At 45.5% G+C, this 71,437-nt stretch overlaps 2 protein-coding genes and 3 long non-coding RNA genes across 5 annotated transcripts; 3 read left to right on the plus strand and 2 right to left on the minus strand.

Moving 5' to 3' along the window:
• Window positions 1–5,124: 5,124 nt before the first annotated feature.
• LOC308575246 (uncharacterized protein) lies at window positions 5,125–7,964 on the minus strand. Its single transcript, XM_081173892.1, has 2 exons — window positions 7,869–7,964; window positions 5,125–5,899 (listed from the first exon to the last, which is right to left on the minus strand). The coding sequence occupies exon 2, from the start codon at window positions 5,883–5,885 to the stop codon at window positions 5,376–5,378; it is 510 nt and encodes a 169-aa protein (XP_081030018.1). The 5' UTR covers window positions 5,886–5,899; window positions 7,869–7,964; the 3' UTR covers window positions 5,125–5,375.
• Window positions 7,965–11,550: 3,586 nt separating this feature from the next.
• On the plus strand, window positions 11,551–36,421 carry LOC308575559 (uncharacterized protein). Its single transcript, XM_081174314.1, has 4 exons — window positions 11,551–11,593; window positions 13,479–13,982; window positions 16,222–16,372; window positions 35,379–36,421. Exons 2-4 carry the CDS (start codon window positions 13,497–13,499, stop codon window positions 35,915–35,917), a joined length of 1,176 nt encoding a protein of 391 aa, XP_081030440.1. The 5' UTR covers window positions 11,551–11,593; window positions 13,479–13,496; the 3' UTR covers window positions 35,918–36,421.
• LOC308575300 lies at window positions 23,923–25,848 on the minus strand. Its single transcript, XR_014002744.1, has 2 exons — window positions 25,720–25,848; window positions 23,923–24,697 (listed from the first exon to the last, which is right to left on the minus strand). It is a non-coding gene; the product is annotated as an uncharacterized lncRNA (long non-coding RNA).
• Window positions 36,422–49,965: 13,544 nt separating the features above from the next.
• Window positions 49,966–51,628, plus strand: LOC308575361. Its single transcript, XR_014002812.1, has 2 exons — window positions 49,966–50,033; window positions 50,587–51,628. It is a non-coding gene; the product is annotated as an uncharacterized lncRNA (long non-coding RNA).
• Window positions 51,629–65,667: 14,039 nt separating this feature from the next.
• LOC308575302 lies at window positions 65,668–68,312 on the plus strand. The gene is made up of 2 exons (XR_014002746.1): window positions 65,668–65,731; window positions 67,278–68,312. It is a non-coding gene; the product is annotated as an uncharacterized lncRNA (long non-coding RNA).
• Window positions 68,313–71,437: the final 3,125 nt, after the last annotated feature.

Raw genomic sequence — 71,437 nt, forward strand, 5'->3', positions numbered from 1 at the left:
GACCCGTCCTCGGTAGAGCCGATTCCCTCCGCAGCTCGGAGGGAATCCGCCATTTCCAGATCGCGTCAACCCGGAAGTCCGACATTTAAAATATTTAGGGGGGGATAAGAAAGTTGAAGAAAACACTCCTCCATATAATTTATTTTCTTTGATCTAATACTTTTTGCCTGGTTTACTGTATTTAGTGTTTAATTAGGGTGGGAGCTTAATTTATGAATTTGGAATTACTTTACACACACTGAATGTATGCAATAGTAGTTCACCATGGCAGGATACCTTGAACCTGCACAGGGATTCTCAGGTTCAGGCTGGTGCTGCTGGATCTTTGCCCTTTGGTTTTTATTTTCAAGGGCTGCTGGTGAGCAAAGCTATGGCCTCAAGCCCGGTGTGGTGAGGCAATCATGTGACATAACTTTTCTTGAGTTTTCCCCATTGTAGTAGCAGTTCACATGTGGCCCGAGGAGTTCAGTGACCATCGGATCTGCTTTTGGTCTGATAACCAGGTAGTGGTGAGTGTCTTGGCAAAACAGTCCTCACGCTCTAGCACAGTCTCCGCCCCTCTGCTCATGCTTTCGAGCTGCGCCACTTAAGGTTTAATACTGTGCTTTCTACTCTCCAAATTACGGGATCCTCTAATGATGTCGCTGACACTCTATCCGATTTTCAGATGAAGCGCTTCAGATCCTGGGCTCCAGACTCAGCTATTGCCAGACTTTTCCAGACCACCTGTGGCATTTTGACAACAATTAGTAATTACAGAGAGCGGCAGCTTCCATTTCCCCTTCTGCTTTTACCTATTAGGGGAAGGCCTGGATGGATTTCTTAGCCTTAAGCTGGCAGTTCTCAGCCATTCAGAAGAATTGGCCCCCATCCTCTGAGCAGATCCTGCAGTATTTGGTCCACCTGCTGCAGATTGGGCATGCGGTTATAACTATCAGAATTCAGTCCGCTGCAATGTCTGTTACACTGAAGCTTTATTTTTCAGAGACCCTTGTATAAGGTTTATAGTGAGCAGGCCCTTGGAAGGTTGGAATAGGCTCCAACCTCATAGGACAGTGGGCAGGAAGTCGGTCAATTTTTACCTATGCAGTATCTGCAACAAGTTAAAACTTGTTTGCTGGTTAAAGATCAAGGCGAGACTCCTTTCAGTAGTCCATTGCATTTTCGCACTGAGGGTTGGGAAAATGGTTGTTGGAGCCAGCACGGGGCTGAGAGTCCAGAGGCTTATTGCTTCAGGACTTTCCCTTACCCTTTGGAGCTTGTCATTAGAGTTGGGAACGCTAAAACAGACTTAGTGGGCAGGAGTGCCACAATCAGGCTTCCCGCCACAGGTGAGGAGGGCCCTTGCCCGGTTATGGATAAGAGAATATTTGGCTTTTTATTCCCTGGGGCTGGCCCACTCCTAGTGCATGAAAATGGGTTCCCGTTAGCCAGGCATCAATGTGCTTACGTCGTGCACCAGTTATTACGTCGTGCACCAGTCGTGCGCCTCATTCCTTACGATTAGGTGCTGCTGCAAAGGCTGCACACTGGGGGCCTGTCAGTAGACAGGATTGTGAATACGGGTCATTGGAAGTCTGACGCTGACAAGGGTTATATCAGGAAGTGTCACAATGATGTCTGTGCTGATGCTTGTCTGTTATTTCCTTTTCCTTCCCCCCTTCTTTCTTTTTCTTTTTCTTTTTTCATAGGAGCAGCTGTGCACATTTGGGCCACAGCATTGTACTCTAGGCTGGCAAGCATGTTGACGAGTTTGGACTGGGGCGCCATTTCAGTCTTCCTGCCCATGTGAACATATACTGGATCTCCAGATGGGGAATACTTTGGGAGGAGATCCTTCCTTTGGTGCGGTCGAGTGTGACCTGTGCAGGTCCTCCCGCAGTGCTGGTGGTACAGCTGGGCGAGAATGTTTGCTGTCTTCCTCCAGCATAAGTTTGCATTCCTGCATGCAAGAGGGCTTGGATTGAGTTGATGGCAGCTCTCCCTGGACTCAAAATAATTTAAGTCATTGGTTCAAGGTGGTCTGGAGGGGGGGTTGGAGCACCTGTCCCCTCCAATGCGCAAAGATATTCCATTAAGGGAATCCAAGGATTCGCCATGCTTTTGTCGACCCCTTTCGAGGGTTAGGGCCATGCCAGAGTCCCTGGGAGCATTTGGGGTGAGCTTGAGTCTGATCCTGGTTCATTGCTCCCCCATGCTGTTTACTGGAACTGACGATATGGTGGGGCCCAGTCGTCAGTGCTGCCCTGCTGAGGTCAGGTGCAGCTAGTCTGGAACCAATGCCTAGACAAACTACCACCGAGCAGGCCAGGAATCATGTTAATAAGGCGGTGGATAATAGAATAAAATAAATAAAGTAAATAAAATAACAAATAAAATAAAATAGGTCCTTGCTTTAGGTGGTTCTGTAATATTGCACCCTCCTAATTTTCTTCAAGGCTGTTGCCCTCTTTAGGGCAGATGGGGGGTGCATCTGTCCCCTATGGGGAACAACACCTGGCGGGATGCGATTGCCTTGGGATTCATTGCTCCCCCACAATGTTTGCTGGTACTGACGATATGGTGGGGCCCAGTCGTCAGTGCTGCCCTGCTGAGGTCAGGTGCAGCTAGTCGGGAACCAATGCCTAGACAAACTACCACCGAGAAGGCCGGAAAGCGTGTTAATAAGGCAGTGGAAATAAAATACAGGTCGTTGGAAATCGGATGCATTCAAAGGTTATGTTCATTAACATTATTGGTGTCTTACAAATTTTGCTTGTTCTATCTTAGGTTTAGCAGCTGTCCGCATCTGGATGGTGGGGCACAGCATCATCCACTGGGCTGGTGTAGCAGCACGACAGTCACAGTCGGAAAAGGGTCCAGGTCTTGGCCTTCCTCCACATATTCAGTTGTCTTGGCTGTCCAGACGGGGAATGCGCTGGCCGGAGCTCCTGCCTCGGATCCGGAGGCAGTTGCTAAGGGAAGGACCCCCATCGGCCATTGTGGTGCAGCTGGGTGAGAACGACCTGGTTTCTACGGACTGTTTTTCCCTGCGTGCTGCAATTTTGTCGGACTTGGAGGCGCTGCGGGCAATGGTGCCAAGAGCGAAAATATTTTGGTCAAGGCTGCTACAAAGGCGTGCTTGGAGGGGCAGTCGTTGCCCAGCCGCCACTGAGAGAGCCAGAAAACGCATCAACTCCGCAATGTCAAAAAAGATCTTGGAGCTGGGCGGAGATGTGATTTTTCATCCTGAGATTTCCTCTCAGAGGCCATCCTTTTTCTGAGCTGATGGCGTGCACCTTGCTGCTTCAGGGAATGAGGCTTGGATAGGTGCGGTGGCCGCCAAGCTGAGGTCTTGGCTGGGGCTGTGAGTGGTTTGGCGGTGAGCTGAGGGCTCCATGGCGGTTAGGCATTGGTTAAATTGGTGCTTGGAGGGGTAAGGTGCCTATCCCTCCAAATGATGTGGAAAGGGAATTCCGTTAAAGGAATCCAGGGGCTTGCCATTCTTTCGTCCTTGTCCGTGGAGCCGGACTTGGGCCGTGGAAGCCCCACCGGAACATGAGGGTGAGAAGTGTTGGATTGATTCCCAGCCTCATTTCTCCCCAATACTTGTTTCCCACGCTGGCTTCCGGTGGTGTCCGGAAGGGACCAGCTCTGTCCTTGGGGGGCAAGGACAGATAGTCATAACCAATGCCTAAGCAACCACTCACATTTTTTGTATTTGAATAAAGTTGTGGCCAAAATTATGCCAAAAACTTAAACAAAAATTGAAGTGTGCAGTGTGAATTATTTTTGGGGGTGGCACTGTGGGACTCAACACGCAACATGGTTATGCCTATCTGGTTATACAGAAACGTATTTCTGAACAAATAAGAGGAGGGGGGATTAAATTATTTAGCACTTGTTGAAAAATATCAAATGCATTTAGACCTTGACTTCATCCATGGCTATATATTACACTCGTACAAGAGACGGCATGACTCTGAACACCAGTTGCTTGGAATCACAAGTGGGAGAGGGATATTGGGTTCATGTCTTGTGTGCAGGTTTGCCATAGAACTAATTGGCTACTATGAGAATAGGATGCTGGACTAAAAGGGCCTTTGACCTGACCCAGCAGGGCTCTCTCTTCTTCTCGTCTTCTGTTCTTTCCATGTCCATAGTTCTCACCATTAGGGCAAGACTCCCACTTCATGTTTATAGGTATTGGATGGGATGGGATGGGGAAGCTCTGTCTCTGCAGAAGTTGTTGGACTCTAACTTGCACCAGATCCAGCAATCCTGAACCAAGGACAGGGATGACAGGAGCTGGAGTCCAGTAATGTCTAGACCATGGGTAGGCAAACTAGGGGCCAGATCCGGTCCAATCACCTTCTAAATCCGGCCCACAGACGGTCTGGGAATCAGCATGTTTTTACATGAGTAGAAGTTGTCCTTATATTTAAAATGCATCTCTGGGTTATTTGTGGGGCCTGCCTGGTATTTTTACATGGGTAGAATGTGTGCTTTTATTTAAAATGAGTCTCTGGGTTATTTGTTGGGCATAGAAATTCGTTCATTTCCCCCCCCCCCAAAAAAAAATAGTCTGGCCCCCCACAGGGTCTGAGCGACATTGGACCGCCCCCCTGATGAAAAAGTTTGCTGACCCCTGGTCTAGACTCTAGAGGGTCACTTGATACCTCCAATCAAGGTGTATCAGTGACTCTTCTTGAACCCTATAACGTGCCCAGTTGTTATGAGAAATCTATTCCCCCACTCATATGATTTAATTATGACTCACTTCCCCCAAATGACAGCAAAGAGGAATCAGGAGAAGGGGCACAACTGCTTCCTTGCACCTATTTAACCCATCCTTCCTGGTCCTTTAACGAGCAGCAAAAGTTGCGTTTGAACCCCGACTATGAGTTGTTTCTCTGAATGTATAAACAGTCAGGGTGCCCTGGAGAGAGATCCTGTACTTATGTTGAATAAGAGGAGAATGGTATTTCTAGAGGAATATAACATACTTTTTCCACACTCCATGTAAACCCTTCAGGGTGCAAGAGAGAAAGACAGCCCTCAATACTCCAATTTTAATTGGGTAAGACCTTGGACACCTTGCTATGAGAAACTGGAGGTGGAGTTTTAAAAACAAAGACACACAGGTTATCAGAATGCAGAACAAGCTTTATTGAAAAGGTCAAAGAAAAAGAAAGGATAGTTGTACAATAGGCAAAAAAGGTGCATATTGTAGAAGGTTCTTGGTCTTCTCAACTTCATAATACAGAGGGGGGAATTAAGAGGCTTCAACTTCAGCAGCGGTTTGCTTGGATGCAGGTCTTCTAAACCTTAGCGAATGGATCTGTATCAAGTTCCCTGGATATCAGTTCAGGATATGCTTCTTAGGTTTAATTGGCCTAAGAACAGATGCTACCACGACGCCCGACCTTCCCTCCAAGGAGTGCTCCCCTTCCATAGCCCAAACCATAGCCCCAGCCCCCAGAGCTTCCAAGGAGGCCAGACCCATAGCCCCACCCACCATAGCCATAACCCCCTACGATTCCAGAACCACTAACAGCACATGGAGTGTTGCCTCCAACAGACAGAGGCTCACAGCTGGCAGAGAGGATGGGCCCTGGGATGGTCAGGACACTGGGAGGTGGCTGGATCACGACCTCTGCTGGTGGGATCTGGTTGACGCATGAAGGGATGACTCCGTCCAGGACACCAAGATTGGCTGCTCTTTCAGCACCTCCATAACCATAGCCAAGACCTCCATAGCCATAGCCGAGACCTCCATTGCCGTAGCCAAGACCTCCCAATCTGTAGCCAAGACCTCCACGTCTACCAAGAGCTGCAGAGCCAAATCCAACGGTGGGGGTGGAAGCACAGGATGGGACGGCACAGGAAGGGCCACAGTGAGCCATGGCTGAAGATGAATCTAAAAAAATAAAATAGCATGTGTACAGCTGAAAACTCTGGCAGCATGAAGATAAATTCAACAGTGCAAATAATTTTTGATGGATGTAATAACGGAAAACCGATTGGTATAGTTTTTGTAAGATATGCAGGGATATAAGATATGCAAAATGAACCATGGAAAGAGAAGAAGGGAAGTGTCAGGCTTCAGGGAATCTGATCCCTGAATAGATAGACAAAAAGTTCTTACCAAGGTATTTTACTTAGAAATGTATCCTCTTGGAGTAATGATGGTGCTCTGAGTGAAAACCCCACCCCCTCCATCTCTCCTATTATATGTCATCTCTATGGTGGCTTATCTGTGCCTTCTGCCTCTGAGCTCTCTGCTCTCCTACTTTCAATGCCTGCCAGGTTCTGGGAGAGAGAAGGGTCTGGAATGCATTCTAAAGACACTCAGTCAGCTGTCTCTCCCCTGGTGCTTCTTCTTCCTTCTGCTCCTCTCCTGATATTTCCCAGCTTCTCCCCTCTGCAGCCTCTGAGCTATGACCTCCCACTGTTGTAATTCTATGCTTTTTCCCTCTTCTATGGAAGTTTCAGGAGGAAAGGGGGTGGTCTCCACCATTCCTCCTCAGTCCAGTCCCTGACAGGAAGTCACTGATATTTTAAGTACGTGAAATCTTTATCTGAAATTGTGAAACAGAAAATGGAATAAAAAAATTATATCCAAAGCAAAACACAACATAAAATTGCAGAACGGAGTTGAACATGGATCATGAAAGGCAAAGAATGAAAAATTTCAGATATGGTGCAGGTGAAGGGGAATCAAAGTGATACTAAATGTGGGCCTTGTTGTCAATATTGTCTACACCAGGGGTCAGCAAACGTTTTCAGTACACTGTCCCTCAGATCTTGTGGGAGGCCGGACTATATTTTGGAAAAAAAATAATGAACGAATTCCTATGCCCCACAAATAACCCAGAGATGCATTTTAAATAAAAGGACACATTCTACTCATGTAAAAACATGCTGATTCCTGGACCATCCATGAGCTGGATTAGAAGGTGATTGGGCTCCCAATATGGCTCCCAGGCCTTAGTTTGCCTATCCATGGTCTACACTGATTGCCAATGACTCTCTTGGGTTCCAGACATGGGACAAATTACTGGCCCCACCTGGAGATGTAGAGGACTGATCCTGGGACCTTGTGCATGCAAAACATGGGCTGCAGCACTAAGGAATGACCCCCTTTCTTGGCATTTTAATCTAGAAGGTGCTATGCTGGCTACCCGCAGTACTGATGTTCTGAAATATAAGAAAATGATGAGATAACCCAGTAAAGTTCTTTTAAGAAAAGGCATGTTTTATCAGCAATGCTATCGGCATGTATCTTGAACATATTGGACCACAGTATACCATTGTGTAGCAAGTTGGGGGTTGAGCTTGAAAAAAATAAGACAGCCCTGCTCCTGTCAACCTAGCAGTTCAAAAGCACGTCAAAGTGCAAGTAGATAAATAGGTACTGCTCTGGCAGGAATGTAAACAGAGTTTCCGTGTGCTGCTCTGGTTCGCCAGAAGCGGCTTAGTCATGCTGGCCACATGACCCGGAAGCTGTACGCCGGCTCCCTCGGCCAGTAAAGCGAGATGAGCGCCGTAACCCCAGAGTCGGTCACGACTGGACCTAATGGTCAGGGGTCCCTTTACCTTTACCTTTAAGCACAACACATTTGGGTTTACTTCTGAGTGAAATGGAGAGTTTTGTGCTGTAAAAGACAGAAGTGTGTATGTTTGTTTAAATATCATTTAGGAAGGAAGAAGATAGATAGCTGGTGGCACCTTCCAGCTGTCCTTAAAAAATACTGAATTAGAGTTTCTTCTAGCAATATCATATTAAATGCACTTACAAAGTGTGAAGCTGGAAAATCCATCTAGTCTTAATTTGATGTGAATTTTTTGATAAATTCAGAAATATTCGCCCAAGGAAATGGACTTACCTGCTTCTATGAGAAGATGTAATGAAGACAAGAGAGTCAGATGAAGCTGTTGGAGGAACTGGGAGAAGTTTCCGTTTTTATACAGTTCTGTCAACCACTCCTGTGACCAAGAGACCGCCTCTTTCCAGCTAACATTTTATTTAGTTGTCAACAATTTCATGTGCAAAATACTTTACTAAGCACAAAAGAGGGAGGTCACAAAATTAAGTGGTTTCAATAATGCAACACAAATAGTCTTGACACCAGTTTGTTCCCCTCTCCCTTCCTTTTAATTTTGCTGACCTCAAGTCAAATTGCTCTAGTTTATCTGCTGTTTTAAATCAGAAACACCCAGAGGGAGGAGATGGAGATCATGAAAGCTCTTTCATCAGTGTAGGGAACTCTAGGACATGATCAAAGCTTTTTGCATACACCTTCTGAGACATCTCCGGTATCAGATGAAATTGGTGTCCTTGAATAGCTTGAGAACATCAGAAAAGCCCTGCTGGATGTGGCCAAAGCCCCATCTAATTCAGCTTCTTGTATTCACAGTGCAGAACCAGATGCCTCAATGGGGAACTCACAATTGGGACCTGAGAGCGCCAATGCCACTTGGAAGAGAACAATAGTGAGAAAGAGCTATGGTCCCTATGTTGACCACTGCATCTGGTTGACCACTGCAGGAAAGAGGATGCTGGACAACATGGGCCTTTGGCTTGATCCAGCTTCAGGGATCATTATACATTATCTTCTTCACTTGTCCTAGGAGGTGAGAGATGTTTCCTTCAGCCTGGCAAAAATCTAGAGTTAATCTGGAGTGGTCTTCTGGGTGGCAGAGGTGGGAGGAGGCTGTCCCAACTTCAATAGAAGATGGTGCCTGTGGTTAAAAAAAACCCACACCAACCAAACTATGTTAAGCATTTAAACCAGATATATAAAATCAGTACCAAGTGGAAACCAAAAAGAAAACACTACTTTTTTCTTTCTAAAAAGGCAGCTTAGAAAGGCAATTAAAACTTGCATATAGGGAAGCCTAGAAAACGTATGAAATGTATTCAGAATCTGTAGTTTAGAACATGCTAATGTATGAGCGACAAGCCACACACAAACATAGCTGAAATTATGATGGGTTGCATCCAATAAACTCATTCTCAGGAAAGTTCCATCAAAATACACGGTGTTGAATGACTTGTCCATTGCTTTCTTCTTCTTCTTTTTAAAAAAGTAATAATAATAAATAACTAAGAATAAAAATGTGCACTCCACCACTGATACCATCCCATTGTAACTATCCAGCCTCCCAAAAATTCAGCACCTCTTACGATTGTTTGTCCCTTTTCCGTTTTAACAGTACAAGTTCTACAAACACCCTCCATATCTCCTCAAAAATAATTTCCCTTACATATATCCCATCTTACCTCAATGGCACATGTTAATTTATCTTTAACAGCTATATCCCACACCTCTTTATACCATTATTCCATTTTATATTCTGCTTGCCCCTTTCACTTCTTAGCTATAATAATTCATGCAGCTGTCAATAAATTTGTGAGCAAGTCCTTCATAGCCTGTGAATCTTCCACTCCATTGTAAATTGATTATAATAATGCTACCTCTAGACTTTTGGTCAGCTGTAACCCAGTGATTTCTGTTATCTCCTTAAAAACCCTTTGCCAAAAAAAATTGTACATATTTACACTCCCACCACATGTGAACATAATTCCCTGTTTCCTGGCATCCCCTGTCCATTGCTTTCAATAGGTCTAACATGAGCTAGTTGAAAATAACCTTAGCATTTCAGTAAGTGGAGATAGATGGATACCAACAGATCTCAACTGACCACCACGAAGGTACCAACTCTTCGATCCTTCGATCTGCCCACCTGATCTTGCATATTGATGCAACAGTGGATAGAATTTCCCTTGCTGATCTCAAAGATGGATAGAAACAGGAAGCTATCGAAGGATTTTTTAAACATCATTATTAAATTTTGCCCTTGCATTGTGTTAGCGTGTTAGCCACATTGACATTACAAGTTACAGGAGGGCTAGAAATTCAGGAAACCAGGAGCTGCTAATATTACAAGTGAATTTAATATGTGATCCCTGATTGGTTGGGACATATGCCTAGTGCAGTGCTGGCGAAAGTGGCCCTCCAGGGGTTTCCTATCATCCCTGCCAAGATTATCCTTTTATTTCTTCAGTCGTTTTATTTGGGAGGTGGGCTTCAAATAATTGTCAATTTTTGCTGACTCTTCAAAATCATTTTCGCTTTATTGGGTACTGTCAGGGCTGCCTCAGGTCTCAGCTCACAAAAGACCAACGCCAAGCTCTTCTTATGTACAAGGATGTTTATTGCAGTTCATTAATGGTTCCACAACCGAGGCGTGCAGCCCCGCGTCTCTTTCTCCTAGACATTAGAAGTCCCCTCTGAATCGGTCCCTCCCCTACACCAGCTTAATAAGCTAACGCTGCTCCACCTTTTTCTCTCTTTCCTTTTCCGCAGGGTCTTTCTGCCCGTCGGGGTTCCTCCCCTCCTGCTTTCTCCTGAAGCGGAGTCTCCAGACTGCTCCTGCCCCCTCCTGCGGGCTTTGGGTCCTGGCCCCTCCTCCTCCGGGCTCCCTGTTCTCCCGCGCGCCTCCTCATTTGAACTTGGCGCGCGCGCCCAACTTCTGACCTTCCTTTTGACAGTTATGCTACTCCCCTCACTGCTTTCCTCTCCTTCCGGGAGAACGGCTTGCTCTGATCCCTCCCCTTTCTCTGTCGCCGGAGCTGCTCCCTCTGACACACTGGAACCTCCCCCTCCCTCGCTGCGCTCTGGTGGGGAGGCTGGCCCTGATTCCCAGCTGCCGCTTTGGGGTCCCCTGCTGGCCCCCCGCTCCTGACACTTTCCCCCCGGGGCTCCCCTTGCCCTTACCACAGGCGCCCCCTTCTGGGAATCCTCTGATTCGCTGGAGAGACTCATGGAATCCCCTGCGTCATTGCTATCCTCTTCCTCGCTCTCCTGGGATTCCTCTCCATCGCTCTCCATTTCCTGCCTTCCCTGTGCCTCTGTCCCTGTACCCCTGACAGGTACACTTATTCATACATGTGTATATGACATCCTTGCATCAACGAAGGTTAGAGCATTAGGAAGTTTCTGTTCTCACAGTGATCAACCAGATAGGAATCCCAAATGAAGGACAGGAACTCAATGTCCCCTTCCCCAATTCTGATTCCCAACAACGGGTATTCATAGGCATTGGAGGCAGAGAACCCTGGCTATGTGCTGTGAACGGAATCATAAGCCGAAATCTTGGATATGGAAGTCAAGTAGGCTGCTGATAAAATCTCCAGCCATTCCAGCTACTTTAATTCCATTCAAAGCCATAACACCTGTTGATCTGTCCGAAATGAACATACAAAGGCATCTTTACATTTTCTTAATTTTTTTATTAACTCCTTTGGTGGAAGAATGGGAATGCAAAGATCAAAAGGGTGAGAACAGGAAAGAAGCGTTGTGGGGAGCAGAGGAAATGCAAACTCTTTTGCCCCATTTTTCTTTCTTATTAAAACAATTAGAGGGCATGATGCAATTCATAAATTGCTTGCTAATTAAAGCCTCAGGGAAAGGGGGTGTATCCCAGCTAGCTGCGGGGCCATCAGGGGATACAGTCAAAAGAGTATAAAAGGGCTCCCTGGGCTGAGATATCCCAACAGCTTTCCTTGACTTGATCTCCTTCTCTCCATTTGTACTCAGAGACTTTGGTAAGTCAAGTGTGCATGTATGTTAAGATCTTGTCTTTATGTGTTGTTGTTGTTTTTTGCACTGCTTAGAGGGTTCAGCTGGATGCGGGTGGCACTATGGGTTAAACCACAGAGCCTAGGAATGCCGATCAGAAGGTCGGCGGTTCGAATCCCTGCGACGGTGTGAGCTCCCGTTGCTCGGTCGCTGTTCCTGCCAACCTAGCAGTTCGAAAGCACGTCAAAGTGCAAGTAGATAAATAGGTACTGCTCTGGCGGGAAGGTAAACTGCATTTCCGTGCGCTGCTCTGGTTCTCTAGAAGTGGCTTAGTCATGCTGGCCACATGACCCAGAAACTGTACGCCGGCTCCCTCGGCCAGTAAAGCGAGATGAGCGCTGCAACCCCAGAGTCGGTCACGACTGGACCTAAGGGTCAGGGGTCCCTTTACCTTTATGTTGCTATTCCATCAGGAATCCTCCATCCTCCATTTTGTTGGCTGACTTATTTTCTATGTATTTCTTCTGAACACAAATGTTTTAGGAAGTTGCCTTACACCAAGACCAGAGTGTTCATCCATCCAGCACTGTAATGTTTGACTGGCTGCAGTTCTCCAGGGCTTCAAGGAAGGTTTTTCTTCCAAACCTTACCTGGAGATGCTGGGGAGTGAAGTCAGGACCTTCTGCATGCAAAGAAGATGCTCTAACAATTCACTATAGCCCTCTCCACCCCCATTGTTCAGCCCAGACACTGAGATCCAGCGCCCAGGGCCTTCTGGCGGTTCCCTCATTGCGAGAAGTGGGGTTACAGGGAACCAGACAGAAGGCCTTCTCGGTAGTGGCGCCTGCCCTGTGGAATGTCCTCCCATCAGATGTCAAGGAAATAAGCAGCTATCTTATTTTTAAAAGACATCTGAAGGCAGCCCTGTTTAGGGAAGTTTTTAATATTTAATGCTGTATTGTTTTTAACACTTGATTGGGAGCTGCCCAGAGTGGCTGGGGAAACTCAGCTAGATGGGCGGGGTATAAATAATAAATTATTATTATTATTATTACTACATCTTATAGCATTCTTTCAAAACTAGACATTTTTGTTTTCCTGGGTGGTGGTGATGGTGAGAGAATCTTATTCTCTCACAAGTTGTGCAAATCCAGCTTTCCTCATTGTAAAGTACAAATTTAGCATTCATGATGCATTGGGTTTGAGACACATGACAGCGTTCCATGGAATGTTTTTCGGATTTCCCCAACAATGTAACCTTAGCAAAAATTCAATCAGGAAGATTACAAAACCCAGAAGTCAGCACAAGGGAAGTACAGTATTTATTGCATAGGCTAATATACATTTGTTCTTCATGGAATATTTGGCAGATGAAGAAAGTAATAATATAGGAAGCTGCCTTACAATTGATCCATCTAGTTCAGTATTGTCTCTTCTGACCGACTGAGGCTCTCCAGGGTTTCAGATGAGAGATTCTTTCCCAGCCCAACCTGCAGATTCCAGGGATCGAATGCAAAACATATGTTCTGCCAGTGAGTAATGGCCCTTCCTCTAGGAAAGAAAAAAGATTCCTGCATTCATTGTTCCAGCTAAAGGTCTGGTTTAAATAGAAACTTAGGGAGTTGCTTTTTACCAAGACAGACCATTGGACCTCCTAGTTCAGTATTGTCCTCACTGACTGGAAACTATTCTCCAGAGTTTCAGATAGAGGACATTCTCAGGCATTCCTGGAGCTGCCAGTATTTGGATTTGGGACCCACAATGAAGAGAAGGGCTGTGGTGAAAGAAATAGAAGACAATAAAGAACTCAGGGCATAGCATAATAACTGTCAAAGGCAGCTGATTGAAATGTCCCCTCTGTTCCCTATTGAAGTAGCATTCCACATGTTCATTTGGTCTTCTTGGTTTCAGACTCACCTCTACACAACAATGGCTGACTGTGGTCCATCCTGCGCTGTCCCATCTTGTGCTTCCACTCCCACTGTTGGGTTTGGATCAGCAGGAGGTCTTGGCTATGGGTATGGAGGTCTTGGCAATGGATATGGAGGTCTCGGCTATGGCTACGGAGGTCTTGGCTATGGTTATGGAGGTGCTGAAAGAGCAAGCAACCTTGGAGTCCTGGCAGGAGTTGCCCCATCATGCGTCAACCAGATCCCACCAGCAGAGGTCGTGATCCAGCCACCTCCTATCGTCCTGACCATCCCAGGACCCATCCTCTCTGCCAGTTGTGAGCCTGTGTCTGTCGGAGGCAACACCCCATGTGCTGCTGGTGGTTATGGATTCGGATTTGGCAGTGGATTTGGCAGAGGGCTCTATGGTGGTGCAGGTCTTCTGGGGTCTAGCTCTGGTGCTTTGGGGGGCCGTGGCCGTTATGGGTTTGTGGGGCGTAGAGGCAGCATCTGCTATACCCCCTGCTAAGCTCTCATGGTCTGTCAACAAGGAGGAAAGAAAAAGAGATCTGTGGTGGACTATTTTGGTCTGATTTTAGATATGCTAAGCACCCAAACTCCCTAGGCAATCCCAATGGGAGCTGGGAGAGTGTTCTGCATCCCTTGTAATCAGACCCATCTAGAACATGCAGCTGTTTTCAGTTTAATTTTATCTCACTTTTCCCTACTAGTTACTATGGTATTTATTTGCCTACGTCTCTTTGAAACACACCAATTCGCATTGGGAAGAAAAGCACAAGATCCATTCACTATGTCTATGAAATTAGCATGCAAGTGTAAATATGTGTAATTGGGACTTAATGTAAAGGAAGGTGGAAAGAACGTTCTATAAATGTAGAACCCTCTACTCTACCTCCAACCTGAAAAAAATAATTCTAAAGGAGAAGCTGTTCACTGGAATGTGTTCTTTTATGCTTTATTGTCTTCCAGTATGCTTAGTATTCACTTGAATACTTTTACTGTTTGAAATTCCCAATAAAACTTTTTCTGCATCATACCACTGGCTTTCTGGTTTTCCTTTTATGTGGCAGCACAATCCTATATCCGTCTACCAAGAAATAAGTTCCTTTCAATACAGTTCAATGCAACTTACTCAAAAGTAAGTCGTTTCAGGGTGACAACCTTAAGAACATAACACATATCCTCTTGGACTGGTTCAAGCATCCACCATCCTGTTAACAGTGCAGCAAGTATTTCCAGAACTTGCCACCTAGATATCATCAGAACCCTTGAATGTTGGAGGAGGTGCAGGAGATATCACGGGGTTACTTACCAACAGAGAATATTGATAAGGCATAGAACCAAGAAAGCCAGAGAGGTATCACTGTTATTTTAAGATGGTCTGCTCAGCAATAGGGGGAAATTTCAAATTTGGATTTGAGGAACAGTTAATGAACATTCCATTCATTTCTTAGATTCTGTAGAACAAATTGATTTACTGATACCAAATATCTATAAAAATTGACCACTGGTTTTTTTTTAGTCTCAAAGGATTTAACCAATTGTTCTAGTACCTCTGGTGTCTTAGATGCTAGGAAGGCTTCCAAAGGCCTGAGAGAAGAGGAATGTTCTTGCCTGGCACTTAAAGATTTGTAATGAAAGCATCTATTGAACCTCCTTGGGGAGAGCAGTCCAAAAACAGAGAACCACAAAAGAAAATGACCATTTTCTTGTTGCTGTCCTTCAGACCTCTGATGGAGGAGGTACCTGAAGAAGGGTCTCAGATGGTGATCACAGGGACTGGGTCAGTATATATGGGCAGAGGTGGTCCTTGAGATATTGCAGTCCTGAGCCATTTAAGGCTTCATTGGGTCAGGAAACTAATTAGCAGCCAGTGGAGTCAGGCTAGGATTGGTGTTATCTGCTCAAACTGTCCTGCCCCAGTGAGCAACCCAGCCACCAAATTCTGCACCAGCTGATGTTTCTGAACTGTTTTCAGAGGCAGCTTCACATACAATGCATTGCAGAAATCTCACCTAGTGGTAGAGGCAACAGAGGTTCGGCCAATCATGGCCAAACTTGGCCCTCCAGGTTTGGGACTACCATTCCCATCATCCCTCACCACTGGTCCTGTTAGCTAGGGATCATAGGAGTTGTAGTCCCAAAACAGCTGGAGGGCCAAGTTTGGCCATCACTGGGTTAGGCTATCCCTGTTCAGATAGGAGCACAGCTGGCTCACCAGCCAAATCTGATGGAAGGGACTCCATGCCACCGAGGCCAACTGAACCTCAAGTGACAGCAGTGGAACCAGAAGGACCCTCCAAGCTACGTGTCTGTTCCTTCGGGGGCCATCTAACCCAATCAAGAGCAAGCCACCTCCCATCTATCCAGTCTACGGACCACCCACTAACTGTACCTCAGTCTTATCTGGACTGAGCTTCAGTTTGTTGGCTCTCATCCAGTCCATTACCAAGGAAGAAAACTGTCCAGCACCTCCACTGACAAGCCTTGAGATATAAAAGAGAAGTAGAGCTGTGTGTCATCAGCATATTGCTGATGACCAGGGCTGTCTTAAGCAAATTCGGCGCTGTGGTGCAAGGCTCCCCCTGGCACCCACCCCCATTGTCGACCTTTTTTTGGGGGAGGACAGCACTGCCGGCGGGGCTGGAGGAGGCGGGCAGTGGCTGGAGGGCAGCTCCTCCGGCGGGGAAGAGGCGGAGGCTGGACGCAGTGCCTCCCAGCTCAGCTGGCTGCTTCGTGCCAAGGTGGCCACGCCAGGCGGAGGCTCTGAGCACGGCACTGCTTTGGGCGAGGGCGGCGAGCTGATGTGGGGAGGCACCGCGTCCAGCCACCGCCTCTTCCCTGGCACCCTCCAGAACTTGGCACCCTGGCGTCCTGCGCTACTAGCCTCTAAGGGTAAGACGTCCCTGCCGACGATGTCTAAAACTCCAAATAACCCCACTCAGCAGTTTCATGTGGATATTAAACAGCATGAGGGATAAAATCAAACCCTTCATGGACCTCACAGAGCCAAAGAGCACTCCCCAAGCATCAGCTACTGTAAGTCTAAGTAGGACAAGAACCACTGCAGAACAGTGCCACTCACACTTAACTTAGGCTGGATCTAGACACATCAAAGAAGCGTTTCCGTGAAACCCGTTGCAAACTTTGCATGAGAAATTGGGTTGGCAAAAAAAGGACTCCAACGAGCCATCTGGTGTCACAGTGTTAGAATGCATTGTTGTTGTTTAGTCGTTTAGTCGTGTCCGCCTCTTTGTGACCCCCCTGGACCAGAGCACGCTAGGCACTCCTGTCTTCCACTGCTTCCCGCAGTTTGGTCAAACTCATGCTGGTAGCTTCGAGAACACTGTCCCACCATCTTGTCCTCTGTCGTCCCCTTCTCCTTGTGCCCTCCATCTTTCCCAACATCAGGGTCTTTTCCAGGGAGTCTTCTCTTCTCATGGGGTGGCCATACATAATAAGACAATGACCTATCCCCCACAACAGCATATGAATCAACAGCAGTTTTCATGACACATGAAGGAAGATAATGACATGATAAAATTCAAAACAGTAACTATTAATTACGTAAAGGTAAATGTAACCTGACCATGGTGGGTGGGGCTATGGGGATGGCCTCCTTGGAAGCTCTTGGGGCTATGGTCTGAGGAGGGGTGGGCTCTCTGGAAGGAGGGCTCTGCAGTGGTGTCGTGGCAGCGTGTGCTATTAGGCCTATTGAACTTGTGAAGAAAATCTGTGTGGTAATGATTTGAATGACCCTGAATGGGTGAAGATCATGCCTATCCATTATTGAGTGTCTCACCTTGGATTCTGGGAAATCTGAGTTTCTGGGACCGTCATCTAAGCCAACAGCATTTACACGAGTCTCTGCCAACTTTCCTTTCTCCTGCTTTCCCACTATGTGTCCCAAAAGCCTCCAGACCAAGAAGAAGTTCAAAGCCGCATTGTATACTGTGTGCCTTTGCCTTGTTCCTGTCCTGCTTCATTTACAATTGCCTGCTTGAAGCTTTTCATATTTCCATTAAAGTTCATTCAGAATCAACTCTCTTGGTTTGGCGCCTCATTGTGACATTATCTTTTTTTATCAGTGCAAGCATACACTTTCACACAAGTTGCATTTGGTGGAACATCTCTTACAAGGAGATAAGGGCAGGCCTGATGGATCAGATCAAAAGCACATCTAGTCAATGACCCTGTTCTCACACAGGCCAAACAGTTGACCCAATGGGAAGCTCACAAGCATGTCATAAGTGCAACAGCAACATTCCCCACTTGTGATTCCAAGCAACTGGTATTCACAGATAGGCTACCCCCAACAGTGGGAAGAGGACATAGACATAATGGCTGGTAGTCACAGACGGCTTTATCCCCCATGAATTTGTCTAATCCTGTCTTATAGCAATCCAATTTACTGGCCATCTCTTAACCATTGTGTGAAAGAATTTTGTAGTTTAATTATGCCCTATTTGAAGAAGTCATTGCTTTTTTTCCTGTCCTGGATCTTCTGACATTCAACTTCATTGGCTGGCCCCAAGTTCTAATATTATAAGAGGAGATAAGCAGAAAATTTAAAACAAACATATCAAGCTACCATATGAGAAAAGCTCAAGAATTCTTTAAAGCAGGTAAGAGACACACAAAAAATGACATGCATTGCAGCAAATAAAAGTTCGGCATTTAAAAACAACTAACCATTTAAATGGGGATGCAGGTGGCGCTGTTTGTTAAACCACAGAGCCTAGGACTTGCTGATCAGAAGCTCAGCAGTTTGAATCCCCAGGACGGGGTGAGCTCCTGTTGCTCGGTCCCTGCTCCTGCCAACCTAGCAGTTCCAAAGCACGTCAAAGTGCAAGTAGAGAAATAGGTACCGCTCTGGCGGGAAGGTAAACGGCGTTTCCGTGCGCTGCTCTGGTTCGCCAGAAGCGGCTTAGTCATGCTGGCCACATGACCCAGAAGCTGTACACTGGCTCCCTCGGCCAATAAAGCGAGATGAGCACCACAACCCCAGAGTCGGCCATGACTGGACCTAATGGTCAGGGGTCCCTTTACCTTTAACCATTTAAATAAACCCAGCCTTAAATAACCCCAGTTAGATAATTAAGAAACTGCCTTGTACAATGTCAGGCCACTGGTCTACCTAACTCAGTATGGTCTACATTGGCTGTAGCATCTCCCAGGGTTTGAGATATGAGTCCTTTTCCTAGCACTCCCTAGGGATGATAGGGATTGATCCTGGGACCTTTTGCATGCAAAGCAGATGTTCTACAACTGAGCTACAGCCCTTTCCTCAAAAAAAAAGCTGGAATGTGTACAGAGGAGGGCAACCAAGATGATCAAGGGTCTGGAAAACAAGCTTTATGAAGAATGGTTGACAGAGCTGGGCATGTTTAGCTTGGAAAAGAGGAGAATGAGATATGACAACCCTCTTCAAATATCTCAAGGGTTTTCACATGGAAGAGGGAACAAACTTGTTTTTCTCTTGCTCTTGAGGGTAGGACTTCAAACAATGGCTTGAAGTTAAAATAAAGGAGATTCCAACTAGACATCAGGAAGTACTTTCTGACAGTAGGAGCTGTTTGACTGTGAAACAGTCTCACACAGGAGGTTGTGGACTCTCCTTCCTTGGAGGTTTTGAAGCAGACGTTGGTTGGCCATCTGTCATGGATGCTTTAGCTGAGATTCCTGCATTGCAGGGGGTTGGACTAGATGACCATAGGGGTCTCTTCCAACTCTACAATTCTATGATTCTATGAAAAGGTAACTCAAAACAATACCAATTAAAACCTGCTTTATTTTAAAAAAATATACACTGCTGAGACAATTCTCATTTCAATGGAAATTGTATTCCATCATTTGGGAGAATCATAGAAAAGGCCTCACCTCTTCGGCCCATAAACCAATTTGACCTGAAGGATAATGGTACAGATATACCTCTGTAACAGCCTCCTTTGGGTGTAACTGTTTTTGTCTAAGGCAGGTACCTGAAGCCAACGAGATGTCATTGGACCTCAGCTCTCATCAGCCCCAGACCAACAGTCATACTTGCTGGGACTGGTGGGTACTATATGTAGTTATTCAATAGCTGGAGGACCTCAGCTTTCACATCCTTTGTCTAAAATCAGGGTCAGCCTTGATCTCAATTACAGCAAAGCCCTAACCAAATCAATCTAAGTCCTATTGAATTCAATGGGGCTTACTGACAGGTAAGCAGGGTTAGGACTGCAGCCTCAGGCAAGTAAGATGGAGGTTGGGTGTACGCAACAACAGCAGCAAGAATTCTCATCGCAAAGCATTGGAAGACACAAGATCTACCCACCTTGGAAGATTGGCAGATGCAACTAATGGACTACATGGAGATGGCGGAAATGACTGGCAGAATCCGAGACCAGGGAGAGGAGACGGTGGAGGAAGATTGGAAGAAATTTAAAATTTATTTGCAGAAACACTGTAAAATTTATGAATGTTAAGGACATTGAAATGAATAGCAGGGGCTCTAGCAACAAAGTAAAATGTAAGATTGGACTAACTACAGATAAATTAATAGGATATGAATTTGCTGAACTAACCTTTAAAAACGGGATACAAGAACGGGAGACGTGAGGAAGTCGGGAAAATAAGCTAATTGAAAATGAGAAATTTAGAAAGAGGGAATTTTTTTTTGTTATTATATGTGCTTTTATCTATTTTCTTTTTTCTTGATGTGTTTAATGTTTGTACTCTTTTTTTGTATTGTATTGTTTTTTGTGATTTTCTTTTTCTATGTATGCTTGTTTATTGTGGAAACTTAATAAAATATTTATTAAAAAAAAGAGAAGTAAGTTAAAAGAAAATAAAAAAAAGTAAGATGGAGGTTGGGTAGGTGGTTCCAGGCTTGACCAGTTCTCACACAGGCTGCAGTATACTTTCATATATTCTAAAGTTGCATCCCTAGCAAGCCAAGCACAAACATCCCATCTCTGTGTTCCAAGTGTTAGAATTACTAACTTGCAATGCTAAAGCAATAACTCCCAAAGTGAGTGGAATCACCCCAAGGGAGGCAGTGGGGTAATCCAGGGAGGTGCTAAAAGGCAAGCGGGTAGCAGAGGGGCATTGGAGATGTAATTACCAGGTTGTAAAAAGCTGGTATCCCTGGATCAAGTTCATAAATGTTGTTGAATTAATTAAACTAAATAGTTTTAATAGGATTTTGAAAGGCTGTTGTCTTGCCAAAGGGAAGGTGGTTCTTTTAAAATGCGATTCAGAAGCAATGCAAATTCACACAAGTGAGTGAGAAGATTAAAAGATTTAATCCTAAAACAGCAAGCAAGCACTTCAATCTGCCACTTGGAAGCCCTCAAGAAGCGGCGAAGTGACTCCTCCAGGTAGCCTCAGTTTGCACAGCTCTGCGGCCAATCAGTCCATGCATGAGCTTCAAAAAAGCTCTGCCCCAACCATCCAATTTTATAGATAGCCACCACCTCCCATTGCCTAACTTCCTCAAAACAATGTCCAACATCAAAGAAGGGACCCAGCATTATCCTCCACAACTTATTAAGGCAGCTGGGGGGCAGGGCTTCACCTCCTCCCAATGTTCTCAGGACATTAAAGACTGTTCTCACACCATCAAAATACTTAACAAGAGCGAGGGAGGGGGAAGGAACAGAGGCAGGAAGGGCTCCGTGTCACATCACTAGCTCCTCAATACATTTTGTCTTCCAGATGCATTTTCCATACAGCTGTGTAATTAAAAGTTACTATTTTGAATTTTATCGTGTCATTATCTTCCTTCATGTGTCATGAAAGCTGCTGTTCTGAAAAATGCTTGTCTAAGGGACTCAGCTACACTGGCAAAGAAAAAGCGCTTTATATGCGTTGTTTATGCACTCTAACACTGTGACACCAGATGGCGCTGGGGAGTCCTGTTTTTGCCAACCCAATTTCTTATGCAAAGTTTGCAACGCGTTTCACGGAAACGCTTCTTTGATCCAGCCTAAGTTAAGTGTGCGTGGCACTGTTCTGCAGTGGTTCCGGTCCAACTTGGACCTCCAGTAGGTGATGCTTGGGGAGTGCTCTTTGGCTCTGTGAGACCCATGAAGAATTTGATTTTATCCCTCATGCTGTTTAACATCCACACGAAACTGCTGAGTGGGGTTATCTGGAGTTTTGGCGTATATTGACAGCAGTGGCATCTTACCCATAGAGGCTAGTGGTGAGGGGTGCCAGGGCGCCATGTTCTGGAGGTTGCCAGGGAAGAGGTGGAGTCTCGACATGGCACCTCCCAGCATCAGCTCTCCGCCCTCTCCCGCCTCCGCCATGCTGTGCTGAAGCAGCGCTGCATCCAGAGCCTCTGCCTGCCATGCCCACCGTGGCATGAAGTGGCCAGCTGAGCTGGAAGGCGCCAAGTCCAGCCTCCGCCTCTTACCCACTGGAGGAGCCACCCTCCAGCCGCTGCCCGCCTCCTGCAGTGCCATCCTCCCTGAAAAAAGGTTGACAACTCCGGGGAACGGGGGCGGGGCACAGAGGGAGCTTTGCATCACAGCGCCGAATATGCTTAAAACAGCCCTGGTCATCAGCAATATGCTGATGGCACACAGCTCTACTTCTCTTTTATATCTCAAGGCTTGTCCGTGGATGTGCTGGGCAGTTTTCTTCCTTGGTAATGGACTGGATGAGAGCCAACAAACTGAAGCTCAGTCCAGATAAGACTGAGGTACAGTTAGTGGGTGCTCCATAGACTGGATAGATGGGAGGTGGCCTGCTCTTGATGGGGTTACATAGCCCCTGAAGGAACAGACATGTAGCTTGGGGTGTCCTTCTGGTTCCACTGCTGTCACTTGAGGTTCAGTTGGCCTCGGTGGCATGGAGTCCCTTCCATCAGATTTGGCTGGTGAGCCAGCTGTGCTCCTATCTGAACAGGGATAGCCTAACCCAGTGATGGCCAGACTTGGCCCTCCAGCTGTTTTGGGACTACAAATAATGTTTAACAGACGATTGTATTTTAATATTCTGTTGGAAGTAGCCCAGAGTGGCTGGGGAAACCCAGCCAGATGGGCGGGGTATAAATAAATTATAATTATAATTATAATTATTACTATTATTACTACTACTAGCTAATAGGACCAGTGGTTAGGGATGATGGGAATTGTAGTCCCAAAGAGCTGGAGAACCAGGTTTGGCCATGATTGGCCTAACCTCTGTTGCCTCTACCACTAGGTTAGATCACTGCAATGCATTGTATGTGAAGCTGCCTCTGAAAACAGTTCAGAAACATCAGCTGGTGCAGAATTTGGTGGCTGGGTTGCTCACTGGGGCAGGACAGTTTGAGCATATAACACCAATCCTAGCCTGACTCCACTAGCTGCTAATTAGTTTCCTGACCCAATAAAGCCTTAAATGGCTCAGGACTACAATATCTCAAGGACCAGCGCTGCCCATATGAACTGACCCAGTCCCTGTGATCACCATCTGAGACCCTTCTTCAGGTACCGCCTCCATGAGAGGTCTGAAGGACAGCAACAAGAAAACGGTCATTTTCTTTTGTGGTTCTCTGTTTTTGGACTCCTCTCCCCAAGGAGGTTCAATAGATGCTTTCATTACAAATCTTTAAGTGCCAGGCAAGAACATTCCTCTTCTCTCAGGCCTTTGGCAGCCTTCCCAGCATCTAAGACACCAAAGGTACTAGAACAATTGGTTAAATCCTTTGAGACTAAAAAAAACCAGTGGTCAATTTTTATAGATATTTGGTGTCAGGAAATCAATTCGATATACAGAATCTAAGAAATGAATGGAATGTTCATTAACTGTTCCTCAAATCCAGATTTGAAATTTCCCTCTATTGCTGAGCAGACCATCTTAAAATAACAGTGATGCTTCTCTCTGGATTTCTTGGTTCTATGCCTTACCAATATTCTCTGTTGGTAAGTAACCCCGTGATATCTCCTGCCCCTCCTCCAACATTCAAGGGTTCTGATGATATCTAGGTGGCAAGTTCTGGAAATACTGGCTGCACTGTTAACAGGATGGTGGGTGCTTGAACCAGTCCAAGAGGATATGAGTTATGTTCTTAAGGTTGTCACCCTGAAACGACTTACTTTTGAGTAAGTTGCATTGAACTGTATTGAAAGGAACTTATTTCTTGGTAGACGGATATAGGATTGTGCTGCCACATAAAAGGAAAACCAGAAAGCCAGTGCTATGATGCAGAAAAAAGTTTTATTGGGAATTTCAAACAGTAAAAGTATTCAAGTGAATACTAAGCATACTGGAAGACAATAAAGCATAAAAGAACACATTCCAGTGAACAGCTTCTCCTTTAGAATTATTTTTTTTCAGGTTGGAGATAGAGTAGAGGGTTCTACATTTATAGAACATTCTTTCCACCTTCCTTTACATTCAGTCCCAATTACACATATTTACACTTGCATGCTAATTTCATAGACATAGTGAATGGATCTTGTGCTTTTCCCCCCAATGCGAATTGGTGTGTTTCAAAGAGACGTAGGCAAATAAATATAGTAACAAGCAGGAGAAAGTGAGATAAAATTAAACTGAAAACAGATGCATGTTCTAGATGGGTCTGATTACAAGGGATGCAGAACACTCTCCCAGCTCCCATTGGGATTGCCTAGGGATTTTGGGTGCTCAGCATATCTAAAATCAGACCAAAATAGTCCACCACAGATCTCTTTTTCTTTCCTCCTTGTTGACAGATCGTGAGAGCTTAGCAGGGGGTATAGCAGATGCTGCCTCTACGCCCCACAAACCCATAACGGCCCCGGCCCCCCAAACCACCAGAGCTAGACCCCAGAAGACCTGCACCACCATAGAGCCCTCTGCCAAATCCGCCGCCAAATCCGCTGCCAAATCCGGATCCATAACCTCCAGCAGCACATGGGGTGTTGCCTCCGACAGACACGGGCTCACAACTGGCAGAGAGGATGGGTCCGGGGATGGTCACGATGGAGGCAGGTGGCTGGATGACGACCTCTGCTGGTGGGATCTGGTTGACGCATGAAGGCTGGACTCCAGAAAGAATACCAAGACTGGCAGATGGGACGCCGGATCCAACCAGGGCACCGGAGCCATAGCCATAGCCAGAACCATAGCCAAATCCACCACCAAGGCCACCGCCAAGGCCACCGCCAAAACCACTGCCAAGGCCGGCTGATCCAAAACCAACGACTGGGGTGGAAGCACAAGATGGGACGGCGCAGGAAGGTCCACAGTTAGCCATGGTTGAGTCTGGAAAGACATAGGCAGGCACATATTATAGCCAAGAAACATTGCAATTCACAACAGCAATGAAAACTATGGCTTGCATCCAACTACCAATCTGAGTCGACATGTCTATTGATTAAATGGGTCTACATGGAAAAACATGGAATACATGGAGAAACATGGAATACAGCCCTATGTATTCTCAGTGGCACAGTATATCAAGAGAGGGATATACCAGACCATGTACTGAGCATCTTTATTTCCCCCCTGGTTAGATCTGAAGCTGGTGTTGCCAGTCTTTTGAGGCCAGCAGGTACATTTTATTCTTGACAATAGTTCTCATGGAGGGAGGGGAGAAGTGGCCTATCAGAAATTGACTGCCGTATCTGAAGAACCGGGAAAAGAGGCAGGGACGTAATTTTAGTTCAGCAACACCTGTGGACTCAAGGTTGAAACACTGGTGCAGGGAGTTCGGAGCTAGATGATCTAACCACTAATACCATGATGGTTATGCTCTGCCTCACCAGTTACAAGCAGCATGCTTCTGAATACTAGCTGCTGGAAACTTCAGAAGGGGAGAGTGCCATTGCATGTGGGTCTTACGGATGGGCTTTCAACAGGCATCTGATTGGCCTGTGTGAGAACAGGAGGATGCTGAACTAGATGGGCCTGATCCAGAGGCTCTTCTTAAAGCTTGCAACATATACAAGGTTCAGACTATTTATTGAGGCGTTTCAGTGAGGATAGTGGCGAAAACACGGCAAAGAATGGAGCTATACGCTATGCAAAAGCTTCATTAAGTTGTATTAACTGGCCTCAGTATATCATTGGCACATCCCCTACCATAGTCTATTGTAGGAATGGAACCTAAGATGATGTCCCTGCTCCAGATGATCTACCATTGAGCTATAGCCCTCACTGAGGTTTCAGAAAGGGTGGCATTCCCATCCCTACTTGGAGATGCCAGGCATTCATCTGGGAACCTTCTGCCAGCACAGCAGATGCTCTGTCCCAGAGCTACAGCCCTTCCCTTAAGGATGACTTACCTGTCTCTTGGAGAAGCTGGAGATGAATGAGAAGATTTGTCAGGTGAAGCTGTAGAGAGAACCTGGGATGGCATGAGCTTTTATACCATTTTTCCAGAAGCAGTGCCAGTTAGGAAACGCCCCATGACGCTCAGAGGCTTTAATCAGCGGCAAACAAATTTCTTTTTATGCATCATGAGATCTCGGTAATGCTATTACTCACAGCATGCAAGGGAAATAATTAACAACTTGTCAGTGTTTTTTCTTCCCTTCCAGAATGGCTTGTGGGCATTTCTGGTACTTTTTTTTCTCCCCCCCCCCAATCACCTGATCCTCCTGGGGAATGCTATGAAACGATTATGTATCTTCATCAATCAACATTGGTGTCCGACTATTCCAGGTGTCATAGTTTAGTGGCAGAGCACCTGTTCTGCATTCAGAAGGTTGCCAGGTTCAATCCCTGGCATCTACAGGTAGGGATGGGAATGTCCATGCTGAAACCCTGGATAGTTGCTTCCGGTCAGTGTAGACCAAGGGTGGGGAAATCTCAGGCTCAGGGGCAAATGTAGCCATCTCAACCTCTCTATCTGGCTCTCAGAACTCTCCCTATTTGGTGCCACCTTCCAGCACCAATGCCATGTACATCCTTTGAATGCAGAAGCTCTCAGATTCAACCCCTAACTTTTCCAGGTAGGGCTGAGAGAAACCACCATACAGAACCCTGAAGCAGCACTGCCAAGCGGCATAGACAATACTGAGATAGAACCAATGGCCTGACTAGAACCAATGGCCTGACTAGAACCTAAGGGAGCACTTGATCTAAGGCAGTGGTACCTCTGTTTACGTACTTAATTCGTTCCGGAGGTCCGTTCTTAACCTGAAACTGTTTTTAACCTGAAGCACCACTTTAGCAAATGGGGCCTCCTGCTGCCGCCACGCTGCCGGAGCACAATTTCTGTTCTCATCCTGAAGCAAAGTTCTTAACCTGAAGCACCATTTCTGGGTTAGCGGAGTCTGTAACCTGAAGCGTATGTAACCCGAGGTACCGCTGTTATTCTATAAACATTTTTCTTTGAAACTTTGAGACTGTGGGAACAGTCTGCCTAAGGGCCCCTTGCTTGGCTGGCCTACCCAGACTGGTATTTGTGGCAGGAGGAGAGTAAAGACCCATTGACACACATGCAAATAAAACATACAAAAGTATAATTGAAATCATTGAAATAGTCTGGCTCCTCTCCAGCTCTATGCTTTATGTTTGCCTTAGAGTATTTGGCATGTGCCATTAAAGACATGGATACCTCTTGATATCCTTGTTGAAGTTCATTCAGATATAATACCCAGTGGATACCATTTTGAAGATATCAGCAATGCATTTTCTAGACGCAGAGGAACATAGCTTGGCTCCCAATGTAGAAAGGTGCTTTCTACCAAGACAGAACACTGAGGTCCATATAGCTTAGTGCTGATTACATTGACAGGCATCTCCAGGGTTTCAGACAGGTGACAATTCCCAGCCCTACCTGGGCATTCTAAGGATTGAACCTGGGACCTTCTCCATGCAAAGCATGGACTCGATCAGTGAGCTATAACGGAAGGCAGAAAGAGCATCCATCTTGACAATGTATCAGCATTGATGGAGCATAGGGGACAATAAAGGATTCTTGGCAACATCCCAGAATCCTCACAGCTGTGGAACGGGTATTATGTGGCAGCAACAGAGATGTATGATGGAAGGGAGATTATTGGTTTTTATTCAAATAAGTCTTAATCATAGTAGACATACTGACATAAGTAGACAAGGTACTCAGGGTACTCTGATTGATTACTCAGAGTAATCAATCAATTTCACTGGGTCTACCCTTGGTAAGTCTTCATTGGTTCTAGGGATAAGTGAAGCTATCTATTTCAGTCTCTCCTTTATCCAGTGTTAAGTTCCGTTATCCACATTTGTATATAAAGTTGTGAAATTATTATTATTATTATTATTAGTAGAAATATTAAATAATTAACATCATCATCATCATCATCATCATCATCATCATTTAAAAAAGCGCCTTCAGGAAAATTCATATTGTATGAACTTACATACAATATACACAATTTTACAACAGCACTGCAAAATTCAGAGAAGTGCAAATTTCGGAGTATGCTTTGCTTATTGTTTCAGCAATGTAATTTAGGTAGGCTTCCCTTTGATTGTGATCTGTGCCATCCATAAAAGGGACTCATTTTTTAAACAAATAAATAATATAAAATAAAACAAAACAAACCCAATTTGCATTGTGTGGGTGGGAGATCTTGAGGGGGCACATCTACTGGGGGGCAAAGCCCACACACAAAATATCTTGCCTCTTCATTCATTTCCTTTTCTCACTCTCAGCAAAACAAAATCGAACCCAGACAGTCCACGTGTTTGGGGGTGCCCTGGAGCTTAAACTTGGTGACATACCTGCTGTTTAATTTGCTTGTTTCTGTCAAACTAATTTTGAGAGATCAGAACCCCGATTAAGGGAATGAGCACTCTAATTATACTGGTAAGAAACCTGTCCTGCCCAAAATGTAAAATGATTAATGTTAATTTCCCCAAATCGGTGCATCAGCAGCTTGTCTTGATGTGTTTGTGTGTGTGTGCATATGTGAAAGAGAGAGAGAAGAGACAAGGGACAAAATGGTGCTCTGTTGACTTGATCTTTATCACTTACAACTTAGCTGTCAAGGCAGCATCAAGTTAATGACAGAGTCTCTCTCTCTCTCTCTCTCTCTCTCTCTCTTCAGGAGAGAGTAGCCTGGAAGAAATAGAATAGTTTACCCAAGGTAACACTAAGCTACAACTCATACAGCTGGCCTCTTTTACATCATTATTGTTCTCCAACCCCAGCATTCTCTTCACAAATGTAAGAAAAGGCCTGCTAGCTCAGACCAAAAACCCATATAGCCCCATGGCATACCCTCCAACATTTCTCAGATGAACATTGGTACATTCTATTCTACACCAGGAAACTTCTCCCATGTTTGATCTCCCACTCAGATATGCGTCATATACACCTGCCACCTTGAGCCAATTGCAACCTCTCTGCCAAATCTACCTCGCAAGATTGTTGAAAAGAAAAAATGTGTGAGTGAAGGAATCATGTGAAACAGCTTCAACAGATAAATGGAACAGAATAAAATTGTAGCTGTGAGCTGCCTTGAAGAGAGTTTGGATTTGGATTTGATATCCTGCTTTATCACTACCTGAAGGAGTCTCAAAGCGGCTCACAATCTCCTTTCCCTTCCTCCTCCACAACAAACACTCTGTGAGGTGAGTGGGGCTGAGAGACCTCAGAGAAGTGTGACTAGCCCAAGGTCACCCAGCAGCTGCATGTGGAGGAGCGGGGAATCGAACCCAATTCACCAGATTACGAGTGCACCACTCTTAACCAATACACCACACTGGCTCTTGAGTCCCTGTCAGGGGGAAAAAGAAACAACAACAGAAACTTTGAGAATGATCAGGAACATACCAGAGAGAAAATCCCATTGAATTCAGAGGGACTTAGTTCTTTTTTTAAAAAATATATATATATTTATTATACAATACAGTCACTGGAAAGAAAAGAACATAGCGTTACGTTTATGGTGTTATTTTACATGATCTTAAAATGTTGGCAGTCCATATAGGTTTGTGAGGCTGATGGAAGAGCTTTACTTACTTTTTCCTTTACAAATAAAAAAAGGGGAGACCAGGTTTCACCAAAGGTATTTCCCTTTATAACACCATTTGCAACTCTTCTAAGCCCAGCAGTCATTCTGAACTAGCTATATCCCAAATATTATTGAACCATGTCTCAAGAGGTAGCTCCACCCGGGATTTCCAGTGATACGCTATCACTAAATGTGCGACTACCAGCAGAAAGAGAATTAAATCTTTATACTGGATAGTAGGGTTGGAATCCGGGATTAGGCTGCATCAACAGAAATATAGTGTCCTGATCAAGGGAAGTAATATTATCACTCTATTCCGCCTTGGTCAGACCACACTTGGAATACTATGTCCAGTTCTGGGTGCCACTATTTAAGATACATGTTGACAAGCTGGAATGTGCGCAGAGGAGGGTGACCAAGATGACAGAGGGTCTGGAAACCAAGCCTTATGAGGAACGGTTAAAGGAACTGGGTATGTTTAGTCTGGAAAAGAGGCGACTGAGAGGAGATATGATAGCCATCCTCAAATATCTCCAGGGCTGTCACATGGAAGAGGGAGCAAGCTTGTTTTCTCCTGCTCTGGGGGGCAGGACTCAAACCAATGGATTGAAGTTACAAGAAAGAGTTTGACTAAACATCAGGAAGAAATTTCTGACAGTAGGAGTTGTTTGACAGTGGAGTTGTCTTCCTTGGGAGGCTGTGGACTCTCCTTCCTTGGAGGTTTTTAAGCAGAAGTTGGATGGCCATCTGTCATGGATGCTCTAGCTGAGATTGCTTGCCAGTGGAAAGATGCGTCACACCACCAGATGTATGTGAGAGAGATCTCCCCTCCCTGCCTGGCAGCAAAGCAGGGTGACAGAATGCCTCTCCCCTCTCACTCAGCAGGAGGGGAGATGTTCTACAGAGTTTTGACACCAGTCCTTCTCTGCCCGTAGACTAGAGGCTGCGAAGACCAGTGGCAAAGCTGTGTGAGCTCTGCTTGTTTACATTGGATTGCATACACAAGAGACCCCTTTCTGTGTAATTTTTGTTTGCTCCTTGTAGGAAGTATAATCTTGAGAATTGTGTAACTCACAAATTTGAAATCTTTGTTAAGAAAAGTCAAGGAGGAATGATTAAGTCAAACCTGTGCAAACTTTAAGCTTGTCTTGCATTAAACCCTGGGAAAAAACATTCAGACAATTTGAATTAAATAAACTGAGCATTTTAACAAGCACACACTACAATTTTCTTTATGGGCAAATAATTACAAGCAGGGCAAAGCGGCTCAATTAATGCTGGAATGCAGGATTGCATGGGGTCATGGCACTTAACTTGCTTTGTTGGTTTCTTCTGATCTTGTCGGCAATTTTGGAAAGCCAACAAGAATCCTCTAGCAGGAAACCCAAAGAGCCAACACCTGACACCTGACACAAACAGAAGGTATCAAAGCAGGGAGATGATCTTCTAGCCACAAGGTTGCTTGTGGGTTTTTCTCCTGTTAAGATTGCTGACTCTGGAATTGCCCTGCGAGGTTCACGCTATTCAGCTGACCAGGCACCACCAGTGCCGGATTTACGTATAAGCTAAACAAGCTATAGCTTAGGGCCCCACTCTCTTGGGGGCCCCCAAAAAAAATTAAAGGAGAAAACCTGGATGTACATTTCCAAAATATAAGAAAAAAACAAACAAATAAGGTCTGCTGTCCCAATGAACAGTGTGGACTACTATGGTGATATTGATGTTATATAAAAATGCATTGTATTAACTACAATTGCATTGTACAGGATATAACACTTAATTTCATATTAATGCTATTTATAATTATTCGTAGTTTGCATCATATATTTACACCTATTATTACTTCATGTTATAGCAAGTTTCTAGAGACTAAATTATGGGTCTTTGTAAACTGTGTTTCTAAAGCAACTTTTGTTATTGACAAATGCCAATGTGTTTGCATTATTAAGTTTGTTATGAATAAAAAATCATTTTAAGTTAGAGTTTAATAATTATTTCACTATTAATATTCTTCTTATTGTATTTCACTATTAATATACTTCTTCTTAAGAGTATTTCAGTTCAACAGTTACTTTGATAAAATACATATTTTGTTATGTGCAAATGGCTTTTGATACCTATTAGGTCCATAAATTACCGTATAGCATATATTCAACACAAAAAACAGTGACAATTTGTTGTTGACAAAGGACAGCTGGACATATAAAGGGCCCCATTACCTTCAGCAACTTAGGGCCTCATCAAACCTAAATCCGGCCCTGGGCGCCACTGACAATATCCATTAACACAATCACCATGGCTTCCCCCAATGAATCCTGGGAACACTGGAATTTCAATCTCTCTCCGTTTCTCTCTCTCTCTTTTTAAATAATTTTTATTAACTGGCCAATCACATCAAATTAAATCATATCACATAAATTCCGAATTACAAAGCCGAATTTTAAATTTTGTTGGGGGGACCCATATTTCAAGATCCGAAGGGGGATTCTGATCATCTTCTTGCTGCTGCGTTAATGTCCCAATCAGTCCAAATCAGTCCAAACAAAGCTCATAGTTCTATCTCATCTTATCTTGCTGTTTCCACATCACATCTTGTTCATATATTTTCTCTTTTTTCTTTAAGATCTCTTCTGATAGTCTCCTTAAGCCGATAAATCTCTCTCCGTTTCTCATATTCCCCATCTTAAGTTCAATTCATCTGAATCAGTCTGCATTTTTTTTTAAAAAAGATATAGGCCCATCTCATCTATATAGGTGAAGCATCATTAGGCTGCTTTAAATAGTTATTGATATTTAAAGTCCCCAAAGAATGGTACGTAACTTGTTAAGGGGGCAAAAAGTTGTTAGGGGACCCCCATTCCCAGCACAGAATTACAATTTCCAGGGTGCTTTAACAATCAGCTCTTTAACAAACAAGGGAACTCTGGAAATTGTGGCTTTGAAAAGTTGAATAACTGCAGCTTCCAGAAAAATATACAAGGTCCCCACCACGCTCATGTCTGATGTCAAAGAAATTGCTTTGAGGGGACCTGCACACCCTTTTCTGTAATTGTATTTCCAAAATGGCTAGAGATTCGGGGTTGCCCCAGCCACTCTGAGCGGCTTCCAACATATATAAAAACATAATAAAAATTAGACATTTTAAAATGTTCCTATACAGGGTTGCCTTTGGGTGTCTTCTAAAGGTTGTATAATTATTTATCTCTTAGGCTCAGGGGTTGCATAACTCCATACCCTCCAACTTTTATCAAATGAAAATAGGGAAATCCTAGGGAAAAGTGGGACATTCTGGGACCAAATCAGAAACTGAGTGAGCTTTTGTAAATCCGGGACTGTCCCTGGAAAATAGGGACACTTGGAGGCTCTGTTGTAGTTGCTGTTTCTTTGTATTTTTATTTGTTTAAAAATGCTGTATATTTAAAAACAGAACGAAAAGGAAATAAGGCCCACTTTTTTCCCCAGCGAGATTCCTTCCCAAGCCAACGGAATACAGTGAACAATTCCCGGAGGGAAGAAATGGAAGGAAAAAATGAACATGTTGTGTAATAAGCTAATTACAGAGTTGGCATCCTGACAACGTTTGGCTTATTAAAGCAATTTTAGACTATGATGGAAGCAGCAGATTTTGATCGTGGATAATTGAGACATTAAGTGTGAAGGGGCGTTTCTTAACCATTAGGGACTCCGTGAGGATGGTATAAAAGCTCTCCTTCTTCCACAGTTCACCAACAGCTTCACCTCTCATCATCTCTCAACTTCCCACTCATCAAAACAACACAGGTAAGCTTGGCTTGTCCAAGTCCTTGCATAGATCAAATGGGTAAAAGCTGGAGGAAGGCCAATCTTGGTTGGACATAGCACAGTTTATAGGAAAGCAGGGAGCATAGGAAGCTGTCTTATATCAAGTCAGATGATTGGTCTATCTAGCTCAGTATTGTCTACACTAGGAGTGGGAAACCTTTGGTCCTCCAGAGGTTGCTGAACCATAGCTCCCGTCATCCTTAGCAAGCATGGCCAATGGCCAGGGATGATGGATGTAGTAGTTCAGCAGTCCTTGGAGGGTAAAAGATTCCCCACAACTAGTCTACATTGGGTTCCACACTGGGTGTACCTGTCACCCCTACCTGAAGATGCTGGGTGTTGAACTAGGACCTTTTGCATACAAAGTAGATGCTTTAAACAGAGCCAGAATCCTTCCCCAAAGAAACCGATTGGTTTGATGAAGGAAGCGATCAACTGGAGAGTTGGGTAGTCAATATCTCCTGCGCTGGAGGTCTGGATTGCCTCCATCAAAGCAGGGAGATAGGAATTGATGGTGTAAAAAGCTACAGTTCTGTGATTCTTTATGGAGAGCTTTTAGAATAGTTACACTGATTCATCTCAGAAGAAGCTCCAGTTTGCTCCCATTTACAGTGGTACCTCGGGTTACAGACACTTCAGGTTACAGATGCTTCAGGTTACAGACTCCACTAACCCAGAAATAGTACCTCGGGTTAAGAACTTTGCTTCAGTATGAGAAGAGAAATAGTGCAGCAGTGGCGCGGTGGCAGCGGGTGGCCCCATTAGCTAAAGTGGTGCTTCAGGTTAAGAACAGTTTCAAGTTAAGAACAGACCTCTGGAACGAATTAAGTTCTTAACCCGAGGTACCACTGTACTTATACCTGCCAATGTAGGACTTGACTCAGAGATTTAAAATACTAATGCACATTTATACTAAATCTCCACGGTGTATTTGTGCTACCTAGTTCCTTTGAAGTATATCTCTTAGACTTCCACACACATATCTAGCTCTTTTGAATTTCCAACGCCTTTCAACAGTTAGCTGGGGATTTAGAATGCCACATTCTCAGCATGTTTTACCCTCTATGCTTGGAGAGTCTACTTATGATACAAACTTAAAACTGATTTAATATTTTTTCTCTCTTTGGATCCAGTAGTAGATAGGTAGCCGTGTTGGTCTGCCATAGTCAAAATAAAAAAAATTCCTTCCAGTAGCACCTTAAAGACCAACTAAGTTAGTTCTTGGTATGAGCTTTCGTGTGCATGCACACTTCTTCAGATACTTCTTCAGTATTGGAGGGGCAGGAGATGGCTGCAACTCCCCTCCCCACATTCCCCTAAACCAATGCCTAACCGCCAAACCTTACAAAGTTGTGTATCTGAAGAAGTGTGCATGCACACGAAAGCTCATACCAAGAACTAACTTAGTTGGTCTTTAAGGTGCTACTGGAAGGAATTTTTTTATTCTCTCTTTGGAAACAGAGATGTAATTCTGTGTGCGAGAGGGTAGAGATTTCTTTCAGAATCCTCATCTAAATAGCAGTATTGGGGGCTGCTGTTGGACCAGGCAAATGGCTCTTGTTGTTCAGCATCCTTTTCTCACACAGGCCAATCAGATGCCTGTTGAAAGCCCATCCGTAAGACCCACATGCAATGGCACTCTCCCCTTCTGAAGTTTCCAGCAGCTGGTATTCAGAAGCATGCTGCTTGTAATTGGTGAGGCAGAGCATAACCATCATGGTATTGGTCGTTAGATCATCTAGCTCCGAACTCCCTGCACCAGTGTTTCAACCTTGAGTCCACTGGAGTTGTTGAACTAAAATTAAGTCCCTGCCTCTTTTCCCAGTTCTTCAGATACGGCAGTCAATTTCTGATAGGCCACTTCTCCCCTCCCTCCATGAGAACTATTGTCAAGAATAAAATGTACCTGCTGGCCTCAAAAGACTGGCAACACCAGCTTCAGATCTAACCAGGGGGAAAATAAAGATGCTCAGTACAAGGTCTGGTATATCCCTCTCTTGATATACTGTGCCACTGAGAATACATAGGGCTGTATTCCATGTTTCTCCATGTATTCCATGTTTTTCCATGTAGACCCATTTAATCAATGGACATGTCTACTCAGATTGGTAGTTGGATGCGACCCATAGTTTTCATTGCTGTTGTGAATTACAATGTTTCTTGGCTATAATATGTGCCTGCCTATGTCTTTCCAGACTCAACCATGGCTAACTGTGGACCTTCCTGCGCCGTCCCATCTTGTGCTTCCACCCCAGTCGTTGGTTTTGGATCAGCCGGCTGTGGTTTTGCCGGTGGCCTTGGCAGTGGATTTGGCGGTGGCCTTGGAGGTGGCCTTGGTGGTGGATTTGGCTATGGTTCTGGCTATGGCTATGGCTCTGGTGCCCTGGTTGGATCCGGTGTCCCATCTGCCAGTCTTGGTATTCTTTCTGGAGTCCAGCCTTCATGCGTCAACCAGATCCCACCAGCAGAGGTCGTCATCCAGCCACCTGCCTCCATCGTGACCATCCCCGGACCCATCCTCTCTGCCAGTTGTGAGCCTGTGTCTGTCGGAGGCAACACCCCATGTGCTGCTGGAGGTTATGGATCCGGATTTGGCAGCGGATTTGGCGGCGGATTTGGCAGAGGGCTCTATGGTGGTGCAGGTCTTCTGGGGTCTAGCTCTGGTGCTTTGGGGGGCCGGGGCCGTTATGGGTTTGTGGGGCGTAGAGGCAGCATCTGCTATACCCCCTGCTAAGCTCTCATGGTCTGTCAACTAGGAGGAAAGAAAAAGAGATCTGTGGTGGACTATTTCGGTCTGATTTTAGATATGCTGAGCACCCAAACTCTCTAGGCAATCCTAATGGGAGCTGGGAGAGTGTTCTGTTTCCCTTGTAATCAGGCCTATCTAGAACATGCAGCTGTTTCAAGTTTAATTTTATCTTACTTTCCCCTGCTTGTTACTATGATATTTATTTGCCTACGTCTCTTTGAAACACACCAGTTCGCATTGGGAAGAAAAGCACAAAATCCATTCACTATGTCTCTGAAATTAGCATGCAAGTGTAAATATGTGTAATTGGGACTTAATGTAAAGGAATGTGGAAAGAATGTTCTATAAATGTAGAACCCCCTACTCTTCCTCCAACCTGAAAAAAATAATTCTAAAGGAGAAGCTGTTCACTGGAATGTGTTCTTTTTTGCTTTGTTGTCTTGCTTAGTATTCACTTGAATACTTTTACTGTTTGAAATTCCCAATAAAAATTTTCTGCATCATAGCACTGGCTTTCTGGTTATTCTTTAATGTGGCAGCACAATCCTATACATGTCTATCAAGAAATAAATTCCTTTCCATACAGTTCAATGCAACTTACTCAAACGTAAGTAGGTTCAGGGTGACAACCTTAAGAACATAACACATATCCTCTTGGACTGGTTCAAGCATCCACCATCCTGTTAACAGTGCAGCAAGTATTTCCAGAATTTGCCATCTAGAGACCAACAGAACCCTTGAACATTGGAGGAGGTGAAAGGGATATCATGGGGGTACTTACCAACAGAGAATATTGATAAGGCACAGAACCAAGAAATTCAGAGAGAGGTATCACTGTTGTTTTAAGATGGTATGCTCAGCAATTGGGGAAATCTTCAAATTTGGATTTGAGAAACATTTAATGAACATTCCATTCATTTATTGGATTCTGTATATTCCCCGACCTGGCCACAGTGATCCATGCAACGGTCATCTCCAGGCTTGACTACTGTAATTCGCTCTACGCGGGGCTGCCCTTGAAGCTGTCCCAGAAACTTCAGCGGGTGCAGAATGCAGCAGTGAGGCTCCTCACGGGGTCTCTGCCATGGGAGCATATTCACCCAGTGCTTTTCCAGCTGCACTGGCTCCCGGTGGAGTACAGGGTCAGATTTAAGGTGCTGGTTTTGTCCTTTAAAGCCCTTCATGGCGTAGGACTCTTGTACCTACGGGACCGCCTCTCCCGGTATGCCCCACGGAGAGCCTCAAGGTCCATAAATAGCAACACCCTAGTGGTCCCAGGCCCTAAGGAAGTTAGATTGGCTTCAACCAGAGCCAGAGCCTTTTCAACACTGGCCCCGGCCAGGTGGAACGCTCTGTCTTATGAGACCAGGGCCCTGCAGGATCTGATTTCTTTTCGCAGGGCCTGTAAGACAGAGTTGTTCCGCCTGGCCTTTGGCTTGGAGCCAATTTGATTCCCTCCCTCCCTCCCTCCCTCTCTTTCTTTTTTCTTTTCCTTCTCCTCCTGCGATGAGGCTACATTTTAATATTCCATTATTATAATGTTGTATTTTATTTTTGTTTTTAAGTTGTAATCATTCATCTTGTTTTTATTATTGCTTGTAAGCTGCTCTGAGCCCGGCCTTGGCTGGGGAGGGCGGGGTATAAATAAATTATTATTATTATTATTATTATTATTATTATTATTATTATTATTATTATTATTATATCAAATTGATTTCCTGATACCAAATATCTATAAAAATTGACCACTGTATTTTTAGTCTCAAAGGATTTAACCAATTGTTCTAATACCTCTGTTGTCTTTGATGCTGGAAGTCTGCCAAAGGCCTGATAGACATAGCTGTCAACTTTTCCCTTTTCTTGCAAGGAATCCTATTCAGAAGAAGGGAATTTCTCTTTTAAAAAAGGAAACATTGACAGCTGTGCTGAGAGTAGAGCAATAGAAGATATGGCAGAGGGCTCATTGGTGGTACAGATACTCTGTTTTTTGTGTGTGTTTTTTAAATACAATTTATTGATTTTATAATGACACAAAAAAGAAAAACACACACTACAAACATATCATAAATTTTAACTCAATTGACTTCCCTCCACTTCCCCTCTTGGTTCCATTGTTATATGCTTATTCATGCACGTCTGTTAAACATTATACAGTGGTAATAATAATAATAATAATAATAATAATAATAATAATAATAATAATAAATTTTATTTATACCCCGCCCTTCCCAGCCCAGGCCTGGCTCAGGGTGGCTAACAACCAATAATAAAAACAAGTTTAATGAATACAACTTAAGAACAAGATTAAAATACAACATTAAAATATTAAAACATTAAAATATTAATGTTTTATTAATGGTACCTTGGGTTACAAACGCTTCAGGTTACAAACACTTCAGGTTACAAACTCTGCCACCCCAGAAGTAGTACCTCGGGTTGAGAACTCTGCCCCAGGATGAGAACGGAAATTGTGCGCTGACGGCACGGCGGCAGCGGGAGGCGCCATTAGCTAAAGTGGTACCTCAGGTTAAGAATGGTTTCAGGTTAAGAATGGACTTCTGGAATGAATTAAGTTCGTAACCCAAGATACCACTGTATTCTTAACAGTCCAATGTTAAAACCTTACTCATCTTAATACAAGTGATTTTTGTAAGTTTTACTAATGTGGAAGTCTATACACAACACTTGAAAAATATGCGTTAAACATTTCCCTTTTTTAATATCATGGCTTCTTTTTTTTAACAAAAAATCATTTTCAACATTGTCTTCCAGTCTTTATATGTCATTTCCCAGGCCTTTTTGATAACTTTACACTACCACCACATATAGTAGCCTTTCATACAATTTGCCCTCCCTTCCTGTTTCATCTTCATCACAGTCAAAGCCTCCCAAATTTATTCACACGGGATGCTAGTTTTATCTTGGACCACCCTTACTTATCCTTGCATTTTCCTCAAACCTCATTCCTCTACTATTCCCACCTTAGTGGTTTTTACATTGCCCTCTTTAAATTGTCCCACTGCCTCTGAAAGTAAATCGGGTTTTTTTCAAATTTGAGAAACTGCATTATCAACATTTTCCTTCTTCTGCCATTTCTAATCTGGTATGGGGGGGGGGTTCTCTCCCTGTTTCCCAGCTTCCTCTACGTGGTTAAATTTCAAAACAAAGAGTCCTTTCCACCAAAGAAAGTGTTATTTTTAACTTTATCAGTACTTGGTCAAAGTCATTTTGCTATACAGTGGTACCTCGGGTTACATACGCTTCAGGTTACATACGCTTCAGGTTACAGACTCTGCTAACCCAGAAATAGTGCTTCAGCTTAAGGACTTTGCTTCAGGATGAGAACAGAAATCATGCACCGGCGGCACGGCAGCAGCAGGAGGCCCCATTAGCTAAAGTGGTGCTTCAGGTTAAGAACAGTTTCAGGTTAAGAACGGACCTCCGGAACGAATTAAGTACTTAACCCGAGGTACCACTGTATTTAGTAGAGAAAACCAGTACAGTGGTACCTCAGGTTAAGAACTTAATTCATTCTGGAGGTCCTTTCTTCACCTGAAACTATTCTTAACCTGAGGTACCACTTTAGCTAATGGGGCCTCCCGCTGCCACCGCACAATTTCTATTCTCATCCTGAAGCAAAGTTCTTAACCTGAGGCACTATTTCTGGGTTAGCAGAGTCTGTAACCTAAAGCGTCTGTAACCTGAAGCGTCTGTAACCCAAGGTATCACTGTACTTCTAACCTCTTCCCTCCCCTCCTCCCACATCGCTCACAGATACAAAATTTAACAATTATATATTCAAATCTTAACATTCCTTCACACCAAAGTAATTTTTAGTATCCAATATAAATAAAACTGATTGTTATTTTAAATCCGATTTAGTCCAATATTAGCTATGGGTATTATAGTCCTCTTCTTTCAATCTTGATTTTTAATCAGCTGATTCCTTTTAATAAAATAAGTCCACAATTCTAACTCCATTAGGTTTGATATCTTCAGCGACTCTGAAAAGCTCAAAAACTCTTTCCCAAAGGTAAAAAAAAAATCAGAAAGTCAGTCCTGTCTTTCTTCCAGAGAAGAAAATTATAGTATTCTTCCATTAAATAACATTGTAATCCTTCTCAGGTTTAACCTCCATTTTCAGTCAAGTTCATTAGCGCCATAAGGTAAGTTCAGGTTCAAATTGAATTCAAGTCAAGTTTGTTTTTTTTTAAAAAAAATGAGATTGGTATAAACCAGCCTTTCTCAACCTGTGGGTCCCCAGACGTTGTTGAACTACAACTCCCATCACCCCTAGCTATCAAGGCCAGAGCTCAGGGGTGATGGGAGTTGTAGTCCAACAACATCTGGGGACCCACAGGTTGAGAACCACAACGAAAGCTGTGTAAAACCATTTAGCCCTTATTGTTCATTAGTTAACTTGTCTCCCAAAGTAAACTTCATCAGCACTTCACTTGTGTGGATTTCGTGCTCGAAGACCCGAAAAGGGAAGTAGACTTGCTTTTCCCCCTCCTGCTTTGCTGAATTAAATTAGTCAAATTAAACCGATCCTCCTCCTCACCTTTCAATCGGCTCGATGTATTGGAAAGGTAACTGCTCGTGGCTAGATCAGAGGCTTTGCTCTATGGAGCTGCGTTGGTGCCTAGCTCACTGGTGGGCTCGGCTCTCCCCCCCCCCCACTTTCTGCACCTTTCGGTACAGAGGCAGGGACAGGATATGCCAAGGTACCATCAGTGAGTAGCAGGACCCCAAGACACCCCAATACTCCTCTTGGAGCTTTTTGGGGAGGTGTGTAGCCCTTGCACTCTTCTACTCTTCTACACATTAAACAATAATTTAATATACAGTGGTACCTTGGTTTGGGACACGGGTGGCACTGTGGGCTAAATCACAGAGCCTAAGGCTTGCTGATCAGAAGGTCGGTGGTTCGAATCCCCGCAACGGGGTGAGCTCCCGTTGCTCGGTCCCTGCTCCTGCCAACCTAGCAGTTCAAAAGCACGTCAAAGCGCAAGTAGTTAAATAGGTACCATTCTGGTGGGAAGGTAAACGGCGTTTCCATGCGCTGCTCTGGTTCGCCAGAAGCAGCTTAGTCCTGCTGGCCACATGACCCGGAAGCTTTATGCTGGCTCCCTCGGCCAATAAAGCGAGATGAGCGCCGCAACCTCAGAGTCATCCGCGACTGGACCTAACGGTCAGGGGTCTCTTTACCTTAACCCTTTACCTTGGTTTGCATATGTCTTGCTTTGCATACATTTTGGATTACAAACTTGTCAAACCCGTAAGTGCATGTCCTAGTTTGCAACCTTTTTTTGGATTACAGCCCATTTTTTTTGGATGACGAACAGATTTTTTTTTGGGAGGCCCCATTGGCAAAAGCACGCTTTGGGTTACCACCTGTTTTGGTTTACAAATGGATCTCCGGAACAGATTATGGTTCTAAACCAAGGCACCACTTATTAGTTAGATTTACAGGTGTGCATAGCTCTAGCAAACTATGTCCAAAGTAGTGAAATGCTACAGACTCGCGCTGAGATTCTATACGACTAAATAGCATAAGTTTTCTGGAAAGGTATAATAGGAGTTTAGGTGACTGATGCTATAAAAAAGAGTGCTGGGGAGGGGGGACTAGTGCAATGTTATGCCAATCTAGAAAGACAATTCCTAGGCTCCAAAAAGACTCAAATATGGGCCCATATATTGTTGTGTATATATTTACCATTGACTCTATTTGATTTCTTACAGCTAATGTTGCTTTTTATGCCCCCGCTGCCCCAGGCAGCAGCTGGTGATTCTATAGCAGCAGTCCAGCTGACCATTTGTGGGTCAAACCCAACTAATTTAAACTCAGAGTATACCCATTTAAAGTTCTTACCATAAAACTGCCATACACCGTCATTCTCATGGGCTTGAATAATATTGGAGTCTACTCTAGGGGAGGTGTTCATGTATCATGTGCTTCTGACCATTCTATCAGCAAAAACACGTCTACTTGCTACCTGGAATGATTCCACACTCTCCACCAACCTCCACATGGTATTATGGGGGTTCTCCTGACCCTCCAGAGAAGATATGAAGGATGTGCAGTTATGAGTGGGCACAGGAGTTGGAGAAAGGCCTGTAGCACTAGTGGGAGTCCCAGCGTTGATATCTGCTGGAATGCTGGGTTGTTTGAATCCAGTCCTATGATCTTAGAAGAAAACCCCAAAACCAGTGCTATGATGCAGTGTAAATTTTATTAGGAATGTAGAAGACAGCATTTCAGTGAACAACAAGCAGATTTGAACAGGGCAAAATGGAAAAAGCTCATGCAATTGAACAGCTTATTTGTTTCTGAGAGAGGTGATGTATTTAAATAATATTATTGCTCCTCTCCTTTACAGAAGGTCCTCAGTTACCTGGAAGTTCCGGTGCAACTGAGGTGCTAATTTCCTGGACAGAGAGAATAATTACTGTGCTCTTTACTCTGCTATAGGATCATATGCCTTGAAGAGCTCTAGGCAAATAAATAAACAAACATCGGAGAGGAATATAAATAGTGGGAGCAAGTTTAGATAGCGAAGAAATGCATGAAAGATCTAGCTGGGTCTGATTCCCAGGGGTGCTGAACCCCAGCTCCCATTGGGACTGACTGGGATTGGGGTGCTCATCATAGCTAAACTCAGGTGTAGCTATTCTGCTGTTTATCTGGGTCTGTCTTCTTCTCGCTAGCTGATAGTCCATGTGAACTTAGCAGGGGGTGTAACAGATGCTTCCTCTGTCTCCAACGAATCCATAGCGACTCCCAAGTCCAAAACGAGAGCCTCTAAGACCACCAGCTCCAAGAGCACCGGCTCCAAGAGAACCAGCTCCTAGGAACCCACTGCCCAAACCACCAGGGGAGCATGGAGCATTTCCTCCTACGGCCACTGGCTCACAGCTAGCAGAGAGGATGGGTCCTGGGATGGTCATGATGCAGGCTGGTGGCTGGATCACGACCTCTGCTGGTGGGATCTGGTTGATGCATGAAGGGGCGACACCAGAAAGAATACCAAGACTAGCAGAAGGGATGCCGGATCCCACCAGGGCACCGGAGCCATAGCCGTAGGTGTCGCCAAGGCCAAGGCCACCAAGGCCACCAATGCCTCCAAGACCTGCTGATCCAAAACCGACGACTGGGGTGGAGGCACAAGATGGGACAGCACAGGATGGTCCACAGTTTGCCATGGCTGAGTGATGGAGGTGAGTCTACAAGGACACAGGAAGGAGCAGAAACAATACTATAGATAAGAAGTGCTACAATGCATTAAAGCCTAAGTTAGGTTACCCAATGGCCCATCTAGTCCAGCATTCTCACTGTGGTCTTCCTGATGGGAGCCTTGTAAGTAGAACACAAACACAAGATCACCCACCTCCCTCTGTTATTCTGAAGCATTACTGCTTTTGGCCATGGATGACACAGCAAAGGTGTCATGCCTAGTAGCCATTGAAGGTCTCATGGAAGCAATGTCCACAGTCATGGAAACAATGCCCATACAATCTGTGGGAACAATTTATGATAAGCTTTGCTGGATAAACCAAATTCCCAATTGGTGCAGTTTCTTGCTTTCATGTTGGCGAAACAGATGCCTGTCCCGACAGTGCAAGGAATGCAAGGATTGGAGGAGTGGCAGGGATGGATGCGGGGAGAGACAGCCTGACCATGAGTGTCTGCCTGTTTACTGTGTACCAGGGATAAGGAACTGCATCCACCTATTCTAGTTGTTCCTGGAGAACAGCTCCATCATCCGTGACCATCATGTCTGCTGAGTGGGGTTGACACGAGTTGCAGCCCTATAATATATGGAGGGCCACAGCCTCACCACCACAAAGAGTAAGGCTGCATCTGACAAATATCTTCATGTCGGAATTCAACTTCCATTTTGCAAGAAACACCCATTCTGTGGATTGAACTAGCTCAAAGAATCACCATGCCATGCATATTTTTTAAAGCAAAACAGAGAGGAAGAGATGGATGGAGACCAATATGTCTTAGAAAAGTGACAAATGGTATTCCAAAAACCACTTCTGGAGTCTTACCTGCCTTTCTAAGCAATAGAAAGCTGAGAGATGTTGGAAGCTCTGGTGGAACTGATGGAAAAGTTCTCCAAGCCATGAGTTTATATACTCTCAGCCTCACTGGTCTGTGGTTTCAGGACACAGTGGTGGTTTTCTTTTTTTCTTCCCCTGTTGACCTAATTAGCTGCCGACAAATTGCCCCATCAGCATCACACACCAGATTACTTTAATAATAGCCGTGAAGAGTTGGAGCAATTTGTCTTTAATGAAGCTGTTGTTAGATTCTCACAGTAACTGCACTGCACATTCCAACATATTGATCTTCCTTCTCCCCTCACTGAGATAATGTTCCACCAGCTTCATTTCAGATCAAATAAAGCAGGGAAACTTTGCAAAGAGGCCATGTGGAGGCATCATTGAACACAAGCCACTCATCATCATAACCCAGGAAGAGCCTGGCTGGATTAGGCCATAAACCAAAGGCCCACCTAGCCCCACATCCAGCTCCATACTTGCCCCTCCGGAGAGGGGCTGCTTAAAATGGGGGCCGCTTTAGCACCTGTTGCTGCTGGCACCAACAAAGCCCAGCCCCCTTCCTCCTCTAGGCAGGGCGGGGAGAAGCCAGGAGGAGGGAAGGTGGAGCCGCCACCACAGCCGCCGTGTGAGGGAGAGAGAAAGAATGTGCGTGCTGGTGATCCGCATGGTGATTCCTGGGCCGTCCACGGCCCAGATCCAGAAGGCAATTGGGCCTGATCCAGCCCACGGACCTTAGTTTGCCTACCCATGGTGTAGACCAGTGTTTCCCAACCTTTTTTGGGCAAAGGCACACTTGTTTGATGAAAAAAATCTCGAGGCACACCACCATTACAGCCCCGTGACGTCAGCGCGCAGCGTCACGCCGGGAGGGACGCACGAAAGTGTAAGTTTCAATTTTTCCCCTCCCCCTTGCCGGGGAACCTCCAAGCTTTGGGGGTGGGGGGGGGAGGAGGCAGCAAAGCGAGGCAGGAAGGAGAGCGCGGCTTGACTGGGTGAGCTTTGGCAGGGGCAGGGAATGAGGGGCAGCGCGAGGCGGGCGCTGCGGACGGAGGCGCTGCCCGCCGAGCTCGCAGGCAGCCAGGCAAGCAGACGGCGAGAGCCCCGCGCTGGGCGGCCTCTCCTCGCCGCCGCCGCCCCGCCTCTCACCGCCCGCCTCGCCCGCCTCCCTCCAGGCAACATCTCGCGGCACACCAGGCAACATCTCGCGGCACACTAGTGTGCCGCGGAACAGTGGTTGGGAAACACTGGTGTAGACAATACTGTATAGGCAATACAATACAGTGGTGCCTCGCTAGACGAAAAGAATCCGTTCTGAGAGTCTCTTCGTCTAGCGTTTTTTTCGTCTTGCGAAGCAAGCCCATTGACGGATTAGCGGATTAGCGGATTAGCGCTATTAGCGCTATTTAGCGGCTTTTAGCGGCTTATCGGCTTAGAAAAAGGGGGGGAACAACGCAGGAACTCGCAAGACATTGTCGTCTTGCGAAGCAAGCCCATAGGAGATTCGTTTTGCGAAGCACCTCCAAAACGGAAAACTCTTTTGTCTAGCGAGTTTTCCGTCTTGCGAGGCGTTCGTCTTGCGGGGCACCACTGTAATATGGTTTGATATAAGGCAATTTCCAAGGCTCTGAGCTTTTGCTGAGCCCTGCTTTCAAACTAAACATTTGAGGCAGGTTCCTAGCCCTCAGTTTTATTAATTCCCATATTTATAACCGACAGAGACTGAAACTGAGAATGATTCAACCTGCCGCTGCATCTTGCATGGCTAAGCACCCCGTACCTTTCTTTGAGGTTTCCTAGAACAACAAATCAAACAAAAACAAACACAGGATATTTGCTTCCTCAGAAGCTTGGCATTTTTTCGGAGCCATTTTCCAAGATCAAAGTGCCCATCAAAGCAAACGTCTCTCATGCCAAGAACTAAATGCCAGGCTGAGATTTAATAAGAACATGGCTGCAAGCCGAAGCTCCTGTTATGGAGTCCCGGCACTCCTCCATCTTTTCTAGTGACAGGTCGGATATTACATATTACACAATAAAGACCTAATCTCTCAGAAGTGTCCATGTAGCAAATTTGTGGAGTTTAATGAACATTTCAGCCCAGCTTCCCATAACAACATGGCCCATCTAGTCCAGTGGCCTGTTCTCACAGATGTCCCTTTTGAGATATAGGTAAAGGTAAAGGGACCCCTGACCATTAGGTCCAGTCATGACTGACTCTGGGGTTGCAGTGCTCATCTTGCTTTATTGGCCGAGGGAGCCGGCGTACAGCTTCCAGGTCATGTGGCCAGCATGACTAAGCCACTTTTGGTGAACCAGAGCAGCGCACGGAAACACCATTTACCTTCCCGCCAGAGTGGTACCTATTTATCTACTTGCACTTTTTGATGTGCTTTCAAACTGCTAGGTTGGCAGGAGCAGGGACCGAGCAACGGGAGCTCACCCCATCACAGGGATTCGAACCACCGACCTTCTGATCGGCAAGTCCTAGGCTCTGTGGTTTAACCCACAGCGCCACCCGCTCTCTCGTAAAGGAAGAGATACATTCACAATTTTTTTTTGAATATCTCAAAAAGTATATTGTTGAGCTGGGGAAAAGGGGGTAAGCAAAATGATCAGGGGACTGGAACCACTTTCCATAGTTACTTGCTTGCCACTCTTTTGTTTAGAACATGCATAGGCAAACTCGGCACCCTCCAGATGTTTTGGGACTACAACTCCCATCATCCCTAGCTAACAGGACCAGTACCAGTGGTCAAGGATGATGGGAGTTGTAGTCTCAAAACATCTGGAGGGCCGGGTTTGCTTTTGCCTGGTTTAGAACAAGTAACAGTGAATGAAATAATTTTGTGGAGTGATGACAGAGTGGATAGAGAGGAGCTTTTCTTCCCAACCATACTCACAGCGCTATGATACCACATAGTCATTGCTCCCCCCAAAGAATTCTGGGATCTGTAGTTTCCCAGGGGTGCTGGGAGTTGCTAGGAGATCATTGCTCCCCCCCAAAGAATTCTGGGAGCTGTAGTTTCCCAGGGGTGCTGAGAGTTGCTAGGAGACCATTGCTCCCCCCCAAAGAATTCTGGGAGCTGTAGTTTCCCAGGGGTGCTGAGAGTTGCTAGGAGATCATCGCTCCCCCCAAAGAATTCTGGGAGCTGTAGTTTCCCAGGGGTGCTGAGAGTTGCTAGGAGATCATTGCTCCCCCCCAAAGAATTCTGGGAGCTGTAGTTTCCCAGGGGTGCTGAGAGTTGCTAGGAGATCATTGCTCCCCCCAAAGAATTCTGGGAGCTGTAGTTTCCCAGGGGTGCTGAGAGTTGCTAGGAGATCATTGCTCCCCCCAAAGAATTCTGGGAGCTGTAGTTTCCCAGGGGTGCTGAGAGTTGCTAGGAGATCCCCTATTCCACTTCCAGAGCTCAAATGACCTATGTTCCATGAGGAGAGGAATTTTTAAAGAAAAATCAATTTTGTTAAACGTTTTCAACTTATAATACAATAAAAACCAAACAAAGGTAATTTCTAAAGAGAGCAAAATAAGAAAAAGAAAAAGAGGGAGGAGGAGGAGGAGGAAAAAAAGAAACACATCTACACAAAGCAACATTTTTATATTTTATCAACCTTCTGTCTTAATCTTCAATTCACAGAGATCCATGTCTTCCCAGCTCCCACTTGGGACAGCTCCCATCTTTCTCAGCCTCACACCCTGAGAACCCCCCCCCCTTCTGTCTCTCCTACAGATCTGAAGAGGGATTGATTGTGAAACCACCCTGAAAGGTGTAGCTTTGAATTAAGTAAAGGATGATTGAAATAGGAATATAGGGAGCTGCATTGTGCTGAGTCAGACCGTTGGTCCATCCAGTTCAGTGTTGTTTACACTGACTGGCAGTGACTCTCCAAGTCTTCAGACAGGAAACCTTTCCCAGCCCTACTTGGAGGTGCCAGGAATTGGGACCTCATGAATGCAAGACAGATACTCAATCACCCTTGAGACAGAGGGTGGTTGAGAGGGTGAGACTGAGACAATGTGCCTTAAGGGACCTACAGGGCTCCAGTCTCAGATTACCAAACAGGTGGATGTTGGTTGATGGACAGAGTTGCATGACATTCAACAAACTTGGGTCTGATCTGTCTAGTCTAAAAATGCCCTTAATCTCAAATTACAGTGCTAGCTTGAGGTCTCACACACTAGTACATTACAATTCTCCTGAAGAATTGATATAGCTCCTCCATTTTCAAGAACAGTGAGCGAGCTATTCTTGGAAAAGACTTCATTGGGTTTTTTTTTTACTGGGAATAGCTAGTACACTGCTCTTGAAAATGGAGGAGCTTTATAGATTATTGCTTCTGTGCCCTACTCAGAAGATTCACAGAAGAATCTTGTTGTCCAAAACTAGTCAGACTTTGTGTTTGATCAATAGGGATCTTATTGTATTCTTACATGTGGTGCTACAGAAACAGCAGCCAGTAGGTTTATATTAGACCTGATCTATACAAAATGAGGCCCAAATGTGTGTGCGAGTGTGACCAGTGGCCCCGCAAATGTCATTGGATGCTGCTGAGTGTGGGTGGGTTAACTGTAGATGTCTGTGGATGGTTGACTGTTGATGACTGTGGGTGCTTGAGTGAAGGTTGACTGTGAGTTGACTGTGGAAGTAGACTGTAGGTGGACACTGTGAATCTTTCGGAGGGATGAAGCCCAAGGTGAGAAATAAGAACACATAGGAACTGTTTCAGTTAATAATAAAATAATAAGAATAATTTTTTATTTACACCCCGCCCTTCCCGGTTCAGAAAACTGGGCTCAGGGCAGCTACCAACAAATTTAAAACACTTAATTGTAAAAGCAGCATAAAATACAGTATAAAAACATGAATAACAATAAAATTCAAAATAAAAAAATTCCTTCCAGTAGCACCTTAAAGACCAACTAAGTTAGTTCTTGGTATGAGCTTTCGTGTGCATGCACACTTCTTCAGATAAAATTCAAAGTTCAGAAATCAGTTTGGGGGAAATCCATCTAATAAGCATTAGATAATCCCCAGGGCTAGCTGGCTGAATTGGTCCTACTTGGGCCAGCGAGGAGGCCAGGGGAGAATTAGCTGTGGGGTCTCAGAGCGGGTGATCTTCATAAAAGGGGAGGGGGAGCGAAGAGAAGGGAAATAAAAGATCAGGCTGAATTCAAATTAAAGGCCAGGCGAAATAGCTCTGTCTTACAGGCCCTGCGGAAGGAGGTTAAATCCTGCAGGGCCCTAGTCTCATGGGACAGAGCATTCCACCAGGTCGGAGCCATCACTGAAAAGGCCCTGGCCCTGGTGGAGGATAGTCTGACTTCCTTAGGGCCCGGGACCTCTAAACTATGATTATTCATGGACCTTGAGGTCCTCTGCAGGGCATACCAGGAGAGGCGGTCCCATAAATACGAGAGCCCTAAGCCACAAAGTTAAAACAGGGGCAAGGAATCTATGGGACTCACCTGATGTTGTTGCACTCTAACTCCTATCAGCCCTAGCCGGCACTACCAATTATTGGGAATGATGGGAGTTTTAGTTTCAAATCCTTTTTTTCTTTCATTTTATTCAGATTAGCTTGGTTTTTGTTGTATTATGTTGAAAAGTTTCAATAAAAATTCTTTAAAAAACAACACAAAATCAACAGCTCAAAATCCTATGCATGTTTTCTCACAAATAAGTCCCACTAAGACCCACAGTCGTCAGTGTGGGACATCAAGTCACTAGGCATGATACTAAAATATTAATGAAAATTCCCAGAGAGAAGACAGAGAGAACTTGAAAAGACGATCTGAGTAATTTATTGTAATAAGCTGAGGACAGGAGAGTCCTTGGCCCTGACACCACTGGGATTATTAAAGTAATTATGCACATGATGAAACCAGCAGATTTTGAGGGCGGATCTTGAGACCAAAGAGATGTCATTGAGCAGGGATGCCACAGACACAGTATAAAAGGCCCTCACCAGCCCAGAGTCCTCCAACAGCTTCACTGATCAGCTTCTCTTGCCTTTTCATTTCTCAAAGGAACAGGTAAGCTTCACTTGTCCAGGTCATCTTGGTAGCTTTGACCACTTCGAATTACAGGAGCTAAGATTTGGGTAGAATGTAAAGCAGCTCAGCAATGCAACCAATGAGCCAGCTCATGTTGGCTATGTTCTTTGGTTATGTTCCATGTGCCAAAGGCAGTGGTGCTTCTGAATAACACTGGAGTGGCAAGAAACTTCAGGAAGAGAGTTTGCTGTTGCATTCAGGTCCTGCTCGAGAGTTTCTCAAAGTCATCTGGCTGGCCACCGTGATGACAGGATGAAGGACTAGATGGGCCAGCAATATCTGAAGGACCACATCTTCTCCATACATTACTTATAGGAACTCTCACCTCTCTACATCGAAGGGTTGTCATCTCTGCTTTTAATAAAGTACTGATGTGTTTCTTCTTTTAGGATTATAAATGCACATTTTGATGACATTTAAACATATTTTCCGTATTGTGATGGTGGTGGGGCTACATATCTCCCCAAACTCCTGAACATTGCAGCACTTCTTGTCTACAATTTTGCTTCTGCTTCCTCTTATGCCCTTGCAGACTCATCTCCATCACTCAGCCATGGCAAACTGTGGACCATCCTGTGCTGTCCCATCCTGCGCTTCCACCCCAGTCATCGGTTTTGGATCAGCAGGTCTTGGTGGCCTTGGTGGCCTTGGTGGCCTTGGTGGCCTTGGTGGCCTTGGCCTTGGCAACACCTACGGCTATGGCTCTGGTGCCCTGGTTGGATCTGGCATCCCTTCTGCTAGTCTTGGTATTCTTTCTGGTGTCGCCCCTTCATGCATCAACCAGATCCCACCAGCAGAGGTCGTGATCCAGCCACCAGCCTGCATCATGACCATCCCAGGACCCATCCTCTCTGCTAGCTGTGAGCCAGTGGCCGTAGGAGGAAATGCTCCATGCTCCCCTGGTGGTTTGGGCAGTGGGTTCCTAGGAGCTGGTTCTCTTGGAGCCGGTGCTCTTGGAGCTGGTGGTCTTAGAGGATCTCGTTTTGGACTTGGGAGTCGCTATGGATTCGTTGGAGACAGAGGAAGCATCTGTTACAGCCCCTGCTAAATTCACATGGACTACCAACTAGCAAGAAGAAGACAGACCCAGATAAACAGCAGAATAGCTACACCTGAGTTTAGCTATGATGAGCACCCTAATCCTAGTCAGTCCCAATAGGAGCTGGGGGAATGTTCTTCATCCCTGGGAATCAGGCCCAGCTAGATCTTTCATGCATCTCTTTCTATCTAAACTTGCTCCACTGTGTCCCACTATTTATGTTCCTCTCTGATGTTTATTTATTTATTTGCCTATGGCTCTTCAAGGCATATGTTCCTATAGCAGAGGAAAGAGCACAGGAATTATTCTCTCTGTTGATGAAATTAGCACACTCATTTGCACCGGATCTTCTGGGTAACTGGGGACCTCCTGTAAAGGAGCGGAGCAATTATGTTCTTTAAATACATCGCCTCTCTCAGAAACAAATAAGCTGTTCAATCACATGAGCTTTTTGCATTTTGCCCTGTTCAAACCTGCTTGTTGTTCACTGAAATGCTGTCTTCTACATTCCTAATAAAATTTACACTGCATCATAGCACTGGTTTTTGGGTTTTCTTCTAAGATCATAGGGACTGGATTCAAACAACCCAGCATTCCAGCAGATATCAACGCTGGGACTCCCACTAGTGCTACAGGCCTTTCTCCATCTCCTGTGCCCACTCATAACTGCACATCCTTCATATCTTCTCTGGAGGGTCAGGAGAACCCCCATAATACCATGTGGAGGTTGGTGGAGAGTGTGGAATCATTCCAGGTAGCAAGTAGAAGTGTTTTTGCTGACAGAATGGTCAGAAGCACATGATACATGAACACCTCCCCTAGAGTTGGCTCCAATATTATTCAAGCCCATGAGAATGACGGTGTATGGCAGTTTTATGGTCAGAACTTTAAATGGGTATACTCTGAGTTTAAATTAGTTGGGTTTGACCCACGAATGGTCAGCTGGATTGCTGCTGTAGAACCACCAGCTGCTGCCTGGAGTAGCTTGGGAACATAAAAAGCAACATTAGGTATAAGAAATCATATAGAGTCAATGGTAAATATATACACAACAATATATGGTCCCATGAGTCTTTTTGGAGCCTAGGTATTGTCTTTCTAGATTGGCATAACATTGTACTAGTCCCCCCTCCCTCGCGCTCTTTTCCACAGCATCACTCACCTAAACTCCTATTATACCTTTCCAGAAAACATATGTTATTTAGTCGTATAGAACCTCAGTGTGAGTCTGTAGCATTTCACTACTTTGGACATAGTTTGCTAGAGCTATGCACACCTGTAAACCTATCTAATATATTAAATTATTGCTTAATGTGAGAAGAACCCCATTCTGGCTAATGGCTCATCTAGGCTGTCTTACAGATATTTGTTCTTGTTTAGTCATGTAGCTGCGTCCGACTCTTCATGACCCCATGGACCAGAGCACTCCAAGCACTCCTGTCTTCTACTGCCTCCTGCAATTTGGTCAAACTCATGCTGGTAGCTTCCAGAACACTGTCCAACCATCTTGTCCTCTGTTGTCCCCTTCTCCTTGTGCCCGCCATCTTTCCCAACATTCTATGAAGACTTGCAACACCTTCTAGAAATGACACCAAAGAAGGATGTTCTTCTCATTATAGGGGATTGGAATGCTAAAGTAGGGAGTCAAGAGATAAATGGAACAACTGGCAAGTTTGGCCTTGGAGTTCAAAACGAGGCAGGGCAAAGGCTTACAGATATAACAGTGTCCTATTAGATATTCCCCCAGAGGTCCACTGTTGAGGAATGAACTCAGCTCAATGGTTGCTTTTGCTCCTAAGGTCTTTACATTTGTAGAGACTTTAACAAAGAGCCTTATGATGGTGGGTGGAATACTTGGCATTTTTAGCACCTTCTCTTAAAAATTATGTTTGAGAACATAATACTGGCGTGAAATTGTAAAACCAATCACGTTAGTTAAAAAATACTGTGTTTTGGATCTTGCCAAGTGTTTAAAAAACATAAACAGCAGATGGTAAAAAGTACACAAGACTGTGGTCTTATATGATTTTCGCTTAACTGCTTCCAAACGTTTCCATGCTCATAAGGAATTTCAAACTATGATAATATCAAGTCAGTCTTTAAAGTAATTCATGTATGACTACAGGGTAACAATGAAGGGGACTTGGTAGGAATGGCAGAAAACAGCATGCAAGTTTGTTTCAGACATATTGCAGAATTTACCATGATTTTGACCTGGACAATAATCCTTTTCTTCTTAATTTCAGTGTTCAGATAGGCAATGCACATTAGGCGAAGGATCTGAGCATCTTCTTCCAAGTGACGTCAGCATGCCACAGGGCATACCAACGTCATGTATGCATGCCAGGGTGATGTTGGCATGCCCGGCCACCCAATGTTGCGGGGGCAAGGCAGTGCACCTGCCCATCACCATTTTCCCTAGGAAAAGAGCTCTACTTATATGACTCCACAAACCAGAGCTCTTAGAACCATCACTGTCAACTGTTGTGTGTGAAACATTCATACAGCCAGAAGACTTGGTTTTAATTGGTGACAGCTTTGCTAGGGCTCTGCCACCCGGACACTTGTCATAGCCAGCAGCTGCAACAGCAAATATAGAGTTTCCATTTCTGCATGGGATAGAGGCTGTCTTTGCCACCTTATGTTTGGCTCTTGTGTTTCGGTTCATTGCAATTGTTCACAATACTGCTGTAAGTGCTTTGGGTCACAAAGGCCAATGATGCAGGGAGTAGAGATGGAGAGGCAGCAAGGGTTGGTGATGTCTGTTGTTGTCTCATGAAAACATCTGCACTGAGGGGTTGCAGGGACAGTTTATAAAGGTTGTCAGCAGAGCCGACTGCTTTGTGAATTGGCACCAAGTCCCCCATAGCGTTGCTGGTGAATTGTTCTCTGTGGAGTATGGTGGTTATAGGGTTAACCTCCAGTGATGGCCTGGATATGGGGGGGGGCACCTGAGCCTCAAGCAACAGCAAAGGATCCAGGAGTAACTCCAAGCAATGAACCTGCTCCTTCAGAGGAAGTATAACTCCATCAAGAGCAGGCGATCTCCCACCCATCTGGTCTAGGGAACCACCCACTAACAGTGCCTCAGACATATCTGGATTGAGCTTCAGTTTGTTGGGTCTCATCCAGTCTATTACTGAAGGAAGACACTGGTCCAGCACTTCCACTGCCTCACCTGCAGGTGTAAAGGAGAAATAGAGCTGAGTGTCATCAGCATACTGCTGTACTCCAAACCTCTGGATAAACCCACCCAGCACTTTCATGTAGATGTTAAACAATGTGGGGGGGGGATAGGATTGAGCCTCGCAGAACCCCACACTGAAGGTTCCATGAGGCTGAGAAGCACTCCCCAAGCAACACCCTCTGGGAACAACTATCCAAGTAGGCCTGGAACCAGCACAAAGCGGTGTCACACACCCCTAGTTCAGAGAGTCGCTCCAGAAGGTTACCATGGTCGATGGTTTCGAAAGCTGCTGAGAGGTCGAGAAGTACTAACAGGGACATGTTTCCTTTCTCTCTCTCTCTTTTATCTTCCTGCCCAGTTGAGAAAACAGGGTCCAGATGCATTGGCCAGTGACATGTTGGGGCAAAACCATGGTTGTCATGGCAGCCATGAAGTCCTGAGCCATGCCAACCTGGGCATGGTTGTTATATAATAATAATAATAATAATAATAATAATAATAATAATAATAATAATAATTTATTATTTATTATTTATACCCCGCCCATCTGGCTGAGTTTCCCCAGCCACTCTGGGCGGCTCACAATCAGTGTTAAAAACAGTACAGCATTACATATTAAAAACTTCCCTGAACAGGGCTGCCTTAAGATGTCTTCTGAATCTCAGGTAATTATTCATCTCTTTGACATCTGCTGGGAGGGCGTTCCACAGGGCGGGCGCCACTGCCAAGAAGGCCCTCTGTCTGGTTCCCTGTAGCCTCACTTCTCACAATGAGGGAACCGCCAGAAGGCCCTCGGCACTGGATCTCAGTGTCTGGGCTGAACGATGGGGGTGGAGACGCTCCTTCAGGTATACAGGACCGAGGCCGTTTAGGGCTTTAAAGGTCAGCACCAACACTTTGAATTGTGCTCAGAAACGTACTGGGAGCCAATGCAGATCTCTCAGAACCGGTGTTATGTGGTCCCAGCGGCCACTCCCAGTCACCAGTCTAGCTGCCACATTCTGGATTAATTGCAGTTTCCGGGTCACCTTCAAAGGTAGCCCCACGTAGAGCGCATTGCAGTAGTCCAAGCGTGAGATAACTAGAGCATGCACCACTCTGGTGAGACAGTTCGTGGGCAGGTAGGGTCTTAGCCTGCGTACCAGGTGGAGCTGGTAGACAGCTGCCCTGGACACAGAGTTAACCTGCGCCTCCATGGACAGCTGTGAGTCCAAAATGACTCCCAGGCTGCGCACCTGGTCCTTCAGGGGCACAGTTACCCCATCCAAGACCAGGGAATCCCCCACACCAACCCGCTCCCTGTCCCCAAAAAACAGTACTTCTGTCTTGTCAGGATTCAACCTTAATCTGTTAGCCGCCATCCATCCTCCAACCGCCTCCAGGCACTCACACAGGACCTTCACCGCCTTCAGTGGTTCTGATTTAAAGGAGAGGTAGAGCTGGAAGTCCCCCAGAACCAGCAGTCTAGGCCTCCTCAACACTGCCTCCAAAACCAGCTCCATCAGATCAGGCAGGGAGACTGCTAGTCGGTGAGGTGGGCAGTAAATCAGCAGAATCCATAACATTTCTTGATTGCCCAATGCTAAGGACACATGCTCTGGATCTTACCCAAATTGAACAGAGAGCTGGGAGGGAGAGAGGAAGGGAAGAAGAGAATCTCTATAGACTACAGCAGCAACTCCCCCTCCTTGAGCGCCAAGTCTACCATGATACTACGCCGAATACCCACGTGGGCACAACAGGGTGAGACCAGATGCACCCAGTTCACCCAGGTCTTAGTGAAACAGCCCAGATTGGCTTTCTCATCCACAAGCCAGCCATAGATAAGGGTGGTCTTACCGTGAGCTGACCTAGTACATAGCAGCAGCAGCTGCAGACCCGAGGGCTGGCGGATAGGACCACCACAGTTCCCCAGGTTGGAGGAAGGGCTGGCACATGGCACAGGCAGTAACTTACACAGCCTGTGGCTTCTCCCACACCATACTTCCCCCAACACTGAGCCACTGCAAATCACTTTTCCTTTCTTTATCAATGGAATCTCTATGTGTGTGTTTTTATATTCTTTTTAAGTGATGCTTGTGAAGTGTGATTGAGACTGAACAGGTAGTGGAAGGGACTGTGTCGATCCAACTTCCCATGATTAAGTCTACTCTGAACCAAAGATCAACCAACTTTATTGATTAAATTCCAAAGGAAAGAGTGTGTCAAGTCTTCCAGCTCCCTCCTCAAGCACTGGGCACTTTTCTGGGAAGCAAATAGAACAGCCCTGACCATCTAGGAAGCAGTGAATGGGACCCTTAGAAGCTACATTGGAGCCAGGAAAGTCCTTGAGGGTGCCATTGCTCTGAGAAATGTACCCCACCTACGCCGTGTCATGTAAGGATTCTAGAAACTCCCTGAAAATGTGCCCCAATCCTGCAAAGAATGCTCCAGAGATGGAAGGCATTGATTGGAATCCAATCATCAGATGATTCTCTTCACAGTAAAGGTAAAGGTAAAGGTACCCCTGCCCGTACGGGCCAGTCTTGACAGACTCTAGGGTTGTGCGGTCATCTCACTCTAGAGGCTGGGAGCCAGCGCTGTCTGCAAACACTTCCGGGTCACGTGGCCAGCGTGACGAAGCTGCTCCGGCGAACCGGCACCAGAGCAGCACACGGAAACGCCGTTTACCTTCCCGCTATAAAGCGGTACCTATTTATCTACTTGCACTTAAGGGTGCATTCGAACTGCTAGGTGGGCAGGAGCTGGGACCGAACAACAGGAGCTCACCCCGCCGCAGGGATTCGAACTGCCGACCATGCGGCCGGCAAGTCCTAGCCGCTGAGGTTTTACCCACAGCGCCACCCGCGTCCCTCTCTTCACAGTAATCCATCTTTAAGGAAGAAAAGAGTGTAAATGCTAAAATAGAACAGGAGACCAGAGCTATGATGCAGGGTAAGTTTTATTTTGAATCCAGGGGTGGGGGAGAGATACATAATTGAACAAATTCTCAAGAAGTTGGTTATTTTTTGAAAAGGACAAATCTGAAGAAATAAACATAAATTGTCTCTGTATTGCAAATCTTGTCCCAGAATGAGATAAATTCTATTTGTGGGATTTATAAAACTTTTCCCACCTCTGCCATTTTCACAGCTGCACCAAACTGACTGGGCATTAATTCCAGGGGACAAGTCCATAGTTGTTGTTTTTTTCCTCTTTAGTCTGCTGGAGGAGTGCAGAAGAGCTGTACAGATAATAAATAAAAGCCAGGGGAGGGGAAAGCACATAAACAGTGGGATAGAGGGGGATTATGTTAAGATGAGAAATGGATGCATGAAAGATAGTTGTGGGTCTGATTTTCAGGCTTGCTTGGGGCCCCCATTGCCCAATGGCTTCATCAGGAATTGAGGATGCTCAGCATATCTTAAAGCCAGGCTTGAACGTTTTGCAGTCGATATTCTTTCCCCTAATAAACCTTCCATGTTAACTTAGCAGGGGCGGTAACAGATGCTTCCTCTGTCTCCAACGAATCCATAGCCACTCCCAAGTCCAAAACGAGATCCTCTAAAACCACCAGCTCCAAGAGCACCGGCTCCAAGAGAACCGGCTCCTAGGAACCCACTGCCCAAACCACCAGGGGAGCATGGAGCATTTCCTCCTACGGCCACTGGCTCACAGCTAGCAGAGAGGATGGGTCCTGGGATGGTCACGATGCAGGCTGGTGGCTGGATCACGACCTCTGCTGGTGGGATCTGGTTGATGCATGAAGGGGCGACACCAGAAAGAATACCAAGACTAGCAGAAGGGATGCCGGATCCAACTAGGGCGCCGGAGCCATAGCCGTAGGTGTCGCCAAGGCCAAGGCCACCAAGGCCACCAATGCCTCCAAGACCTGCTGATCCAAAACCGACGACTGGGGTGGAGGCACAAGATGGGACAGCACAGGATGGTCCACAGTTTGCCATGGCTGAGTGATGGAGGTGAGTCTACAAGGACACAGGAAGGAGCAGAAAGATAGACAAGTGTTTTAGTGTTCTGGGGCCAATGGGAGATATTTAGCCTCACCTTTACAATGCAAGAAATCTGTTTAAATTTTATCACAATGTGTATTCATAATACTAAAAGAAGATTTACATTTTATTGTGCCTTAAAGCGTATCTGGGATGCGGGTGGCGCTGTGGTCCAAACCACTGAGCCTAGGGTATGCCGATCAGAAGGTCAGCGGTTCAAATCCCTGCGATGGGGTGAGCTCCTGTTGCTCGGTTCCTGCTCCTGCCCACCTAGCAGTTCGAAAGCATGTCAAAGTGCAAGTAGATAAATAGGTACCATTCTGGCAGGAAGGTAAACAGTGTTTCTGTGCGCTGCTCTGGTTCGCCAGAAGCAGCTTATTCAGGCTGGCCACATGACCCGGAAGCTGTACCCTGGCTCCCTTGGCCAGTAAAGCGAGATGAGCGCCGCAACCCCAGAGTCGTCCGTGACTGGACCTAACGGCCGGGGGTCCCTTTACTTTTAAAGCAGGGATGGGGACCATCCTATGTACAAATATCCAAGTACTGTACCTCTAATTCAAGTTTGGAGATCCTGCAGTCCTCCAGATGTTGTGAACCACTCCTCCCCATCTTCCCTAATCACTGTTCCTACCAGAATAGTGCTGGTATGACTGGTGAGACTTGGAGGCTGATGGGTATCTGGTGTCAGGCAGATGCCAGCAACTCCCACAGCCAGTTGCCCAGGAAGGTTCAAAGACAAGGAATGTTTCTTACCATCCGCTTTTTATTCAGTATTCACAGAGAGTCTTTGGAACCCAGCCTCTTGGATAATGGTGATCTCCAGAGTGAATCTCCACCCTCTCTCCTGTCTCTCCTGCTTCCTCATTCTTTACCTCTACATCTGCTCCCTTGTGCCCTCTGCCTTTGAGCTCTTTGCTTTCTTACTTTCAAGGCTCGCCGCGCTCAAGAAGGGGTGGTGGTCTGGGATGCTTTCTAAATACATGGTGTCCACCAGCTGTCACAAACCCCACCCGGTGCTTCCTCTTCCTCCTCCCCCCATTATTTCCCAGCTTTTCCTCTCATCTTCCTCTGTGCTGTGACCTCCCTCAAACCCCTCTCTGAACTGTCTTCCTCTTCTCTGGAAGGGTTAGGCTGGGGAGGCGGTCTCCACCATTCCTCCTCTCCCCAGTCCCTGACATCTAGAGAGTCACAGGTTTTGTGTCCCTAGTTGCAGTGCTATGGTGCAGAGCAGGCAATTCCCAAAGCTTGCAGAAGAACAAGAAGCCCTGCTGGATGAGACTAAAGGTCCATTTCATCCAGTATCTTTTTTGCATGGTGGCAGACACGTATCCCTGGAGTCCAAGGAAATCCAGACTGGACAACTGGCAGTGATGGATGTGTAGAGAAAGAGCCTGATCAGGAGCGTCAGCCTGGTGACATTATACCAGGGATGGGGAAGTTGTGGTTGTTCAGAAATTCCTAGACTACAGCTCCTTTCAGCCCTTATCCTCAGCCCTGCTTGCTGGGGCTGATGGGAATTTCAGTCCAACAACATTTGGGTGGCCATTGTGTCCCCATCCGCAGCTCACCCAAGCATCTAGCCAACAGCTAATAAACCTCTTAATGTTTAGATTCGCCTTCCCTTTTGTGAGGGACGCACATTCTGTACTTGAACCGGCTCTAAGATTCACCATGCTATCCATATTTTAAAGGGGGGGGGGGAAACCCAGAGGAAAGGAAACAGGAAGACAAAGATACATTGAAAAGGCAAGTAATGTTCTCTCAAACCCTTCTGGAGTCAGCCCTCTTACCTGCTTTTCCAAGCAAAAGGAAGCTGAGAGATGTCTGAAGCTCTGGTGGAACTGATGGAAAAGCTCTCCATGCCATGGGCTTATATACTCTAAGCCTCACAGGCCTGTGGTTTTGGGACACAGGATCTTTCCCCTCCTGCCCAAAGTCTTAATTAGCTGCCAACAAATTGCCTCATCAGCATCACACACCAAATTGCTTTAATAATAGCCATAAAGAGCATGAACAAATTGTATTTAATGAAGCTGTTGCTGGATTCTCACAATAACTGCACTGCACATTCCAACATGCTGATCTCCCTTCTCCCCCTCTGGGATAATGTTCCACCAACTTCATTTTACATCAAAGGTGAAAAGGGAAGCTTTGCAAAGAGGCCTCATGTGGAGGCATCACTTGATACATGCCATTGATCGTCATAACCCAAGAGCCCTGGGCCAAAGACACATAATCAATCCTTCATCCAGGTCTCATACTAGCTAATGGATTAACAACACAGGTCACTTCCTGGTTCACATGGAGAAGCCTCCTAAAACACAACGTACATCAGGAGACTTACTGTAGTTTGGTCAGAATCGAGGATACACTTCCAGAGCTAACATGAAATACATTACCCCTGGTCAGGGCTGTCTTAAGCATATCCGGCGTCGTGGTACACTGCTCCCTCTGGTGCCCCCCCCATTTCCCAGAGTTTTTTAGGGAGGACGGTGCTGCCGGCAGGTCTGGAGGAGGTGGGCAGCGGCTGGAGGGCAGCTTCTCCAGTGGGGAAGAGGTGGAGGCTGGACGTGGCACCTCCCGGCTCAGTTGGCAGCTTCATGCCACGGTGGCCACAGCTGTTGGAGACTCTGGGTGCGGCACTGCTTAGGCGCAACATGGCGGAGGCTGGTGAGCATGGCGAGCTGATGCCAGCAGGCACCACATCCAGCCTCTGTCTCTTCCTTGGTGCCCTCCAGAACTTGGCAACCTGGTGCCCCACACCACTAGCCTCTATGGGCAAGATACCTCTGGTAAATGAGCCACCACAGTCGCTAGAGGACTATGAAACTTTCTGTCCCAGGCTTTAGATGGTGGTTCCAGTCCTACTTGGATCGCCGTTCCCAGAGGGTGTTGCTTGGAGAGTGCTTCTCAGCCCTGGGGAACCTTCAGTGTGGGGTTCTGTGAGGCTCAATCCTATCCCCCATGTTGTCTAACATCTACATGAAACTACTGGGTGGGATTATCTGGAGGTTTGGAGTATGCTGTCAGCAGTATGCTGATGATGCTCAGCTCTATTTCTCCTTTGCATATGCAGGTGAGGCAGTGGAAGTGCTGGACCAGTGTCTTGCTTCAGTAATGGTCTGGATGAGACCCAACAAACTGAAGCTCAATCCAGATAACACTGAGGCAGTGTTAGTGGGTGGTTCCCTAGACCAGATGGGTGGGAGATCGCCCGCTCATGATGGGATTACTGCTTCTGAAGGAATAGGTTGGTAGCTTGGGGTTACTCCTGGATCTTTTGCTGTCGCTCAAGGCTCAGCTGGCCATCAGCTTCGGCTGGTGGTCCAGCTGTGCCCCTATCTGGACAGGGATAGCCTAACTACTGTTTTCTATACAGTGGTACCTCTGGTTACATACTTAATTCGTTCCGGAGGTCCGTTCTTAACCTGAAGCTGTTTTTAACCTGAAGCACCACTTTAGCTAATGGGGCCTCCCACTCTCGCTGCGCTGCCGGAGCACGATTTCTGTTTTCATCCTGAAGCAAAGTTCTTAACCCGAGGTACTATTTCTGGGTTAGCGGAGTCTGTAACCTGAAGCATATCTAACCCAAGGTACCACTGTACTCTGGTAACCTCAAGGTTAGATTACTGCAGTGCATTATGCTTGGGCTGCGTCTGAAGATGGTTCGGAAACTTCAGCTAGTGCAGAATTCAGCAAATAGGCTGCTCACTGGAGCAAGACGGTTTGAGCCTATTGCACCGATCCTGGTCTGACTGCACTGGCTACCAATTCGTTTCTGGGTCCAATTCAAAGCGGTTTTGATGTATAAAGCCTTAAACAGCTCAGGACCGCAATACCTCAAGGACCGCCTCTTTCCGTATGAACCTACCCGGACCCTGAGGTCATCTTCTGAGGCCCTTCTTCGTGTGTCTCCTCCTTGAGAGGTCTGGAGTGTGGCAGCACAAGAACGGGGCCTTCTCTGCAGTGGCTCCCCGTCTGTGGAATGCTGTCCCCAGGGAAGTTCGCCTGGAGCCTTCATTATCCACCTTAGGCGCCAGGCAAAAATGTTCCTTTTTAACCAGGCCTTTGGTTGATTTCATTAACACCCTCTGCTCTTTTAAAATGTGTTTCTTTTTGGGAGGGAGTTGGTATTGGGTTGTTGCTTTTATTTTGATTATATATATATATTGTGGTTTTTACGTTGATCTTTTCTGTGTATCACCCTGAGACCTCTAGGTATAGGCCGGTATATGAATTCAATAAATAATAATAATAATAATAATGGGTAAAAGGTAAAAGGCAGCTTCTAAGGCCCAGAATGTTTGTTAAACCCCATTTATAAATAGGCATTTTTGACAGGTTTCCGTCCACCAGTGGTCTTTTTAAGGCCCACTTTTATAACTGATGGGAAGTGGGAATGATCTAGCCATCTCTGCATCTGGCTAAGAATCCTTTACCCTTCTTTGGGGTTTCCTGAAACAACAAATCAAACAAACAAACACAGGATATTTGCTTCCTCAGAAGCTTGGCATTTTTCGGAGCCATTTTCCAAGATCAAAGTGCCCATCAAAGCAGACGTCTTCTGAGATGTTCATGCCAAGAACCAAATGCCAACCTGGAATTTAATAAGAACATGTCTGCCAGCCTCAGCTCATGTTATGGACTCCCAGGCTGACACTTCCACCAGCCTTTCTGGTGACAGGACAGATATTACCATATTATATAGATTTACTTTAGCAAACCACAAAATAAAGGCCTAATTTCCTGGAAGAGTCCTTGTAGCATATTTGTAGAGTTTAATTAACACTTGGATTAGTGTCTCCAACCAATGACTTATTTACCCCCCTTCTTTGAAGAAAGCGACGTATTCATTTGTGTACAGCTCTGTTTGAAAAAAGAAGGTGACTAGAATATTATTATAAAAAAGAAATAATTTCAAAAACGAGATTCTTGAACTGGGGGAAAGTGCAGAAAGCAGGCGACCAAAATGATCAGGGGACTGCAACAACTCCCTTTACTGGGAACATTTGTATTGCTTGCTACTTTTTAGTTTAGAAAAACTAAAAGTGAATAAAAGGAGAGGGGGCAGACGGGAAATGAGTGAAATGACACGTGGTGTTGAGAGAATGTATTGAGAGACATCTTTCTCCCTGGCCAAATTACAGTGGTACCTCAGGTTACATACGCTTCAGGTTACAGACTCCGCTAACCCAGAAATAGTGCTTCAGGTTAAAAACTTTGCTTCAGGATAAGAACAGAAATCGGGCTCTGGCGGTGCGGCGGCATCAGGAGGTCCCATTAGCTAAAGTGGTGCTTCAAGTTAAGAACAATTTCAGGTTAAGTACGGACCTCCGGAACAAATTAAGTACTTAACCTGAGGTACCACTGTAATGTCATGTCATACCTTGGGTTGAATGTGCTTCAGGTTGAGCGCTTTCAGGTTGCGCTCTGTGGCAACCCAGAAGTAAAGGAGCACGCTACTTCTGGGTTTTGCCGCTCGTGCATGCGCAGACACTCAAAATGATGTCACGTGCATGCGCAGAAGCGGCAAAACGTGACCCGCGCACACGCAGAGGCGTTGTCGCGTCTTATGTTCTCTTCAGGATGTGAATGGGGGCTCCGGAATGGATCCCGTTCGCATCCCGAGGTACCACTGTATTTAAAGCTCTATGATATCACTTTAAACAGACATGACAATTCTGTTTAAAAGCAAAGAATTCTGGGAGCTGTAGTTTGTTTAAGGTTGTTAGGCTGAATGTTGTTAGGAGACCCCTTCCATTCCCCTCACAATTCTACAATTCCCAGTGCTAACTGTGCAGAGGGATTTATTGCAAATTGTAGCTCTCTGGCCTTTGAGATGTAGTCCTACACTGGCCCCAAGGAAAGCCATCTAGATTAGGAGTCAAAATGCAGGCTCATACGCCTGCCCCCTGCAAGTGTCCCTATTTTTCAGGGACAGTCCCAGAATTGCAAAAGCCATCTCGGCTTCTGATTAGATCCCAGAATGTCCTTATTTTCTCTGCCAAGCTTGGACAGGAGGATGAACCAGTGCTTGTTCCGAGTAGGGGCAATGGCAGTGGTGACTGTGAGGGAGCACCCTATTGCCTGTTTGTGGCTGCTGCTGCTGGCGGCCTCTTCACTTGAGCAACTCGTAGTGGCTATTGGGAAGTGGGTGTCAGGCGTGGAGAACCCTCTCTTCCCTTCGGTAACATCACAGGCAAGAACAACAAGCACTTTATATTTTACAGTCCTTTTTGTTCAGTCCTATAGGTAAAGGTAAAGGGACCCCTGACCATTAGGTCCAGTCGAAGACGACTCTGGGGTTGTGGCGCTCATGTTGCATTATTGGCCGAGGGAGCTGGCGTACAGCTTCAGGGTCATGTGGCCAGCATGACTAAGCCGCTTCTGGCAAACCAGAGCAGCGTACGGAAACGCTGTTTACCTTCCTGCCAGAGCGGTACCTATTTATCTACTTGTACTTTGACATGCTTTTGAACTGCTAGGTTGGCAGGAGCAGGGACTGAGCAATGGGAGCTCACCCCGTCTTGGTATGAGCTTTCGTGTGCATGCACACTTCTTCAGAATCTGAAGAAGTGATCTGAAGAATCTTCAGTATCTGAAGAATCTTCTTCAGTATCTGAAGAAGTGTGCATGCACACGAAAGCTCATACCAAGAACTAACTTAGTTGGTCTTTAAGGTGCTACTGGAAGGAATTTTATTTTTTTTATATTTTGACTATGGCAGACCAACACGGCTACCGATCTGTAACTGAGAGGAGATATGATAGCCATCTTCAAATATCTCAAGGGCTGTCACATGGAAGAGAGAACAAACTTGTTTTCTCCTGCTCTGGAGGGTGGGACTCGAATCAATGGCCTCAAGTTACAAGAAAGGAGATTCTGACTAAACATATGGAAAAACTTTCTGACAGCAATAGCTGTTCAACAGTGGAACCATCTCTCTTGGGAGGTTGTGGGTTCTCCTTCCTTGGAGGTTTTCAAGCAGATGTTGGATGGCCATCTGTCATGGATGCTTTAGCTGAGATTCCTGCATTGCAGGGGTTGGACTAGATGACCCTTGGGGATCCCTTTCAACTATGATTCTAAGACCTGGAGTCCAGCCACATTCTGGAGGGCCACACCAGTTTCCCATTTTGGGGATAACAGAAGTAAGGGGGTTCTGCAAATTTAATGAAAATTCTCACAGAGCGAAACAGAGAACATGAAAATGCAATCTGGGTGATTCATTGTAATAAGCTGAGGAGAGCATAATACTTGGCCCTGACATCACTGGAATTATTAAAGTAATTTTGCACATGATAGAATCAGCAGTTCTTGAGGGTGGAACTTGAGAACAAAGTGATGTCACTGGGCTGTCAAGGATGCCACTGACACAGTATAAAAAGCCCTCATCCATCCAGAGTCCTCCAACAGCTTCACTGGTCAGCTTCTCCTGCCTTTCCATTCCTCAAAGGAACAGGTAAGCTTGGCTTGCCCAAGTCATCTTGGTAGCTTTAACCACTTTAAATTCCAGGAGCTTAATTTGGGTAGAGTGTGAAGCAGTTCAGCAATGCAACCAATGAGCCAGGCCATGTTGACCATGTTCATTGGCTATGTTCTATCTCCACTGTTAGAGGAGTAGTACTTCCAAATGCCAATGACCAGAAGCAACGGGAGGGAAGTGTTGTGGATGCTCTTAGACCCTACTTGAAGGTTTCCAAAAGGCATCTGGTTCAACACTGTGATAATAGGGTGAAGGACTGATTCAGCTGACATTTACTATGTTCACATGTGGACTACAGCTTCCATCAGCCCTGGCCATTGGCCATTATGGGTGTGGATGATAGGAGCTGGAGTTCACAAAGTCTATTGAACTGCAGCTTGCATCATTCCTGACCAATGGCCATGCAGACAGGAATCCAGCAAACTCTGGAGGGGACAACATTGAATTTGGGGGTGCCTTAGTCTTCCTTGCCTTGGAAGCTGCTTATGCTTTAGCCCGGAGAATGCAAACAATTGATTATGAGCAGGGGGTTGGACTCGATGGCCCTTGTGGTCTCTTCCAACTCTATGATTCTATGATTCTATGACTTCACTAGCAGTGATGTAAAAAATATTTAGGGCATTTCTGTACTAGCTAGGACAGCCTTGGTCAACCTGAAACTCTCCAAATTGTAATACTTAGAGTAGAAGGAGGAGAGCTGTGGGCTTCCAGATACCCATCAGCCTCCAGCTCTCAAGCTCATATTTTCTATCAGCCTCCAACTCTCATCAGCACCACTCAGCAAGGCCAGCAAAAAGGGATGAATGCAAGCAGCAGTTCAGCAACAGATCAACTTAGGGACATTCTCACCTCTGTAAAGGTGCCAACCACCATTTTATGGCACTAAAAAGCACATGATTTTTTACACTGTAATGGTGGGGGGGGGGGGAGGTGAGGCTAAATATCTCCTGTCACCCTGGAACACTGCAGCTCTTCTTGCCTTCAATATTGTTTATGCTCCTTCCTGCGTCCTTCCAGACCTTCCATGGCTACTAGGCATGACACCTTTGCTGTGCCTCCATGGCCAAATGCAGTAATGCTTCTGAATAGCGGAGGGGGTGTGTGCTCTTCTGCTTGTTGTTCTACTTACAAAGCTCCCATTGCCACATCAGGAAGACCACAGTGAGAAGATAATGCTAGACTAGATGGGCCATTGGGTAACCTAACTTAGGCCAGTGTGGTGCAGTGGTTAAGAGCGGTAGTCTTGTAATCTGGGGAACCGGGTTCGCTTCCCCGCTCCTCCACATGCAGCTGCTGGGTGACCTTGCGCTAGTCACACTTCTCTGAAGTCTCTCAGCCCCACTCACCTCACAGAGTTTTTTTTGTCAGGGAGGAAGGGAAAGGAGAATGTTAGCCGCTTTGAGACTCCTTAAAGGGAGTGAAAGGTGGGATATCAAATCCAAACTCTTCTTCTTCTTCTTCTAATGCATTGTAGCACTCCTTACCTATAATAATCTTTCTGCTCCCTCCTGTGTCCTTGCAGACTCATCTCCATCACTCAGCCATGGCAAACTGTGGACCATCCTGTGCTGTCCCATCTTGTGCCTCCACCCCAGTCGTCGGTTTTGGATCAGCAGGTCTTGGAGGCCTTGGTGGCCTTGGTGGCCTTGGCCTTGGCGACACCTACGGCTATGGCTCCGGTGCCCTGGTGGGATCCGGCATCCCTTCTGCTAGTCTTGGTATTCTTTCTGGTGTCGCCCCTTCATGCATCAACCAGATCCCACCAGCAGAGGTCGTGATCCAGCCACCAGCCTGCATCGTGACCATCCCAGGACCCATCCTCTCTGCCAGCTGTGAGCCAGTGGCCGTAGGAGGAAATGCTCCATGCTCCCCTGGTGGTTTGGGCAGTGGGTTCCTAGGAGCCAGTTCTCTTGGAGCCGGTGCTCTTGGAGCCGGTGGTCTTAGAGGATCTCGTTTTGGACTTGGGAGCCGCTATGGATTCGTTGGAGACAGAGGAAGCATCTGTTACCGCCCCTGCTAAGTAAATATGGAAGGTTTATTAGGGAAAAGAATATCCACTGCAAAGCATTCAAGCCTGGCTTTAAGATATGCTGAGCATCCTCAATTCCTGATGAAGCCACTGGGCGTTGGGGGCACCCAGCAAGCCTGAAAATCAGACCCCCAACTATCTTTCATGCATCCATTTCTCATCTTAACATAATCCCCCTCTATCCCACTATTTATGTGCTTTCCCCTCCCCTGGCTTTTATTTATTATCTGTACAGCTCTTCTGCACTCCTTCAGCAGACTAAAGAGCAAAAAAACAACAACTATGGACTTGTCCCCTGGAATTAATGCCCAGTCAGTTTGGTACATCTGTGAAAATGGCGGGGAGAGTTTTTATAATTGCCAACAATATAACTGATCTCTTTCTGGGAAGGGATTTGTAATCCAGAAACGATTCATGTATATTTCTTCAGATTTGTCCTTTTCAAAAATATCCAACTTCTTGAGCGTTTGTATTTGTTCACTCAAATATCTTTTCCCCGTTCCTAATACAACTTACTCTGCATCATAACTCTGGTCTCCTGTTCTTCTTTGGCATTTAGACACTTTTCTTCCCTTAAACATGATTTACTGTGGAGGGTACCCTTTGATGAATGTTGACCTATATTGGTAGCGACCTAAATTGTTGGGAACAATGCACCCTTGAGAACTTTCCTGGCACCCATAAAGTTTATATAATTCTCTTCACTACCCCCCTTGTAGTGGTCTGTGTTGTTACCCTTTTCCCCCTGGAAAAGTACAATAGTATCTTGCGTTAAGAACTTAATTCGTTATGGTGGTCCGTTCTTAACCTGAAACTGTTCTTAACCTGAGGTACCACTTTAGCTAATAGGGCCTTCCGCTGCCACCGTTCCGCCGCCACACAATTTCTGTTCTCATCCTGAAGCAAAGTTCTTAACCCGAGGTACTATTTCTGGGTTAGTGGAGTCTCTGTAACCTGAAGCGTCTGTGACCAGAGGAGGCACTGTACATATAGCTGAAGGAGGAAGTTGGAAGTTGGAAGTTGGAAGTTGTTGGAAGTTGGAAGTTGGAAGTTGGAAGAGTGAGCTTTCCCCACTCATCCTTTCCAGCTCCATGTGCTTCACAAGACTGAGATTAATGCATTTGGGTCTGAATTTATCCAGATCTCATAGAAGCATGAAGTGTTGACTCCCTCCCCGGCCCCCTCTTCTTTGGGAGGGAATGATTTCATGGAGAGTGGGGGGAAGTAACCAGATTTAGTGGCACCCACAGCACTTATACAAAAATCAAAATGTGCCCAGCAGCATAAAATAGTTGGTGGTCCCTGCAAAGTGACTGGAGTTGGGGGTGCGGGCTCTAGCAAAACAGCATACATTTTAAGAAAATCCAACACCAAAAAAAGCCCTCTGCGGTTCCATACTTCCTTCAGTTGTGACCCAATTGCACCTAAGGCAAACCTGGAAGTCAATTGGAAGGTTATTTCATGTACAGAACATCTAAATGCAAGGAGATAAAACTGGTTGCATATTTGCATGTGGCAGGAAGGGGTGATTGTTGTCCCTGTCAGGAGTTCAGCCTACACTCGAGTAGGACCCTGGCAAAGAGACATGCCTGGCTGGCATGTTCCCTCCCTCCTAATTGATCGTTCGGGAGCTTCAGAAGCTTTCTTCAGCCCAAACATCTCAACGACCAATACCAACCGACACCAGCACACTTAGGGATCCACAGAGTTTGTGCATCATGAGCGTGACAGTCCTCAGCGACTCAGCATTTTGGCTAATCTACATTATTTACATATAAACACACATGGAGCATTGCAACATGGCTCCCTCTCTCTCTAGCATTCGACAGCAAAGAGAAAAAGAACAAAGGACAATAGTCGCACTTCACAGAACACAATAACACAAACATCCTGTCTCTGTCACTTCCCACTCTGTGCAGTCAAAACACATACCGTCATGTTATAGACAAAAACCCCATGACTGCAAGCACGGAGTAGGAATTCTAACAGTCCCATGTGGTGAGAAGCATCACTGTAACTTCTAAGTATGGCATCCAGAATGGCTAAATACTGCTTTGTGTGGAAAAGCAGTATCATTACAGCTTCTCAGCGAAGGATCTCCTGAACCAACTGAGTCCAGTCTGGCCTTGGGCTTCTGCTGGACAGGAAGGGTCTACAAGAGCATTTCTTGGGTCCTTTCCTTGAGCAGCAAGGCCTCCCTGAGCTCCAGAACATAGTTATCTGCCTTCCGCTGAGCCATATTGTTGGTCCAGCTAGCTCAGGGTCATTTACACACAGCGCAATGTTGAACTACGAAGCTCACTCCCACAGGAGGCAGGGATGGCCACCAACTTGGATGTCTTTGAAAGAGGAGTAGACAAATTCATGGAGGAAAGGACTATCAATGTGATAAAGGAAAATCCTGGGGATTTACTCCACTGCCCAGCTCGTCGGGGTGCTTCTCCCTGTGGGTCTCTCCGGTTAGCAAAAGAAGGAGTTTCCAGCCAAGTGAAAGAAGCAAACAGCGGTCAGTAGACCTGATCTTCATTTGTTGCAACAAGATTCAAACACACAAAGAGTAGGAACCCTGAGCATGGGGTTGCGTGGACTTTTAAGACCTCTCCCCATTTCCCACAATACATTTTTCAACAGCATCATCAATACATCACAAATATGTCACGAAGTAGGTGTGTTTGGCATGTAGAAACGTGAGCCCACCCCTGTCAATAACCCCAGTTCCTGAAACCTTTTAACTACCCTCTTCCCCAAAGAACAATAAGAATATTTACAAATCCCCCTAGCTACAAGGCTTTCTCCTTTGAAAGTACAGTAGTACCTCTGGTTAAGAACTTAATTCATTCTGGAGCTCTGTTCTTTTTTTAATAATATTTTTATTGCATTTTTCCAGATACAACTGAATCAGATATACAAAGAAATAACAGAAAAGAAAAAAGAAAAAGAAAAAGAAGATCATCTTTCCAAAACATTTTTCCATAACCAACCGGACTTCCCCACGTCTCCCTCACCATGCATTCTTTACAATAAAGATATCAGCAAATTATAACCTTGTTTCATGTATTCTTTTGTTCTTTCAAATAAATATATTTTGGGTTTAAAATACTTATTATCAATTTATTTTAAAAACAAATATAATAATGTTTTAAACATTAGTCCTTTCATTAATATAACTTAAATTCCCATAACATCGTATCTTATTGCTGAAGCTGGATTTTCCAAATCATGCAAATTCTTAACATTCATATAACTTGTAAAATTTTTGTAGATAGTCCTTAAATTTTTTCCAATCCTCCTCCATTGTTTCTTCTCCCAAATCTCGGATTCTGCCAGTCATTTCAGCCAGTTCCATATAGTCCATCAATTGCGTCTGCCATTCTTCCAGTGTGGGTAGATCTTGTGTCTTCCAATATTTTGCGATGAGAATCCTTGCTGCTGTAGTTGCGTCATTCTGGAGCTCTGTTCTTAACCTGAAACCGTTCTTAACCTGAGGTTCCACTTTAGCTAGTGGGGCCTCCCACCGCCGTCGCATGATTTCTCTTCTCATCCTGGGGCAAAGTTCTTAACCCGAGGTACTACTTCTGGGTTAGCGGAGTCTGTAGCCTGAAGTGTTTGTAACCTGAGGTACCACTGTATCAGGATTCAACCACCATCCCAAT

Source organism: Podarcis bocagei (genome assembly GCF_964188305.1).
Source record: "Podarcis bocagei genome assembly, chromosome: 16".
In the NCBI taxonomy this organism is placed as follows: Eukaryota; Metazoa; Chordata; class Lepidosauria; order Squamata; family Lacertidae; genus Podarcis; species Podarcis bocagei.

Excerpts from the sequence above, each read along its gene's own strand:
- LOC308575246 (XM_081173892.1), bottom strand. The coding sequence starts at position 5,885 with ATGGCTCACTGTGGCCCTTCCTGTGCCGTCCCATCCTGTGCTTCCACC.
- LOC308575559 (XM_081174314.1), top strand. The coding sequence starts at position 13,497 with ATGGCTGACTGTGGTCCATCCTGCGCTGTCCCATCTTGTGCTTCCACT. Across the intron at positions 13,983-16,221 it reads GCATCTGCTATACCCCCTGC|GTGGCCACGCCAGGCGGAGG; the intron begins TAAGCTCTCATG and ends CTTCGTGCCAAG. Across the intron at positions 16,373-35,378 it reads TGCGCTACTAGCCTCTAAGG|ACTCAACCATGGCTAACTGT; the intron begins GTAAGACGTCCC and ends ATGTCTTTCCAG.